The sequence below is a fragment of the Quercus lobata genome, chromosome 4 (assembly GCF_001633185.2).
Source record: "Quercus lobata isolate SW786 chromosome 4, ValleyOak3.0 Primary Assembly, whole genome shotgun sequence".
In the NCBI taxonomy this organism is placed as follows: Eukaryota; Viridiplantae; Streptophyta; class Magnoliopsida; order Fagales; family Fagaceae; genus Quercus; species Quercus lobata.
Window position 1 is genome coordinate 80744272 of NC_044907.1, and position 72089 is coordinate 80816360.

Consider the following 72089-nt stretch of genomic DNA (forward strand, 5'->3'; position numbering starts at 1 on the left):
TCTTGTACCCTAGTAGGATCTTGTTCCTAGATGTATATACTTCATGTATTTTGCATTGGTCAAGTGTTGGACATGCATTTATCCTTATGCTATCGTGCTTTATTGATTACATGTTCGGATGATCATTTGCTTTGCTATATGATCATTGTGGTCATTTCCATATGACTGTCATGTGTTTAATCAAGTTGTTCATATGTTTCATAACATGTTTACTTGATCACATTTTACTTGTTACATTATACTTGTCCTTTTATCACTTGATTTACATTGAGGATCTAATGTGTTTTGTGCAAGTGTTTTAGGTTACAAGTATATATGTTCCAAGTACTACACAGCTTCTAGATTTAGGTGTGAGCGAGTTTCGCCATTGTTTCCAAATTCACATTTAAGTCTAGAGTCTGTTATAGGGTGTTTTGTCACGAAATAGCCAAAGGGAGAGATTGTAAAGTTGTGATTTACAACTATATTTTATGTTGGCTTTATTCCATGACAAAAAGTGTTGTAATTGCCCTAATTTTGTTCCTTGTATTTTGTGGCATTTTATTGTATTGGGTTTAGTATTAAATTGGTGAAGACTCGAGCTTAAATGAAGAATCAGTGGATTTCGCGAGAAGCTCACAAGAAGCTAAGCTACGAAAGAGCATGTGAGGAGCACATGACTGGAAGCTGAAGAGTCGTGCCAGGTTGTCGTTTTCGCGAGTGTCTCGCGGGTAAGGCCTTCCCACAAGACAGTTGCGAAACATTCTGTCTGGAGGATTTTTATGTGTAAGGCTATTCAGAGAGAAAAACCCTAGATAGGTTTTCTACAATATACACACCCATCTTTTAGAGAGAGAGCTACTCATCCTTAGTGAGAATTCATTGTAGCCTCTTCTCCTTCCCTCTCCCATTATCATACATTGAGAGGAGATTTATACCAAAACACAATCCACACCTTTTCAGAGTGTAGTGAGTGTTTTTGGAGTTGCTAGGAAGCATTGGAAGAAACCAAGGATGGCAGATGCAACATGGAGCTTGTTGCGGAATCCGGAGAGCTAGACAAGACACGGTTCTGAGAAGCCTTATTGGAGTAGGAGCTTGGAGGGCTTAGGTACAGTGGGTAGATTAGGCTTGGAGGGTCTCTTGCTAACCCATGTATCCCAACTGATTGTCTAGTGGATCGATTACCGCTTGAAGGGCGGCAAAGAGGTTTTTCGCCGAGATTCTTCGGTTTCCTCTTCAGTAACACATCGGCGTGTTATCTTGTGTTTGCATTCTCTCTTCCCTTACTCTTGTGCTTTACTTTTAATGTTTGTTGTTCATGTTTATGCACTAAAGTAGTATCGGTTTATTGCACTTCATTTACTCTTGTTTCCGCACTTAGATAAGTTAGAGTAAAAGCAATCTAGCTGTAATTTTAATTGGGGGTTTAAACAGCTTTTGTGTTTTTAACACATTTTCGATCTTTCATATATATATATATAAAGAACCCATAATTGAATGGGTTGAACTGAAGGGTTGCAACGAAATTTGAAGGAGTGTTAGAACGGCAGTAGCAGTTGACAGGGGTGATGAAAATGCTAAACTGAAGGAAAGGGAAAGCGGAGATAATACTCATTGGACATTCATGCTTTCATTTTCGTTTATATGAACATTGAATGGGACATAGGTCTCCAAATATTTAAATATTAACCCAAAACACATGTCACAATCTTTGTATGTAAAAAGACAAATTTAAAGGAAAGTAGAAATAGACCTTTGATAAAGTTCTGGGGTGCCCCGTTCTTGTCCCCTGGAGACAAATAGAAAAAAAAAAAAAAGAAAGAAAGAAAGAAAAAAGAATACAATTATACATCCCAAACAACAATCAGAATAGAAAAGGCAATACAAATCAAATAGTTGGCGTGCAACACTCAACCCAATTTGGAATATTCGTCAACCTAGAAAATTAACATTGACACCCAAACTATTAGATACGAAAATTTGAAGGAAAAAAAAATGATACCAAAATCAAAAGGAATTAATAAAAAAATGATTAAAAAAAAAAAAACCAAATGCAATTTAGAGAATGAAATTGAAATAAGAAGAAGAAGAAGAAAAGAACAACGTCACATAGGATGACAACCAAACAACGTTTTAGCAAAAGAAAATTCCTTGTTTCTCGGCAATACCTTTACCCAAATACATTAATTGACTAATTCTAACCTAAAATATAAATCCAACAAAAGAAAATTTGGGCAATCCTTCTTGACCTTTCAGTTTCAGTCGAATCTCCACTGCGCCACAAACTTTTTTTTTTCTCCTTCCCTTTCTCTGTATCGCAGTATCGCTACAAACTCTGCTTGGTTCCTCTATCTTCGTATCCCTCAATCAAAACCAAATCTGACCCAAAATACCAATCTATATCATAATTAACACCCAATTGATTCTCCAAATAAAAACCCAAAACCCTAAATTTTTAAATTTAAAACAGAACTTACCAATAACGATTCTGATGGTCAGGTAGGGAGCGCAGGTTTACGGTGATGGCAAAAAATCAGACAGGAAGTGAGAGACATATTTTCATTCTTGATTGCAAACTGCAGTTTTTGATCTGTCGATCTATCTCTCCTTCTCTGTTCTCTACCTCTCTATTTCTCTGTCTCTCTTTTCTCTCGATCTCTCTTTCTCCTTTCTCCGTGTAGCAATCTTTCTTTTCTTTTTCTTTTGTTTTTTTGTCTTAAGCAGTTAGTTTTCTTTTATACCAAGGGGTTCCAAATAGTGTTTAACATTGTGAAAAATTATAATTTATCGCTTTTAAATGGTGTTATAGCGTTACCAAACAATATAATTTATCGCTTTTTAACTTAGACGTATTTGAATTTTAGATAGGTACTTATCCTATTTGTCAACACCTCCTTAATTGTAGAAATCCATTTTCTCTCAGCTTCTGCTATTATATATATATAGACTAGTTGCCAACCCGTGCGATGCACGGGAAAGCTATTGATTATAAGATCTAATGAAATTTAGAAATACAAAATTGAGTTAATAGTATGCATTTTATAGACATTTTGCAAGATAGCATTTAAAAAAAATGAATGGTCATTATAAAATAAAATACAATGGGAATAAATATTTAATTTCTATGCTTTCCATAGTTTAGAAATGTTATCTAACATAGATTATTATTGGGTTGCAAGGAGAGATTTTTATAAACTGTTAATATTAGACATATGTTGACATATATGCTTATATTGTCAATAACTCACTGCAAGTGCATAGTTAGTGAAACGTATAAAGTAATTCACAATTATTAAATTAATAAAGAAAAATTCTCAAAAGTTATATATACACACTTAGAACTAATACTCCATTTGAACACATACATATTGCACAACCAAGTCTTAATTTTCCCATCAACAGCCTTTAAAAATATAAATTGCAAAGATATAAACAAAGACCATGATATGAGGAGCACACCAAGCTTCGAATTTGAGTAGTAATATGACTTTCTCAATTTTGCTTGGTTGTGATAATAATAATATAGATAATTCAATACATGGAACAATATCAAAATTATAACACCTTATTCCATTATCTTTTATGTTAAATCTAAACAAACAATTAATTAAAATATGGATGGATCATACAAGGACTATATATGAGATTGAATGACAATTTTAATCAACCAAAAATCACACCTTTAATTAGGGAAAAAAAAAATCACATGAACCCAAAAAAAAAAAAAAAAAAAAATTCTCAATAAAGTAAAAGCATATAAAGTAAAGAATTAAGATTTAGTAATAAGTTTTTGATGTAGTTGTCTTGAGACGTTTGCGAAGCATTTGGATTGGTAGACTCTTTTCTAAAGTTTATGTTACTTCTATTTTCCATTACTATTAAGAAGTATTAATACTAAAATGGTGAAGGAATTTCAAGATTGGCACTCATGATACAAATGATAAAGTTTGGTTTAAAAGAAAACTTTGGAGGCAATATCCATGCTTTACACGTCTGAAATAATGCATGTTGTTATATTACTTGGTTCATCTCAAGTCATGCTCATGCCAACCACTTACTTCCTTGTTCCGTCCATGGCACCACATTCACATCTCAATAGTTTAGAACAAAATAACACATTGTTTCATCTTTCTTCTTCCTCATTGTTGGGAAACTTGTTTTGCTTCAGTTGCCATCTTCTCCTTTCTCGATTGATGCAGCCATTGACGTGATGGTTCACCTCTGCATAGCAAATTGGAGTCGATGCTTATTGCCTTGATCTAAACCGGTATAACTTGGCTTTTGAATGTCACCACCACATGATAGAATTATATCACCATGAAATTCTGATAACAGGCCATCATTGTACTATTTTCTCTCTCTGCCATAAGATAACTTAATCCTCAACAGTCACACGGATTTTCCACAACGAAACCATGATTGATACAATCTTATTAAAAAATTGCATCAAGAACCTGCTCGGATACTATTATTGGATCCTACAATGTGAATGGTAATTCCGTTAGGTGAGGATCACCAAAACTGATAGAGAGACAATGTAAATTTTGTAACAAATGAATGCGGAGTATCAATATTTATAAACTTCTTCATGTCTTTTGGGAAGAAATATATCTCTTTACCAAAAGATGTATCTTATCTAAGAAAATTTAAACATTTCGCAAAAACCACCAAACGAAAAGGCATGATGTTTCGGGTTTTTAAAAATGTAAACGTGTCAGTAATTTATACAGCCACGTGGCGCAATAAGGAGTAGTCAACAAAAAGTCAAACATTTCGGCTATTAGTTATTATATAGATATATATTGATAAGTGTCCAATTGGTTTGGCTTATTTAATAGGCATTGCTATAGGGGATAACATTTTCCACCAACTTTTTTCATAGTGGTTGACATAGCCTGTCAGAACAAGATGAGTGATATTGCTCCAATCACTATAGACCATATAAGCAGTTGAAAAATATGTTGTATTTGTAGCATTACTCTAATTTATTTACTTATTCGTAGAGGTGTGTAAAAGTGTTTTTGTAATTAGAAAATGTGAGATTTGATAAACTGTTCATAAACAATAAGCTAATTAAGCTCTAGAAATATGTAAACCAAAAACGAATTCTATGGGGACAAGTTAAAATGTCTACAATGAAGTTGCTTTGTGGAAGAGCAATAATTATGTACTCCTACCTTTTTTTTCTTTTTGGCAGCAATAATCTTGTACCTAATTTGCTACAGTTGTGGCTGACCCAATGATTATTATTATTGTAAGCACGAATTCTAAAATAATGTCACCACACTAGTTAGGCGCATGGTAAATAAGGAAGCAATGGACCATTTCTCTCATACTCATGAAACAGAGAGACCCAGCAAAGGTCTTGGGTCAACATGATATTATTTTACTTTATTCACACTCTCTTTTAGTTTTTTTTTTTTTTTTTGCTAGGGGGTTTTTACTTTTTAGGTTGATAAATCTAGTGGAGATCCACCTAGGATGAAATAGAATTTGAATACTTTATACTTATAATCCTTAATTGGTTTGTATAAAGGATAGAATTTGAATACTTTAAACTTATAATTCATACTATAGAATTTGAGCCTACAACACACACCTCATAACAATTGCTCTTCACTATCAGACCAACACACCAATAAATTTCCTTTTTGGTGTAGGTAGGATTTGATGATCCTAAGACTCTCATTCGACAATAAGAGACTTTTCTAGTTAAGCTAACTGAAACTCATACTTATCATGTCTTTTGATGCAATTGTCTTGTTATCTGCCAATTTATTCTATGTGGTTTTGCATATGGTATACTTTACCATATGCATACCGTATGGTATACTTTAGTCCATATGGGACACAACTAAACACCTCTAGTACTCTTTAATGTTCATATTTAAATTGTTGGTCAAGAGCTCAAACAATATTAGAATACCATTAGATTTTTTTCAACAGTGATAGTTGTTAAGGACATACTTTTATGTATATCCTTTGACAAAACGCACTTTACTTGTATTTGGGTAAATCTAAGTAGGTTCAAGATGATCATTACAAGTGGTTAAATTGAAGACATGAAGATTACTCAAGAACTGCTCAAGAAAAGTCTAATCTGCAGGTCTCGATACCTCCTCGACAGAAGCTCATTCTGTCGAGATTCATTAAAGCTTAACAAATATCTCGATCTATCGAGCTTACGGGATTCAAACTATATCTAGCAACATTTTTATTTAAAAGGCTATTTGTTTTTGGGTTTGTATAATCCTTATTGGAGTAGGAAAACTCAAGGTTTGTGTAAACCTATTTGGAATAGGAGAGCCCATTAAGCTCCTATTTAAAGGAGGTGGAAAAAGAAAAACCTAACCCTAGAGAGCTTTACAAGGTTTTTTATTTTAAACCCTAGCCTCCTCCTACAGAAGAAAGAGTTCTTGCTGCATTTCTTGTATGCCTTTGGGTTTTGTAACCAAGCAAAGTCTCTTGCACCAACATTGAAGATCTTATTCGTGTTTCTATGTGAAGCTGCTGCAAATCAACTACAACAATCAAGGGTTGCTATGGAGTTATTCACGTACTTGGATTCGTGCAAAGGAGTAAGCCGCATACTAGGATCCGCGCATCAAATTGGTTAGTCACGTTCTAGGGTGGTGTTCATATATTGAAGAGTTCAAAGGTTTTGAAGCGGTAGAAGGTTTCTGCTGGAAGTTTGTCTACGGGGATTGTAGAGTCTAGGGACAAAGGTTTTGTACTAGATCTGAAACTTCTCTTTACTATAATGAATTTCTTTTCGGGAAGGTTTCCCCCCAGGTTTTTTACTATGAAACTAGTTTGTTTCATTAGTTTTCCTGAGTCATCATATCTTGTCTTATTTATTTTTCCGCTGCATGATTTTGACATGATATTGATGTCTGTTTGTTTTAACAAGTTTTATTCATAATAAATCTAATTAACAACTTGGGTTTAATACTTGTTAATTCTATCAACCAGGGTCTAAATTTCCCAACAATAATTCAAGCATATTAAGCTTATCAATTAAGTATACAAAATAGAGCCTTCTTGTGTTTGCATCAACTATGAACTAAGAGTGGCCTTAAATTATACAGGTCTTGAGTGAATTCACACATGGCAAAAAAGAAATAGTGAGCAGGACTAAGTTCAAAGAAGTTCTTTCAGACATTCTATTAGGCATGGTTGCTGGTTTAAAGCAAGATCCTGTTGTTATCCTTCAGATTGATGGGGAAGATCTCCTTGAATTCATTAACGGTCCAAGTTTTGAAGCTGATATGGTGTCCATATTTTCACAAATAGAGTCACCTGATAGATCCCTCCGTGACCATTTAATTTAGGCTTTTGAAAAACTTAGCATTGATCAAGGAATGCCTCCTTCTTCAAACCCTTGGGTAATTTATTCTTAAACTATTGAACTGAAATTCATTATTCAGTATCAAAATAGTTATAATTAGAATAGAAAGATCATCAATGGAAAGTGTTACACTTCTTGTACTAGTCCATCTTCAACGTGGTGACAAGCATCATCCTACAACTCTTAAAGCATTCATGCTGCCTAAATGTGGGTTTTTAGTACACAGGGTATATTAATGGCTGCACTCTTATAGCATTTTTCCTTTTCCATTTACTGGGTTTTATTTTTTATTCTGTAGGTTTTGGATAACATTGTGGCACCAGCATTGCAAGCCTATGCTGGTCATGACTGGCACAAACTTGCCTCTCAAGAAGCATTCTTGGTGGAGTTTAAGAAAGTAGCAGAGCGTGTAGCTCAACATCTCAAGGAGCCGCTTGTGATTGGACCATAGTGAAAATACCTTTGATGGAAGTGGCGTAAAGAGATTATTATCCAACAAATTTGAATTAGACAAGGTTTATATTGTTGACACATCTTATTTCACTCATTCCAAATCAATAGCCGATTTTTCTTTAGATAAATTTTTGGTATTTGTTGATATAAATTCCATAAAAGGTTTATTAAAATTTTGCATGATGTTGAGTTTATGCAACTCTTATGGAAGAAGCATTGGGTTTGCTATATGCAATAATAATTATATAGGCTTAGTTTAGTTGTGCTCTCTTTTCATAGCAAGCTTTAAAACCTAATTGTCTCTTTTAGTTGTCCCATATCCCATGTGTTAGAACTTAAAAAGGAAGATAAATATCTTTGACAATAAATATTGGTACTACTCGATACATTATTGATATGGTGTAATCTCATATATTTAGTTTGTTGGTTTAATGTGGTATTGTATTTGCTGTTGGAAAATATGAATTGTGGTTAATTACAGATGCTATAAAATATGTATTGGAAAATATGTATTGTAGGTACATTTTAGGTGCTATAAAATTTTTTTAAACTTTTTTTAAAAAAAAAAAAAAAAAAAGGTCTTATTGCAGCTCTTTAAAAAACGCTGGAATAGGGTATGGGTGTAGGTACTGCCTATGCCAGCGCTTTCAAAAGCACTGCTATAGGCCTTTTTAATTATATTCATTGAAGACCTATACCAACATTTTTGAGAATGCTAGAATAGGTACTGCCTATGCTGGCACTTTTGAAAGCGCTAGTATAGGTCTTCAATGGATATATTCGGAGAGAGACCTATACTAGCGCTTTCGAAAAAGCTGGAATAGATACTTCCTATGCCAGCGCTTTTAAAGGCATTGCTATAGACCCTAAAATTCACTGATACAAGTCTTCAAAGCTATTGGTAAAGGTTGTCTTAGCATAAATAAAAATGCTAGAACAGGGTTCGAAAAGTGCTGGGACCTATCCTGGCGCTTCTGAAAAACGCTGGTATAGGTTCAGCGACCCTATATCGACTGTCACTGCCTGGCAATTTGAAGCACCGGGAAAAAAGACACTAGGATAGGCATTTTGACCCTATTCCAACACTTTTTGGGGCTATCCCAGCAGTTTTGCAAACGCTGGGATGGCCCCTTTTTTTTTGTAGTGGGTGCTAGAACCTATGGAAGAAGATATGGCATAAGATCCTATGGTTGGAGGCCTTGGTGTGGAACAACCTACACAAGGTCCTAACGAAGATGCATTTCAATTTCTCAAATTGCTCAAAGGTGTCAAGGAAGCTTGTTATAAAGGTTGTAAAAAGTTTAGCAAAATATTATTCATTGTGTATTTATACCACTTGGAGTGTCTTAATGGTTGGAGTAACAAATTACTGACCATGTTGCTCCAATTTTTGCAAAGGAAGAATTTCTGATAAAGTTGGATGACTTGCTCAATATCCAAATAATGAAGCTAAATAGTTCAAGCGTTTTGTCATAAATGGTTTAAAGTTTTGCATCAAAGATTCTGAAGCAAATAGGAAAACTCAAAATAGTGGAGTTAGTGTTATTACTAAGGCCACGCTAATTATTATGGTGTCTTAACTGACATTATTGAATTGAATTATTCTAACAAGTTATGCTATGTATTATTCAAATATAAATGGGTTGATGTTATTAGTGGGAGGAGATATAAAACAAACGAGTTTGGGTTCCTTCTTGTCAATTTTACAAGATTGATATATAAGGGTTATTGAATGATTGATGAGCCGTATGTCTTAGCTTCTCAAGCTTTAAATGTTTTTATGTGGAAGATCCAAGACAAAGATTGGATGGCTGTTGTTAAAACAAAAGCTAGGGCTGTGTTTGATGTTGGCATTGATGCTTCATCTAATAATGATGATGTAGATAATTTTTGTGAAAATGTTCCTTATAATATAACCATTGATGATGCACATGATGATGTAAATGAGAACCTTTCATGGACTCGTGAGATGTAAAAGGAACTACTTACAAAACATCATCAATTGTTGAGTGTTGTAGACAATGCATTTTGTACCCCTTACGACTTGGGCCCCCGTTCCTCAATGATGCTCAAACACTAAGGCCCAAGGCCTGTTTAGAGCCCAATCAGATATCAAATTGACTTGAGTAGTGTTAAAATGAAAATATAATCTTTTAAATGAGCAAAAAATCTATTTTTGGAAATAAAAGACCAAAGTGGCCCTTGGCCCACGTACTTGGGCCAAAGCATGTGTATGCAGGCACACTCCTGCAAACGCAACTAGGGTTTCAAAAACATAAAAAAAAAAAAAAAATAAAATAAAATAAAAAAGACAAGTTTTCTACAATTATGGCTGATGTTTGGAATGAATCTCACGTCGTGTGGGAGCCATTCCAAAACCCCATTTTTTCCACTATAAAAAGCCTTATATGGTACATTTTCAAAACTCAAAACACACTATAATCCCACAAGAAAAACCAAAGATTCACTAGAAAATAGTGAATCAAAAGGGAGTTTTTCACAAAACATACTCAAGTTGATTAGGACCTTATTTGGCCCCAATCCTTTAAATTTAAAGTTGCTAATCATTTTCTTATTGGTTTTTGAATAGACTTGATTAAGGGGAATGGTCAAAATCAAGCTTGGAATGCTTTTGTGTGAGGTATCTCGTCTAAACTTTTCTCTTTCCTTTCTTTTATTTTCTGCCTTTAAATCTTCTTGTTTGCTTTGTTTGTTTGTTAGAACTAGTCGCTAACCCATGCGATGCACGGGAAAGGTATTGAGTACAACATATAATTTAATCTTGGTTTATTTTACTACAACACCAAAATTGAATTTGTAAAATATAATCATGTAGCTAAAACATTTGCTAATAGCTATACGTTTCAGACATTTATTAAACTATATTATTATTATTATTATTATTATTTCAACTTAACAGTATTTAAATATATATGATACCAATATGCTTCAAGAAAATGTCCAACACTAAAAACAACTTCGAAAACAAACTCAACTAAACAGTTTGATGAATAAATATATTACAATCTATAATATAAGCCAAGAAATAAAATTTGAAACAATATGAACAAAATCCACATCAAAGAAAACCATTTCGATCATTTAAGAATACGACTCACTAAAGTCATGAAAAACATAGGATTCATTATAAAAAAGAAGCATCTTTAGTCTTTATAGATTTTGCATAAGTATCAGGACACAATGACACATACTCACACACAAACCATTAAAGAAAGAATCAAAGAACGTACATAACATGTACATACGATATGAAAGTAAAAATAAGAAAAACAAAAGGGACATAAACACGGACAATTAAAGAAAAAAAAAAAGAAGAAGCTAGGAATAGAAATATAATATAAAGATGGGTTACCCTCAAAAATAATAATCCATGGACATTCATTGAAATCTTCTAGACAATTTCAGATAATGGAAAAAATAAACCCAAAAGTTAAGATGTTAAAACTTTCAAAAGGCCAAAAAAAATTTAACAAAAAATTTTTTTTAAAAAAAATCAGAAGATTCAAAGCTTCAAAAGAATTAAAATAAAATTATATATATATATATATATATATATAATTACACAATAGAAAGAAGGCTTACTATCAAAAGATGATTATAACTTTTCTACTATTGAAATTGGCCAGACAATTAAACGTATTGCAAAAAATGAACTGAAAAATTCATATGTAAATCAAACAATTAGAAGATTTTGAGCCTATAATTTATTGAAACAAAACAAAAATTATGTGACTACACAATGGAAAAATATAATAAAATGATGAATTATCCTTTAAAAATAAATCTATGTCTATAGGTGTTGAATTTTGAAATCTACCAGACAGTTTTAGATATTGCAAAAACTGAACAAAAAATGTTAAAACTTCTGAAAGGAAAAAAGAAAATAAATTGAAGAATCAACAAAAAAAATATGTCTACACAACATAGAAACATCAGAGAAATACGAGTTAACTTTTAAATGTTAAAATTCAAAATATTAAAACTTTTAAAAGGTCAAACAAATTGAAGATTTAATTAAAAGATTCAGGCCTACCAATTAAATAAACAAAACAAACAATTGACAAACTTATAAGAAAAAGCAATAAAACAATAATTTTTATTGAACAAATCAAAAACCCTAACCTTGATGCATTGACTGAAGAAGTAGAGGAGTCAAATACATAAGTGGAATATGTGAATTGTGAAGCATGAGCCACCCTCGAAAAAAATCTTGAAGAAAAAGAAATTTTTAGGAGAAAATTGTGTTGCAACAAAAGAAGATAATAGCAGATCTGATCATAGAGTACTTTATGCACACAAGCATGTGAGAATTAACAAAGTGAGACTTTGTGTTAAGGAAAAAAAAAAACTAAAATTCATAGAAAGGATAAAGAGAAAAAGAAGCGTTATTATAAGTTTGACAGTTTCATTGGACCAAAGCAATTGGATTTTCTAGATCTTCATTGGAGATAGAGATTGGAGTGAGAGAGAAGGAAGGAGGCAATTGAAGCTTAATTCTCTGTGTGTTTCTTTAGTTTTTTTTTTAGAAACTTGGAGTCGAGTCTTAAAACTAAATAATAAGGAGAGAGATTTATCAAAATAATAATAATAAGTGGAGAGAGAGAGAGAGAAGTGTTTGTTTGTTAATTGGTTACTACCACCAAACCCAAGAGATAAAATATTACGAAAATATCACTGAAATGTTACTTTTATTCCACCAAATGAAAAGACACAATGTTTTGATGTTGGATATACAAACAGGTGCCTATTGACCGAAAAGGTGCATATTGGCGGAAAATGTGTCTATTGAATGAAAAAGTGCCTATTGATCGAAAAGCTGTCTATTGAGTGAAAATGTGTCTATTGACCGAAAAGGTGCCTATTGTAAAATGAAAAGTCACAACTATCCAGTGTTTTTAAATGTATACGTGGCATTAATTTATGTAGCCACATGGCGCAATGAAGCGCGGTCAACAAAAAGTCAAACATTTCGGCTATTAGTTATTATATAGATATGTTTTAATATACTTTTTTAGATTAGGTTTACGTTTTTGTGTGCTTAAAATGCATATTAGGTTGTTAGAATTTCCATTTTGAGGTTCTACCCTTGTTTTCTGGGCAAGGACTTGTGTATGCATAATCTTGCTTGCACATACAAGCTTGATTATGTGTACACAGGCCTGTTCTTGCGTGCGTGAGCCGCTACCCAAAAACCCTAATTTTTATTTGTTTGTTTTGCTTTTGCTTTTACTTTCACATGTTGTTCTGCTTAGTTTCTTTTCTGTGTTTTTACGCTTCCAAAGTCTCTATTTTACATGTTTGTCTGTTTATTTGCTATCATATGTTTAGATTAGGGTTTCTTAGTTTTAATGTCATGCCATTCATTCATATGTCCATGCATTAATGTCATAGGTGCTGAGTTGCTGCAAGGTAAGTGAAGGTAAATCGTGCATTGGTATGAACATGCATTTGATTATGGATGTTGTTTGAATGCTTGTTTTATGTCCAATTGTATGCTTTATATGATTTTGTAATTGTCATGATGCCTTACTACCATGTTTGGGTTGCTGCCTTGTTTTAAGATGTATGATAAGGTTTCACATGCTAGGGTTTCACATATGCATTTAGGTTTGACTCTCTTTTATTTAAATGTAGATATGTATGTGTTTAGGGATGAATGATGCCATGTTGTATACTTAGATGTATGCTAGTGTGTGTGTGTGTGTGTGTGTGTGTGTGTGTGTGTGTGTGAGAGAGAGTTAAAATACAAGTATTGAACATGTTTTTAATGAGGTTAAGACGTAAGACACAATGATGAGAGGCCAACCTTAGGTTGAGCGATCTTGGGTGCCTAACACTTTCCCTAGAACGTACGTAAACTCCAAATCCATATCTATGGTAGTAAGATCAAAAAGTCCTTCCTCGAGAGGACGCTATATATATGGTTCCTAAACCATTGCAAAAACTAGGTGGCGACTCCCCCCTTGTGCCCACAAGCATGAATTGCTTGAAGATGAGAATGTAGATAATGAAGAGTTCATTGATGATGAGAATGACTCCAATGTTGAGTTGACTAATGATAAGAATATAGATGGTGAAGAGTTCAATGATAAGTCGACTGATGATGAGAGTTAATATGTCGTTCATCTTTCAAGTGTAATCTTTTTTTTTTTTCTTTTTTTTTTTTTTGAGAAACAATCATGTGTAATCTTATTTGCAAGTTTTTTTGCTTATTTTTTTGGAGCTTCAAGACATGTTTTTGTGTGAATGAAGATATGGATAGACTAAATATGGTTTGTACATATGGATATAAATTGGACTTGAAGTTAAGTGTTTATGAAGTTGTTGTGTTTTAAACCTTTAAGTTTATGTGTAATCTTATTTGCTTTGTTTTTGCTTATTTCTTAAGAGGTTCAAGACCTTTCTCTATGTGAATGAAGATATGGATAAACTATATGTTAGGATATATGTAAATCATGTTAGGAACATATGTCAATATTTTATGTAATTGGCTAATCCTTTGACAAAACGCACTTTACTTGTAATTGAGTAGATCTAGGATGTGTTTAATTCTTCAAGGAACAAGGTTTCAAGATTAAGTGTTAAAGCCATGCAAGTCTGTCCAAGAAACAAGTGAAGATGTGCTGGATTTTAAAGTTCGACAGCTGGCATCTATCAAGGTTTAAAAAGTTGTTAAAGCCCGAATCTCAACAGCTAGCTCGATAGAGACCCTATCTGTCGAGATTTATAAAAAAACAGATTTTCAGTTCTGTTTTGCATACAATCCGTGAGTACATGTTTAGGTTTTCTTTTCTCACAACCCTAAACATATATAAGGATTATTTTAAGGGCCATAAAAGGTTGCACAAGTATGAAGCAAAGTTGTGTTCATGAAATTGTGACCGGAGACAGAATTTGCCCTAGTTCATCTTTCTCTTAAAGAAGCTGTTGTGTTTAGACACCATTAAGGTTTTGTGATCAAGGAGCTTTTTGATCTTCATCATGTAATAAAATGAAGAACTTTGCAGCCAATATCATTCTCAAGTTGGTGATTAAGTCGCGTACTAAGATCTGTGCATCTATTGGTTACTTACGTACTGGAGCAATGCATTGAAAAGGAGAGATTGTCACTATAGAACAAGTCCAATTGTGTATTGGGGTAAGGGTTCAACTGTAGGTTGGTATAAAGTACAGAGATTCCTTTACTTGTAACCGCTTGTTTTGATAATAGTAAATTTTCGGGAATGGTGACCTTAAAATCACCAAGTGAGGTTTTTGCCATGTAGGTTTTCCCCATTCGTAAATAAATCACTATGTCAATTTATTTTCCACTGCATATTTAGTTAATTGGTGATTTGTTTGTGCTACCATGCGTTTTGCATGTTAATTGAATTAATTAATTAACTTAGTTAAATCAATTAGTTAATTTATCACAAGGGGTCAATACATTCTTGGCCTATCACTATATATGGTTTGTACATATGGATATAAATTTGACTTGAAATTAAGTGGTGATGAAAATGAGAATGAGAGGTATTGTTATACGTGACATTACGGTAAGGTCTTCACAACAAGCTTATACAGAAAATATGGATCATAAGTCATAGAAAGAAGTAGGCCAATCATCAACAGTTAATCCACCAAATGCAGGTATTTTATACATTTCTAAGATCAAATATTGATAATGGTTAATATTGTTTGACATAGGTTTTTATTGCATCACATTGGTTTTGATTGTTTTATTCCCATTATAGTTGTGCCACATGTTGTACCACATGTTGTACGTGCTACTTGTGGTCTAAGCAAGTACTCATACATTTGAGATCACCATGTAATAAAAAGATTTAATTGCCACTAAATAGTAGCAATCAGCTAGTTAAGAAGACAGGGAGGCACTTCACAAGTTGATTGGGTACAATTGCACGAAAACCCGTATGTGCCAAATTAAATATGAGAATTGGTCGAGAATGCCAGCTGAATTTAAAGAAGAGATATGGGATATTGTTTAGGTATTAAGGAAGTTCTAATATATAGGTGTATTATTCTATCTTTTACTAAGTTTTACATAAGTGTTTAGCACGATATAAATTTTTTTAATTTGCTAGCTAAACTATTAATTATAGTTAAAATGGATTTCGCCTAAAGAACCTGCTCGTTTGGAGGCAAAGAAGCTAATGACATTGTTAACAGTTGTGACATGTTGGAGGAACCACAAGTCTAGGTTGAAGAAGAAGTATTTTCTAAGAATAGGAAATAGAGTACGAGCACCTAAAAATGTAATTCCTAAAGATTATGAAGCCCTTGTTGAGTATTGGAATTTACCAAAAATGAAAGTATTGTTTTACATTAATATGCTTAATTATTATACATTGATATGCTTAATTATTGACCACACATTCAAATATCTACTTTGAAAAGTATATTCAAATAATACTTTATTTAATTATGTAATTTTTTTCATTGTAGGATCTAGTTTTGAAGAACAAGAGCAGTCGTTCCAAGCAAAAGAATTTACATACTCCTAGTTCAAAAAGCTATGCTTCGTACGCTGAAGAAATGGTAATGACTCTTTTATTATCTTGTAAATGAATTATTAGATTATTCTTAAGTTTGTATGGAACCATTATTCCTAATTAAATAAATGTAATGACCATAATGTAGGTAACAATGCTTGGGCACCCCGTAGAGCGTGCAATAGTATACCAGAAACTCCATACTCGTAAAGATGATACTCCTATTAATCCTGAAGTAGCAAACAACATTGTAAGTAATATCATGATTTACCAAGAGTAATATTGAATCTATTAACATTGTTAATTTCTAATAAGTTATTATGTTCAATTTTGAATATTAGGAAAAAATCAACGAACTATTGGGTGAGCCCTCAAATCATCTACAGTCAACTGACCCCATTGGTAGTATTAAATGGGCATCATATGATATATTTGCTCAAGTGTTTGGTAATGAGCACAATGGTCATGTTTGGGGTGTGGGATTCGGCCTAACCCCAAGTAGACAGACTGCTAAGAATACTACTGCAAGTGCTCAAATAAGAAGCCAAGAAAGGGATGCTAAAGTGACTCAGTTGAAGAGTCAAGTGACTTCTTTGATAGAGAAAATGGCTCGCTATGAGAACTTGGAGAAGTGATTGACCCAAATGGCTAGCATGATGTAACAAATGCAAAATCATTCTTCAGAAGCTAGTCAGGTATTAAATTTTAATGTTTTATGAATTTATTTAGTGTCTAGAATTTTTAATTATGGCAAATATTATTATGTTATCCAATATGATTTCTTGATGAACTTATTAACTAATCTTAATTTGTATTCAAGGTGGTTTCAATTTGGATCTACAATCTCCAACTCCTCAAAAATTGCTAGCTTCATCCCATCAAGAAACTAGTTCCTTGCGGTAATTGTAGTGTTTTAAGGTCTCCATGGACTATTACATAATTGTTTTAAGCAATCACATTTATTTCGGAAGTACTGTACATATTAAACAAAATGACACTTTGTTTGTGATATTTTCTTAGTTTGGGTGGTTGTTTTTATAGTGTAGCTAGATATTTGTTTTGTTAAATTCAAGATGATAATACTTTAGAAATTTTTTATGAATTGGTACTAAATATATATCTATTTGAATCTATGATTAATATGTGTTAGTTTGGACATTTGTTATTGTAGAATATTGATGATCAATAGGTTTGTTTGATCTATTACAAGCTCGTGTTAGTTATTGTGGTATTTATGAGCAGGTATTTATAGTATTTTTAATATGGATAGAATGAATATATATATATATATATATATATGTCGATACCTTATTTTTTCTAACTCTGATTCACGCACCAAAACAAAGGCCAAAATCATAAAAATTAGAAAAGATGCAAAATGCAAGTTTCAAAAAGGTAACAAATAAATGAAACATGATCGGATAGCAGATCAAAGGGTTACAATATTTCGAAACCCCTCTGATAGTAATTAAGACCAAAAACCCTAATTGGTAAGGTAAAAAAGTTGACTTTTTGATCCAACCGTCCGGTCGATTAGAAATTTAGACCATCTCGTAGGTCATATTTTTCCCAAACGATATTTCACAGGCCAAAATCAGAGTTAAAACAGATGAGATATCAACAAAATATCAAAACTCTAATTTAAAGTTTCACTTTTTACAAGTTAAAATAGGTTGTTTTTGGACCAATTTCATGCAACAAATTGTACCAATTGGGCAAAAATTGGAGCGATCCAGCTTGAATTATGAGGCCTCAACCACCTCTCACAAAAAGAGCTCGATGATATCTGCCATGGACTGGAAGGAATAAATTTTTTAAGGAAAAACATCACAGAATCTCCTACACTGCGTCACCTCCCTTCCAGACGCGATATCTCGACGATCGCAGCTCAAAATATCACAAAATCAGAACCTATGGAAACTAGACATCTAGAGTTTTCCGGGGATATAATGTTTGAATAAAATAGAGCTCAGAATGGCCTCCAAATAGTCGGACAAAGATCAGACCATAAATCACGAAAAAGATGAAATATTCTGCTTAGTTGTCAAAACACCATCACATAACCTCCCATTTTTCTTGTATCCCTATAAATACAACCCTATTGTTTTGTAAAAAGTAAGTTTGGAAGAAGTATTTGTAAACCCATCACAAAAATTTATCCCCTCTCATCTTATTTGTAAACTTTGTGGGTAAGGTGTAGGGATGGGATAGTTGTTTTAGTAACTATACCCATCCCATTCCTCTGTACTTTTTCTTTTGTAAACATCATTCATTTTATAGAACACATTGAGATCAATTATCATTTTATTCATTATCATCTTGTCCATGGTGCTCTCAAGCTATTCTTAGTCTCCTCTAAAGATCAACTTGCAGATATCTTCACCAAATCACTTAAGGGATGCCTTCATACTTTGGTTGACAACCTCAAGTTGGTCTCACACCCATCTTGAGTTTAAGGGGGGACTATTAATGTGTAATAGGTTGTGGGCCTTAGGCTCAACTTATTTACTTGTATAAAACACATACTTGCACTACACACTCAATCTCCTATATAAAGGCACTCATGTACATTTTATTAATTACTTGAGAAATACAAACATTCATTAAGTATTTCTAACATTACTAAATGTATTTTTCAAAATAAAAAACGTAAACAACATACTAAATAATGACATTTTATAAACCGCTACTAAAGGATAGAAAATGCATAGACCATTTGTTTCTACAACAATGTTTTCTTTGGTTTTTGCGGTGTTTTACAAACACCGCCTAAACCAAGTTTTTTTTTTTTTTTTTTTTTTTTTTTTGTAGTGTTAAAACCTATCATTCCTATGCATTTAACGATACCAGTCAAATTACAGAGTATATCTTTATAACTTCTTCCCTTGACATTGCTTAATGGATAATTGTTTCTTTTTTCCCTAAGTAACGGATAATGTTATTTAAGTGTAAACAAAAGTTGTTCACCATATATTAGGATCTTCTTCTTCTTATTATTATTATTACAACAAGTGGGAAAAGTATTATTATATCTTTAATAACACTGCTTTTTGGAAAAAAAAAAAAAAAATTGTGTGTTTTTAGAAGTTCTTTATGGATATTTTCAGTTTTTTTAGTAATGGATGATGTTATTATTATTATTATTTTTTTTATTTATTTTTTTTATTTTTTGGAAAAGTTAATGGATGCTCTAAGAGCATTGGTTTAAAAAATATTTTTAGAAATATTTTATGGAAAGAGAGAAAAAAAAAAGACTTTTTTGACAACTTTTTATATTTCCCATGAAAGTGGTATTAAAACTTCCTTAAATGGTCTATTAAAAATGTCCTAAGAATACCCACTAACATAACCCTTTTATATATATTACATTTTGAAAATGGATAATGTTTGTTCAATGTACATAGAAGTTGTTTGCACTTCACAATTTCATCATGGTGTTTTTCTTTTCTTTTTTAATAAATTATTATAAGTGGGAGAGGATGAATTTGAGAATCCTTATTCACCTTACACTGAAAGAAAAAAAAGACCTATTACAACAAGTATTATTGCAACAACAAAAATAATTAGGATAATATATGTACTATCGCATCTGTGAGTTGTTGATTTTTTTTTTTTTTTTGGTAATAGTAAATTGTTGCAAGAATTACCTTGCTACATCTAACAAACAACAATACAAATGGAGGTTTGTGCTTCGCTACATATGAAAATTACATTATCCTTTCACATGATGTAAAATTTTATCGTATATTAAGAATAGGTTACATCAAATTTAAGGGATTTTTTTTCCCAAGTTAATTATAGTTTATATGACTCATTCTTCCTTGCGTTCAAGATCCACATTAAGTGTGTGTAATTTACTGATAAAAATAAGGATAAAATATATTCTTCATCCAATCGTCCCTAACCTACAAATATAGTTTTACTATTCCACAAATTTATTTCTAGTCTCGGTGTCTCACACACTTCAAAACCATTCCTGAAAAGATAATGACATATTTTTTTAGCACAATACAAATTCAGGTGTATCTTGGAAACAGATTTGCTTGCAACTCTTTAGCAAACTCATTCTAGTAGAAGACAAATAGTATCTTGAAATAACAATACACACACCTCGAAGCATACTATTCTTGCGTTCTTTCTATCATTTACCCTTATAATCCCCAAATATAATCTACTAATTTATTAATTAAAAATTTATTGTCTTTTCAAAATCTCTTTTTTTAGAGAGTTTCACAATCTAATGATCACTCTTTATCATTAGATCAAGACATCAATCAATTTTCAAATCTCTTATTCAACCATCAAAAACATTACCAAGCTATAATCTCTCTCTCTCTCTCTCTCTCTCTCTCTCTCTCTCTCTCTCTATATATATATATATATGTAAGTCTTTATAATTATTTTTCTTTCTATTTTTCTAAAGGGACAACTGACCACAATAACCTTCAACTTAGATGACAATCCTTTTTTGTTAGGGTAAATTATACATGCCACCCTTGTGATTTGTTTTATAATGCATCTACTTACCTTGTGAATCATATTTTGCTAATTTTAATGGAATTTGATGATGTGACAATTGCCAACATCACATACAAAGAATGAATTGAACGGAAAAAAAATAAATAAATAAATTCTACCCTCATAATTTCGACTTTCTTTCTCATTCAATCCTTATTTGTGTTTATATAGGTTTACAAGACATAAGTTTTAAAATTAACAAAATTTTCTTACAAGGAAAATTCCATTAAAATTAAGGAAAATGTCTTATAAAGCAAACTACAAGGAGGTAAATGTCTTACAAATCAAGTCAAAAGGAGCTAAATGTTACAAAATAAAACACAATGTAGCTCATCGTTTTAAGGGTATACCATATGGGTGGTACATGTAATTTCCCCTTAAAAAAAAGAAGTAAAACCATGACTTCAAAATCTATTGGGTATTGCATAGTGTATAACTTTTCAGTTAAAAATAAAAGCACAAGATTTTATTTGAGAAGAAAAAAAAAGGCACACTCAATTCAGTTATACATAGCTTTGCTGTTCGACAAATTTATTTTCCATGTTACACTTCAATCCACTTAAAAAAATAAAATAAAATAAAAAACAGAAATAATGAAAAACCATAGCAGCAGAGATATAAACTTTGGCTCTAAACAGGCAATCCAAATACGAAGAATAACAAATAGCACCTCTCAATTATTTTATGAATTATGTCTTATTTAGAGATTACCTCCACCAAAGTTTTGAAATCCTTGGAAGCAATCCCATCTGCCCCAGCAGCCTTCACTACTAGCTCTTTAAGCTCTTTAATATTCTCCCTCATCCTCCTTCCTTGTTCATGTCCCAGAACGAGTTCCAAGCTTTTAAGCATTCCATTCTTTGTAAACACTCCACCCTCAACTCTCACCCCTATCCCCCACACGGCCTCAACCATCCTTGCATTCATCATGTTATCACCCAAGATTGGCCTACAAATCATCGGCACCTCTCCAACAATACTCTCAAACACAGAGTTATATCCACAGTGAGTGACATACACACCTACTGCACTATGTGCCAAGACATGACTCTGCGGTGCCCATGGAACTATTTTTCCTTGCAAGCTTGTCCTTTGAACAAACCCATTCGGTAGAATTTGCTTGAAATTGTCCCTCAGAGACCAAAGAAAAGGAACATCACTCGCTTCCAGTGCCTCAGCTAAAGCTACAAACTCGTTAGGTGGCACGGCTGCCAGAGTTCCAAAGCTAATATATGCTACCGAAGTTGGTTTTTGCTTGTCCAACCAAGGAAGGCAACCTGTGGTATCTGAATGAGATGGTGGTAGAGGTGGAGGTGGAAGGGTTAAGGTGAGAAAACCCACGTAGAATACATCTTGAAACTTGGACTTGAGATCATTGGTGATGATGGTAGAGTTTATTTCTTGGAGCGAGTTCATCACAATAGCACTTGCTTGTGGAAGTACCTTACTCATTCTGTATAGTGTTTGTGAAAAAAGTGATGAATTTGAGTCACCTTGGAGTATTTCATCGTATAGGTCACAAATGCGCATTGTAGACAGCCCTGGAATAACATCCAAGGTTTTGTCAATTGGCTTTAGGCCTCCCACTACACCACCATTACCATTACCACAAGCATTAGCGTAGGTCTTATGGATGATATCAGTGTAAATGTGAGCTGAGAGAGAATAAGGTGTGGGAACCCAAAAAGGCACCCATTTTACGAGCATGTTCTGAGCCATCTCACAAGCAAACGCCAAGAAAGCATCAGTCAACAAGCAACTGATGTTCCTCCCAAACTCAGCCACAGCCATATCCATGGCTTTCCCAAAGCTCCCAGGTGCAGCCTTAATGAACAGCTCCAATTCCTCGATGGGGTTGTCTGGAGTGAAAACATGGCCATTAGGCACACCATCAGCTACATCATAGGCTTTGAGGTTGTCTGGCAGGTTAACTTGTGAGGTTGAAAAGAGCCTTTGGTTGGATTTGGAAGTGTTGAAGAATAAAAAACGTACGTGTGGGGTTGCCCGTGCTAATTTGCAAGTGAGGTTAAGGAGAGGCCAAGGATGGCAGCCAAATGGGAATGCTAAAACAGCAACATGTGCATGATCCGGTGAACTTTGGGTCATTGACATGTTTGGTTATAATTTGAATATACTTAGAGCAACTTATGATGGATAAAAAGGACGGTGTTGGCGTGTTGCATTGCTACCCAAAAAATACCACGTTAATTATATAGGCACTTAGTTGCGGGTACAGCACAACACATTCACACGTATATACCTATTAAAAAAAATAGAGACAGATTTTTTTTTTTTTTTTTGGTGAGACATATTTCAAGACTCACAGCATGTATGAAACATTTATTTTCTTTTCTTTTCGAGAGAGAATGTATGAAACATTTCAACTGGAAGAAGAAGGATCAAATTCGATTCATGTGTTTGTTCAACTACCTAGCCAAGATTGAATTTGAATGGTAGCTTTGAATTTGAATGGTAGCTTTGTCAGGGATGGAGCTATGTTATGACTAGGGGGGCCATGGTCCCCTCGCCCTAACTCAAGGACGCAGCTATGCTTTGGCATTGGGGGCAATTCCTCCTACTTTTTTTGAAATTTGATTTATGCATATATATATATATATATATATATTCACACAAGTTTAATATTTGACCCCAAAATATATACACTTAGCCTACCCCCTCCAAAATATTTACAAATTACCACATGAAACCCCAAAAAAAAAATTGACTAACCTCCCCTTTTGCCCAATTTCCCCAAGAATAATATGAAAAACCTTTAGACAAAACTTTAAAACCAGAAAAAAAAAATAAAAATAAAATAAAAAAAATCACAATCCTCTCTCTCTTGCTGTCTCTGTCTGTGATGTGTTGTGTGAGGAAGCTGGCTCTAGTTGCTTTGCCCATTTTTTTAATTTTTTGAAACCCAGTCTCCATCTCCTTGCTCTTGCTTCTCTCTCTACTTGTATGCAATGACAAGGTATAGAACTAGTAGTGGTACTGGTAGTGACTGATATTTCTCAATATTCAAGTATAAAGGTGTGGCCAAGGTGTAGCCTCTAATATTTAGATCAAAACATAAAAGAAAAAGTTTTTAATGAAAACAAACGTGTGGCTATTGTTAGAGGACTAGAGTATTGGGTAGTGTTGTAGTGGAGACTAATAAGAAGAGAAAAAAAAATGAAATTGGATGTTTATTTGACTTTTGTGGTCTTAGGATAATAGAAAATTTTTGTACTTCATGTTTTATAATGAATCGTTAAATATTGTTGTGACTTTATTGTTTCGATAAATTGTTAACATTAAATTTGTTATGTTTCGTGAGCATGTTTATTTGGGTTTTTGTTTGGGATTAATTTCGTGGGGGATTTTGTGGATTTGGATGTCCCTAGCATTATTTAATGAAAAGATATGAATAATTCATAAGTTAATAATGATGATTTAGTGTTACCTCTAGTGTTGATGTCCTAATTTTTAAACATCCTAAAATAAAATTGAAAACTCGGATTTGGGCTAAAATACAAGAGCTCTTGTATTTTAACACAAAACTGAGCTTGTTCAGACCCCTAATTAAAAATTACGGCTAGATTGCTTTTACTCTAACTTAGATTAAGTGTGGAATAAGAGTAAATAAGCACAATGAACCGATAACTCTACCCTAAGCCATATTCATCCATCATCAACAATAAAATAAAAGCTTAAAGAGTAGGAAGAGAGATGCAAACATAAAATAACATCGAGACATGTTATCAAAGAGAAAATTGAAGAACTTAGTGAAAAACCTCTCCACGATCCTCCAAGTCAAAATCAATCCACTAGAGAATAAAGTTGGAGTACACGAATAACAAAAAACCCTCCAAACCTAGTCTATCCCATGTACTTGAGCTCTTTAAGCTCCTGCTACCAACTAACTTCTCGGAGCCTTGTCTTCTCTACCTTTCTGGATCCCACAATTCAGCCCGATTTCATTTGCCAATGAATGGATTCTTCCAATGCTTCCCAGCAATAGCAAAATCTCACTTTACACTCAAAATGGGTGTGGTAAGTGTTTGGACTAGCAACCTCTCAATGATTTAGAGATTGAGAGGTAGGAGTTGAGGTAAACCACAATGAAATATGTAGATGATTGTGGGTATAAAAATCTCTAACACTCAAGTGTATTTTCTAGGGTTTTCTCTCTGAAAAGTACTCATTACAATTCATGGGTAAGCAAGGTATATATAGTGTGGGTAAAGAAAAGGTAAAGCAAAACACAAGTTTTTGTCAAACAGAAACTTTCGCAAGTCCTTCGCAAGTTGGCCTTCTCGTGAAAAAATTGCGAAAATGACAGCCTAGCACAACTCTTCGTCATCCAATCATGTGCTCCACACGTGGCCTTTTCACGGGTTGCTTCTTGTGAGCTAGTTGTGAAATCCATTGATTCAAATCTTGAAGCTTGATTCTTCACTGATCTCTCACACTCCTCCTTACAAATAAACCCATATACATACAGGAAAAATGATTGAAAAAAAATACTGAAAGTTCAAATATGTGTATAAACACCCTTGAACGTTTAGACCCCCAATTTACAAATTAACCAATTCAAGCTTTATGTCAAACAACTAGTGTGCAGAAAATGAACATAAGCTATAATATAGAATTGGATAAACTATCTAAGCCAAATTAAAATCACAACCATGAGCAGATAATAAAAGGCAAAGATAAAAGGGAAGGAAGATGCAAACACAAAGACAATACGCAATGTGTTATCGAAGAGGAAACTGAAGCCCTCGGCGTAAAACCTCTCCGCCGCCCTCCAAGCGGTAAACAATCCACTAGAAAATGTAGTTAGGATACATGGACAACAATAGACCCTCCAAGCCTAATCTACCCAGTGCACCTAAGCCCTCCAAGCTTCTTGCTCCAACGAAGTTGCGCCGAACCTTTTTCTTTTCTAACTTTCTGGATTCCGCTACTAGACCATAGCATCAACCAATGTAGATTGGTTCCTTCCTAACTGCTTCCCAGAAAACCAAACAGTCCTCTCACAGTGATGAATATGGTGAGAACAAGGTTTTGGTAAAATGCCTCTTATGGATTTGATAATGGAGAGGAAGAGAGTTGAAGAATTTGAAGAGACTCTAATGTATAGATTGTAGGTGAATCAATCTTGTTTTTTTAAGGGTTTCTCTCTCAAAATTCTCTCTGGAAACTCTCTTTCATTTGTGGGTATAAGGGGTATTTATACTGGAGTGAGAGAGGAATGTGATACGTCAAGTTTTACAAAACAGGGATGGCTCGCGACTTGACTGAGTTGCGAGATCTAGTCGCGAGATAACCGTATGGCCAGTTGTCCTGTTTTGTCCTGTAGTGCTCCAGCTAGCATGACTGTTCACCTTCTGGTACGCTTGGCACATGTGCTGCGTCTGGCAGCTTGAAACTGCGAGCCACCCGCGAGAACAAGCCGCGAGTCTCTGTTTTCTTGCACACTCTTGAGTAATCAACACTCTATCTCACTCACTACCCTTACAACAGACCCACCTAAATATAGGGTTACTAAATGCTAAAATACAAGCAAATTTGGCACGGAATAAAGCCAATAAAATGGTTGATTAAATTCAACCTTACAAATACAATCAAATTTAGCACGGAATTAAAGCCAACACAATATAGTTGGAAATTACAACTTTACAAAAATCTTGAAAAATCACCAACAATAAAATTGGTATTAGTTTATATATTGTAGTGTGATATTGGATTGCATTTGCAAATATGATACTATGATGTTAATGAATGTGATGAGATTCAATAAGCTTACATTAAGCATGCCCCCTAGATTCGAAGTCTGGCTCCATCCTTGGCCCTAATAACATTGTTGAGAAATTAGCTCAAACTCTAATTGTGACTTGGAATGTTAGTTAGGTTTCTTAGTTGAAAAAGGAAACATTAATTTGTGTTATTTCTTTGGTGTGAAAGGAAAGACTATTTCTTGGTGTGGAAGAAAAGTTTATTCTTTGTTAAAGAAGTAATATATTCCTTGTGCAAGAAGGAATAGGAAAATAAGTCTTATAAATAGACAATGCTACAAAAAAATTGATAACTTTGGTCCAAAGGTTCTCCCTATGGAGAGAGGGAAAATAGAGCGTGAAACAAAAAGAGAAAAAAAATGGATTTTTACTTGGGAGGTAATGCAAGGAGGGAGACAACATGCACACGTATCAAGGAGAATTTGTGAGGCTTTGTTTGATGTTGAATAGTGAAGAAAAAAGAAGAGAATAATGTAGAGAGGTGAGAGAAAATTGTTGTCACCTTCTAGAAGATAGCCAAGGAGAGCAACGTGAAAAGAGAAAGACGAAGAGAAGAAAGCTATAGAGGAGAGAACAAAGCGTTGCTGCCATCGAGAAGATAGCCAATGAGAGTTACTTGGAAAAGAGAAAGTAGAAGAAAAGAAAGCTAGAGAGGAGGGAGTAAAGTGTTGCCGCCTTCTAGACAAATAACTAGTGTGTGTGAGAGCAAATGTTTTTCTTTAGCCGTGAGACACAAAGAGAGTGTATGTGAACCAAAGAAAAACAAAAGATATTTTTCTTTAGCCGTGAGACATATACAAGAGATATTGTAATTGATTTAATAATAGTGAAATTGATTTAGAGTTTGTCCCGTAATTTTTCCCTTAAAGGAGAAAAGGTTTTCCATGTAAATATTTTTATTTTTCTATGTAATTGCTATTTGGATTGATAATATATTGGTGATAATTCTATTTAGGACCAACAAACACCCCACCATGTGTGTGTTGTTTGCCATCTCCTATCAGAAGCTAAACTCGGTGGTGAAGATGAGAGAAAGAAATTTCTCATTGAATGAATAAGAAAAGTACAGCTCTCCTTATGTATACAAGTAACAAAGCAATTGAATGATACAAAATAAAATAAAAATAATTAAAAACAAGCTTTTTAATTTTAACCCAAATCAAGTTCTCATGCTACACCTTTTGCATTCTTAATACCAAAATTAGCCTAAATTCTCTCTTAATGACCAAAATATTAAAGAAAATCCTCCCATCCCCACACATAGGCTACTTCTCTACTCTACACATAGGCTACTCCTATGCTTGAATTTTATTCTTTCACTATTTTGATATTCATTGAATCCATTGATGACCACGGTGGAGGAATTAATGTTAGTTGTTTGTAACATTATCAGTGATGTTTATTGTCTTTACAAAAGTTAAATAATGATATTAAGGAGATTGTAAAGTGGTTAGAATTTGTCAAACTAAGTTTCAATAGCATTCAAAAGGAAAAACCAAGTGTCAATTGGGCTTTAAAATGCCTCACAAATGTGGCAAGATACTATTACTAAACATGAGGACAAAGAATGTGGTCTTAAAAACATACCCAATCTCAACAATTAAATTTGAATTGTTGACCCAAATAGATTATCAAAATATTAAATTGGCCCCCAAAATAAATTATTCTTGAAGTTGCAATTTTTTTTAAAAAAAAATTGAAACTTTGCCCTCAAACCTTTGGCTCTGGCTCCATCCCTAAGATTTGTTTTTTTTTTTTTTTTTTTTTTTTTTTTTTGATAGGTGAATGTATGGGTAGCTTTGTGGCCCCATATAATCTCATATCTCATGGTTGCTGGAAGAGGAGAAAGTATGTCATGTATCCACTGCTACATGTTGCTTTCCTCTCACAGCAACGAGTCTTACTGACACCCAGCCACTTGCTGTGAGAGGAAGGCTACATGTAAACAATACATGGTAGAATTTCCCGGCAAGAGATGCCTTTTAACTAGGGAAAAAGAAGTATTTTTTATTTACTTATAACAAAAAAGATGAAATAAAAATAAATAAATAAAAATTAGGCCAAAGTATAAGGAAAACTGTAAGAGAGAGGCTACATGTAGTTGATACATAGTATATTTTCTCAAAATACAATATTGATGAGTTTTTTTATATTAAAAAAAATGAACATTAACCGGAACATTATGTGGCCTAGCTTTAATGACATGACAAACGAGGTTTGTTTGTTTTTTTTTTTTTTTTTTTTTTTTTTTTTTTTTTTTTTTAGGAAAAGATAAAACAAAAAATACAAGGCAAAAGAAACATTGATTGTTTTCTCAAAACTCTTCCACCACTATATGCATGGTATAAGTGTATAACTTTTTAATTAAAAAATAGGAGAAATTATACTTTGCCCACCTATTGTTTCTCTGAAAAACACTTTGCCTACCTATGATTTAAAACTTAGCACTTTACTCACCTGAGGTAAGCCCTGTTTGTCTCTCGTTTCCCACCTCGGTTAAAAGTAGAGGTAAACTTGTATGTTTGCTACCTGTCTCTCTCCCTTCAAAAAAAAAAAAAAAAATCAAAGGAAAAGAAAATCTAAAAGCTAGGTTTTATAAAAAATTAAAACCTAACTTTTAGATCTTCTTTTCAATGGGTCACAATGTGTAGAATTGAACACATCACAAAACCCTTTGAAACACATAATGATATGGTTAGGTAAAGTATTTGAGAGAAAAGAAACATAGACAATTTTACAATTTGTCATCCGAATCAAAGAAATTGTTATTAAAATTGCAACAGCTACATAAACGCAGTTCAAATTTAACATTTTTACACCAAACAAGTACTAACTCAAAAGTCTACGGCAAAAACAAAAACAAAACAAAACAAAACAAAACAAAACAAAAAAAAAAAAAAAAAAAAAAAAAAAAAAAAAAAAAAAAAAAAAAAAAAAAAAAAAAAAAAAAAAACAAAGCAAAACAAAAAATTGCTCCATCAAAGAGATTATATGATAAAAATTGGCACTTTACCAACCTGAGGCTGGTAATAAAAGACAAACAGAGTTTACCTCAGGTGAATAAAGTGTCAATTTTTAAACTACAGGTAGAGAAAGTGTTTTTAAGACAAACTACAAGTGAGCAAAATGTAATTTCCCGTAAAAAATAAAAGCACAAGAATATCTTGAGAAAGAAAAAAAAGGCACACTCCATTCAATTATACATAGCTTTGCTGCTCGACAAATTTATTTTCCATGTTACATACTTCAATTCACTTAAAAAAAAAAATTAAAAAAGCATTCCACAAAACAAATAATGGAAAACCACAGCAATAGAGATATAAACTTTGGCTCTAATTAAATAGACAATCCAAATAGCAAATACCAAGAATAACAAATAGCACCTCTCTTAATTATTTTATGATTTATGTCTTATTTAGAGATTACCTCCATCAAAGTTTTGAAATCCTTGGAATCAATCCCATTTGATCCAGCAGCCTTCACTACTACCTCTTTAAGCACTTTACTCTTCTCCCTCATCCTCCTTCCTTGTTCATGTTGCAGAACAAGTTCCAAGCTTTTGAGCATTCATTCTTTGTGAACATTCCACCCTCAACTCTCACCCCAATCCCCCACACGGCCTCAACCATCCTTCCATTCATCATGTTATCACCCAAGATTGGCCTACAAATCATCGGCACCTCTCCAACAATACTCTCAAACACAGAGTTATATCCACAGTGAGTGACATACACACCTACTGTACTATGTGCTAAGACATGACTTTGTGGTGCCCATGGAACTATTTTTCCTTGCAAGCTTGTCCTTTGAACAAACCCATTTGGTAGAATTTGCTTGAAATTGTCCTTAAGAGACCAAAGAAAAGCAACACCACTCGCTTCCATTGCCTCAACTAAAGCTACAAACTCGTTAGGTGGCATGGCCGCCACAGTTCCAAAGCTAATATATGCAACCGAAGTTGGTTTTTGCTTGTCCAACCAAGGAAGGCCGTAAAAACTAGAGAATCTAAATAGAATTGAGAGAATTTCATTGATGGAGAAGAAAATTACAAGAAATGGAATGAATGAAATAATACATAACTGTACTCTGTTTTATATACACAGAAAAATATAACCGCCCTACAATTGGCGCCAAATTCTGTTATTTGGACCTTCCAGAATCTGTACATGTGGCAATCCAAGAGCAAAACTGAATTTGCGGAACTAACTTCTTCAATGTTATTTGATGAAGAGCTTGTGATCTGGCATGGCTTCAAGCATTTCTAACACTTATGTGCTCATCAAGCCATTTGATGCAATCCTTGTGCTCTGAGCAGTGCACTCCTTATCAGCAGCTGTTGCCTTCATGGCTTGACTAGTGCATCTCACATCAGTAGCTGCTGCACTACTAGCCACCTTTGTGCACCTCTGCTGTGAGATATTACTTGCACTTTTAATACTCCCCCTCAAGAGCACAGCTCTTGCCTTTTGCTCTTCCAAACCTAAATGAGGATAAGCCACTGTAGAAGCAAAAATATTGATCACACCTAGCCTTCTGATCAGTCTTAAAAAAATTTCCACTCCTAATGCTTTGGTGAACACATCTGCCAACTAATCCTTGGTTGATACATAGAAGGTTTTAAGTGCACCATCAAGAATCTTGTTTCTCACAACATGGCAATCTGCTTCTATATGTTTTGACCTCTCACGGAATATTGGGTTTGCAGCTATATGAAGTGCTGCCTAGTTATCACAGTACATCAATGCAGGCTTATCATGTTTGACATGTAAATCCTGTAATAAATGTAGAATCTAAGTTAATTCATAGGTAGTAGTGGCCATAGCCCTATACTCTACCTCTGCACTAGACCTAGACACTATGCTTTGCTTTTTAGACCTCCAAGACACTAATGCATCACCAAGAAACACATAATAACCTGTTAAAGACTTCCTTGCATCTGGGCATCCTGCCCAATCTACATCACAGTATGCTTTTAAGTGCAGGTCAGAGTTGCTAGGGAAGAAAACACCTTGACCAGGTGTTCCTTTAATGTACTGTAGAATCCTAGTGGCTGCTTTGGTAAGCAAGTCTCCACTGTCTATAGACAACTTGAGTTGTTGTTCCATTGGAGTTTGGACTGGTTTACACCTTGACATACCAGTTCCCTCAAGAACTTCCAAAGCATACTTCCTTTCAGATAGGCTAATTCCACTCTTGTCTCTTGCAATTTCTAAACCCAAGAAATACTTGAGTGATCCCAAATCCTTAATACCAAACTTCTGATCTAAAACAGACTTGAGAGAGGCAACACAAGCATGATCATTGCCAGTGATTACCATATCATCAACATAAACCAGTAAAGCAGTGAACAAAGACCCTTTGCTATGCACAAATAAGAAGTGATCAGCTTGAGATTGAACAAAACCAAGCTTCTTTATAGTTGCTGACAGCTTAGTGTACTACTGCCTTAAAGCCTATCTCAAGTCATAAAGTGACTTAACCAATTTACACACCCTAGGAGCAGTAGAAGAGGCTAAAACACACTCCCCCTTACTGTAAAAACCAGGTGGCAATGACATATAGACCTCTTCATCTAAATCTCCATGCAAAAAAGCATTGTTGATGTCCAATTGGTGCAAAGGCCACTGCCTGGCAGTAGCAAAAGCAAGCAAGACCCTCACTGAAACTGTTTTAGCAATAGGAGAAAAGGTTTCAAGGAAATTAAGTCCTTCCCTTTGGGTATAACCCTTGGCAACCAGCCTGGCTTTAAACGTCTGAACACTACCATCAGGATTAAGCTTCACTTTGTAGACCCATTTGCAGCCAATGGGAGACTTACCAGGAGGTAAACTAGTCACATCTCATGTATGATTCATCTCAAGGGCTTGGATTTCTTTGTCCATGGCAACCCTCCAAAGTGGGTCCTGAACTGCTTAGGAAAAGCTATGAGGTTCTTTGGGACTAGAACTTACTGCCAGCAAATAAGAGTGATAGCAAGGTTCCAAATGGGAATAGGTAAGGCACTAAGCAAGATCATAAGGAGCACCAGCTGCAACAGCAGTACAAGCATAGTCCTAGAAGTAGGCAGGAGGTTTGATGTCTCTAGTTGACTTCCTAACTAGAGGAACTGAAACAATTGGTGTAGCATTAGAATTAGGCACCTAAATAGGACTAGAAGAAGTAGCATTAGAAGGTAAAGCACTAGGAATAGGTTGAACAATAGTAGAAGGAGAAGGAACAACATCAAAATCTAAGGCAACAGGATCAGGTATGCTAATGGGAGCAACAAACCCATCAACATCAGCAGGACAGGAAGCCTCAACAGCAGTAGGAACAAAAAGATTTGTAATATTAGTTGAAACAAAAGCAAAATGAAAGGAATATTCATGAAAAACCACATCTCTAGAAAGGAACACCCTATTAGCAGCTAAATCAAGGACTTTATATCCTTTAACCCCAAAAGGATATCCCAAGAAAACACATCTAACAACCCTAGGTGCAAACTTAGATCTGTGAGAAGAAAGTTTAAAAGCAAAGCATAAGCAACCAAACACCTTTAAATGTGCATAACTAGGTGGATGACCATATAACACTTCAAAAGGAATTTTATTTGATAAAGCAAATGAGGGGATTTTTTTGATCAAATAAACAGTAGCAAGAATAGCATGGCCCCACAAATGCAAAGGTAAATGAGATTGAAACATGAGAGCTCTTGCCACATTCAAGATGTGTTGATGTTTCCTCTCAACAATAGCATTTTGTTGTGGGGTTTCAACACAACTTAAATGATGCAAGGTGCCCTTCTTGGCAAAGAAATCTTTCATGAAGAATTCAATACCATAATCTGATCTTAAAGTTTTAATTTTCTTAGAGAATTGGGTTTCCACCATAGTGTAAAATTGTTCTAAAACAGATTGTGTTTGGGATTTATGCTTTAACAAATACACCCAAGTGCACCTAGAGTAATCATCAACAATGGTTTAAAAATACTTGCAATGATCAATAGTAGGAATTGAGAAAGGTCCCCACAAGTCACAATGGATCAATTCAAAGCAAGAATTAGAGAAATGAGAACTTTTATGGAAAGGTAAATGTTTTTGTTTAGCAAGTGGACAAATGTCACAATTGAAATTCTCAATAGAAGTGAAACAAGGTACATCATTTGGTTTTATTGAAGCCAATTTGGCATTGGACAGATGACCCAATCTGGAGTGCTAGATATGAAGCTGTGAACTATGTACAGAAGCTAAAATAGAAGCTACAATAGAAGGTGTAGAGATGCTGCCCTTGTCCAACAAATAAAGTCCATTGCATTCTCTAACCAGACCAAGTGTGCTCCAATAAGCAAGGTCCTGGATAAAGCATAATTTTCCAAAGAAAACAAGGCAACAAACAGTGGACTTGGCTAGCTAACTGACAAAAATAAGATTGAAGCTAAAGGATGGAACACATAGAACATTATGAAGGGTAAGATGTTCTGAGATTTTCACAATGCCAACATGAATGACTGAAGCTACTTCTCCATTGGGTAGATTAACAAATGTATTTAAAGTAGCAGTGATAGTAGTAAAACATGTAATGGAATGCACCATATGATTAGTAGCCCCTGTGTCTATGACCCAATCAGTGGCATGAAAGACCTCTCTATCAACTACTTTGACAGAAAAAATGGAATGCCTTAAAGAAGGAGTGAAAGGGAACAATGAATTTGTACCTGACATAGTGTCAACAAAAGAGCAATTGGCACTGTCTGAAGGTGAAATGGATGAGGAAGGCATACCAGTTACAGCAGGTACACCAGGAGCTCTAGGAAGCATGTTAGAGACAACACCACTTGTACTCACAGTTGCAACATGGTGATTAGTACCTTGATCAGTATTAGTATTGAAAAGAGCAAGCAATTGCTCACACTGTGCCTCAGAAATAGGACATTGAGCAAATGCATTGGAAGGAACTTCAACACCTTGGCCTTGAGGATATGAAACTTGATTAGCATTGGAATTTGGCTTGCCTTTGTGCTTGTAACCTGGTGGATATCCATGCAACTTGTAACACTTGTCCATAGTGTGTCCAAGCATGTTGCAATGGGTGTACAAATGCCTCTCCTTCTTAGGGCCACCTTTACCTCCATAATTCCCTCTGGTGTTGGCATACATTGCCACTGAATCAGGTTTAGGTGTGAAGGCAGAACCATGACCAATGCGTTTATGAGATTCTTCTTGGAGAACCAAAGCATACACCTTGCTCATTGATGGAAATGGCTCAAGCATGAGAATATGACTCCTCACAGGCTCAAAAATTCTCATTAAGCCCCATTAAAAACCTCATTACATAGGACTTTTCATGAGCAATGCTTAGAATCTTCATTGCCCCACAAGTACAAGCTAGCAATGGCTCATAATGAAGCAGTTGATCCCAAAGCTTCTTGAACTTAGAGTAATACCCAGTCACTAACAACTGACTCTGAGTTATCTGTGAGATTTCCTGTTGAAGATTGTAAATTTTTGGTCCATTTCCCTTTGAAAACATACACTACAACTCAAGCCACATCTCCCTTGCAGTCTCACAATACATGATGCTGCTTGACACATCAACATGCATAGAGTTGATCAACCAAGAAAGCACCATTGTGTTATAGCTTTCCCAATCTTCGTACAGAGGAGAATCATCTTCAGGCTTTGCAATCTTGCCATTCATGAATCCTATCTTTTTCTTAGCAGTTAATGCTAGAACCATAGCTCTAGACCAAGATTGATAGTTTCTCATTCCCAAAAGTGGTTGAGTGACTAAGATATTCCCTGGATTCTCACTGGCACTAAGGAAAAATTGATTGGGAGAATTGGTCTCTGAGTTGGACTGAGGGATTTGCTGTGTGGATTGATTGTGCACAGGAACAAAGTCACTTCCTTCTCCAGAAGCCATTGATGCTATCCACGAGCTTGTATGAAACTTCTAATCAAATTGGAAAAGAAAAACAAAAGATTCTTCAAGATACAGTATCAACACAGATGAATCAAGTCTCTGTGAATCAGAATTCAAGAATTTTCTCAAAGGAATTTCTGTTTGGTAAGCAAGAATCTTTTGGAATCAAAAACGAGACTAGGAAATCAGTATTAACTGTGCTAGTTGCTCTGATACCATGTAAAAACTAGAGAATCTAAATAGAATTGAGAGAATTTCATTGATGGAGAAGAAAATTACAAGAAATGGAATGAATGAAATAATACATAACTGTACTCTGTTTTATATACACAAAAAAATATAACCGTCCTACAATTGGCGCCAAATTCTGTTATTTGGACCTTCCAGAATCTGTACACATGGCAATCCAAGAGCAAAAGACTCCTGAATTTGCGGAACTAACTTCCTCAATGTTATTAGATGAAGAGCTCGAGATCTGGCACGGCTTCAAGCATTTCTTACACTTCTATGCTCATCGAGCCATTTGATGCAATCCTTGTGCTCTGAGCAGTGCACTCCTTATCAGCAGCTACAGCCTTCGTGGCTTGACTGATGCATCTCACATCAGTAACTTGCTGCACTACTAGCCACCTTTGTGCACCTCTGCTGTGAGATATTACTTGCACTTTTAATAAAGGCAACCTGTGGTATCTGAATGTGATGGTGGTAGAGGTGGAGGTGGAAGTGTTAAGGTGAGAAAACCCACGTAGAACACATCTTGAAACTTGGACTTGAGATCATTGGCGATGATGGTAGAGTTTATTTCTTGAAACGAGTTCATAACAATAGCACTTGCTTGTGGAAGTACCTTACTCATTCTGTATGGTGTTTGTGAAAAAAGTGATGAATTTGAGTCACCTTGGAGTACTTCATCGGATAGGTCACAAAAGCGCATTGTAGACAGCCCTGGAATAACATCCAAGGTTTTGTCAATGGGCTTTAGGCCTCCCACTACACCACCATTACCATTACCACAAGCATTAGCGTAGGTCTTATGGATGATATCAGTGTAAATGTGAGCTGAGAGACAATTAGGTGCGGGAACTCAAAAAGACACCCATTTTACGTTCATGTTCTGAGCCATCTCACAAGCAAACACCGAGAAGCATCAGTCAACAAGCAACTGATGTTCCTCCCAAACTCAACCACAGTCATGTCCATGGCTTTCCCAAAGCTCTCAGGTGCAGCCTTAATGAACAGCACCAATTCCTCGATGGGGTTGCCTGGAGTGAAAACATGGCCATTAGGCACACCATCAGCAACATCATAGGCTTTGAGGTTGTCTGGCAGGTTAACTTGTGAGGTTGAAAAGAGCCTTTGGTTGGATTTAAGTGTTGAAGAGTGAAAAAGGTACGTGTGGGGTTGCCCGTGCTAATTTGCAAGTGAGGTTAAGGAGAGGCCAAGGATGGCAGCCAAATGGGAATGCTAAAACAGCAACATGTGCATGATCCGGTGAACTTTGGGTCATTGACATGTTTGGGTCATTTCAACTGGAAGAAGAAGGATCAAATTCGATTCATGTGTTTGTTCAACTACCTAAGCCAAGATTGAATTTGAATGGTAGCTTTGTCAGGAATGGAGCTATGTTGCCACACCTAATACGTGTACTTCAACTACCTAAGCTAAGATTGAATTTAAATGGTAGCTTTGTCAGGGATGGAGCTATGTTATGACTAGGGGGGCCATGGTCCCCTCGCCCTAAATCAAGGACGCAGCTATGCTTTGGCATTGGGGGCAATTCCCCCAACTTTTTTTGAAATTTGACTTATGCATATATATATATAGACACAAGTTTAATATTTGACCCCAAAATATATACACTTAGCCTACCCGTCCAAAATATTTACAAATTACCCCATGAAACACCAAAAAAATTGACTGAACTCCCCTTTTGCCCAATTTCCCCAAGAATAATATGAAAAACCTTTAGAAAAAACTTTAAAACCAGAAAAACAAACTACAATCCTCTCTCTCTCTTGCTGTCTCTCTCTATGTTGTGTTGTGTGAGGAAGCTGATTCTAGTTGCTTTGCCCATTTTTTTAAATTTTTTGTAACCCAGTCTCCATCTCCCAGCTCTTGCTTCTCTCTCTACTTGTATGCAGTGACGAGGTATAGAACTAGTAGTGGTACTGGTAGTGACTGATATTTCTCAATATTCAAGTATAAAGGTGTGGCCTCTAATATTTAGATCAAAACATGAAAGAAAAAGTTTTTAATGAAAACAAACGTGTGGCTATTGTTATAGGACTAGAGTACTGGGTAGTGTTGTAGTGGAGACTAATAAGAAGAGAAAAAAAAATTGAAATTGGATGTTTATTTGACTTTTGTGGTCTTAGGACAATAGAAAAGTTGTGTATTTCATGTTTTATAATGAATTGTTAAATATTTTTGTGGCTTTATCGTTTCAATAAATTGTTAACATTAAATTTTTATGTTTCGTGGGCATCTTTATTTGGGTTTTTGTTTGGGATTAATTTCATGGGGATGTTGTGGATTTGGGTGTCCCTAGCATTATTCAACGAAAAGATATGAGTAATTCATAAGTTAATAATGATGATTTAGTGTTGCTAACCTCTAGTGTTGATGTCCTAATTTTTAAAAATCCTAAAATAAAATTGAAAGCTCGGATTTTTGCTAAAATACAAGAGCTTGTTCAGACCCCCAATTAAAAATTATGGCTAAATTGCAAACACAAAATAACACCGAGATGTGTTATTGAAGATGAAACTGAAAAACTCGACGAAAAACCTCTCCTCGACCCTCCAAGTCAAAATCAATATACTAGAGAATAAAATTGGAGTACACGAATAACAAAAAACCCTCCAAGCCTAGTCTACCCCATGTACTTGAGCTCTTCAAGCTATTGCTACTAGCTAACTTCTCGAAGCCTTGTCTTCTCTAACTTTCCATATCCCGCAATTCAGTCCTATTGCATCCACCAATGAATGGCTCCTTCCAATGCTTCCTAGTAGCAGCAAAATCTCACTTCATACTCAGAATAGATGTGGTAAGTGTTTAGGCTAGCAGCCTCTCAAGGATTTAGAGATGAAGAGGTAGGAATTGAGGAAAACTACAAGGAAATGTGTAGATGATTGTGGGTATAACAATCTCCAACTCTCAAGTGTATTTTCTAGGGTTTTCTCTCTGAAAAGCACTCATTACAATTCATGGGTAATGAGAGTATATATAATGTGGGTAAAGAAAAGGTAAAGCAAAACACAACTTTTTGCCAAATAGAGACTTTCGCAAGTCCTTCGCGGGTTGGCCCTTCTTGCAAAACAGTCGCAAAAATGACAGCTTGGCACAACTCTTCATCTTCCACTCATGTGCTCCACACATGGCATTTTCACTGATTGCTTCTCGCGAGTTACTCGCGAACCAATCGTGAAATCCACTGATTCAACTCTTGAAACTTGATTCTTCACCAATCTCTCACACTCATCTCTTACAAATAAACCCATATACATAAAGGGAAAATGATTGAAGAAAAATACAATTAAATTTGGCATGGAATTAAAACCAACACAATATAGTTGGAAATCACAACTTTACAAAGATCTTGAAAAATCACCAACAATAAAATTGGTATTAGTTTACATATTGTAGTGTGATCTTGGATTGCATTTGCAAATATGATACTATGATGTTAATGAGCATGATGAAATTCGATAAGCTTACATTAAGCTTGGCCCCTAGGTTCGAAGTCTGGCTCCATCCTTGGCCCTAATAACATTGTTGAGAAATTGGCTCAAATTATAATTGTGACTTGGAATGTTAGTTAGGTTTCTTAGTTGAAGAAGGAAACATTAATTTGGGTTATTTCTTTAGTGTATAAGGAAAGACTATTTCTTGGTGTGGAAGAAAAGTGTATACTTTGTTTAAGAAGTAAGGTATTCCTTGTGCAAGAAGGAATAGGAAAATAAGTCTTATAAATAGACAATGATACAAAAAATTTGATAACTTTGGTCCAAAGGTTCTCCCTATGGAGAGAGGGAAAATAGAGCGTGAAACAAAAAGAGAAAAACATGAATTTTTGCTTGGGAGGTAATGCAAGGAGGGAGATAACAAGCACATTATCAAGGAGAATTTGTGAGGCTTTGTTTGATGTTGAATAGCGAAGAAAAAAGATGAGAATAATGCTAGAGAGGAGAGAGAAAATGGTTGTCGCCTTCTAGAAGATAGCCAAGGAGAGCAACGTGAAAAGATAAAGACGAAGAGAAGAAAGCTATAGAGGAGATAACAAAGTGCTGCCACCTTTGAGAAGATAGCCAACGAGAGTTACTTGGAAAAGAGAAAAAAGAATAAAAGAAAGCCAGAGAGGAAGGAGTAAAGTGTTGCCACCTTCTAGACAAATAACTAGTGCATGTGAGAGCAAATGTTTTTCTTTAACCGTGAGACATAAAGAGAGTGTATTTGAACCATAGAAGAACAAGAGATATTTTTCTTTAGTCATGAGACATATACAAGAGATATTATAATTAATTTGATAATTGTGAAATTGATTTGGAGTTTGTCCCATAATTTTTCCCTTCAAGGAGAAAGGGTTTTCCATATAAATATTTGTATTTTTGTGTGTAATTTCTATTTGGGTTGATAATATATTGGTGATAATTCTATTTAGGACCAACAAACACCCCACCATGTATGTGTTGTTTGCCATCTCCTGTCAAAAGCTAAATTCAGAGATGAAGATGAGAGAAAGAAATTTCGCATTGAATGAATAGGAAAAGTACAGCTCTCCTTATATATACAAGTAACAAAGCAATTGAATGATACAAAATGAAATAAAAAGAATTTAAAACAAGCTTTTTAATTTTAACCCAAATCAGGTTCTCATGCTGGACCTTTTGGATTCTTAATACCAAAATTAGCCTAAATTCCCTCTCTTATTGATCAAAATATTAGACAAAAATCCTCCCATCCCCACACATAGGCTACTCCTCTGCTCTGCACAAAGGCTACTCCTATGCTTGATTTTTATTCTTTCACTATTTTGATATTCATTGAATCCATTGATGACCACAATGGAGGAATTAATGTTAGTTGTTTGTAACATTATCAGTGATGTTTATTATATTTACAAAAGTCAAATAATGGTATTAAAGAGATTGTAAAGTGGTTAGAATTTGTCAAACTAAGTGTCAATAGCATTCAAAAGAAAAAACCAAGTGTCAATTGGGCTTTAAAATGCCTGGCCAATGTGGCGAGAGACTATTACAAAATATGAGGCCAAAGAACGTGGTCTTAAAAACATACCCAATCTCAACAATTAAATTTGAATTGTTGACCCAAATAGATGATAAAATATTAAATTGACCCCAAAATAAATTATTCTTGAAGTTGCAATTTGTTTTTTTTTTTTTTTTTTAAATTCGAAACTTTGCCCCCAAACCTTTGGCTCTGGCTCTATCCCTAAGCTTTGTGTTTTTTTTTTTTTTTTTTTTTGATAGGTGAATATATGGTAGCTTTGTGGCCCCATATAATCTCATATCTCGTGGTTGCTGTAAGATGAGAAAGTATGTCATGTATCCACTGCAAAATGTAGCCTTCCTCTCACAGTAGCAAGTGAGTCTTACTAACATCCAGCCACCTGCTATGAGAGGAAGGCTACATGTAAACAATACATGGTAGAATTTCCCGGCAAGAGATGCCTTTTAACTAGGGAAAAAGAAGTATTGTCTATTTACTTTTAAGAAAAACGATTTTAAAAAAAAAAAATTAGGCCAAAGTATAAGGAAAACCGTAAGAGAGAGGCTACATGTAGTTGATACATAATATATTTTCTCAAAATACAAAGTTGATGAATTTTTTTATATAAAAAAAAAAAAAAAAAAAAAAAATTGAACATTAACTGGAACATTATGTGGCCTAGCTTTAATGACATGACATATGAGTTTTTAGTTTTTTTTTTTTTTTTAAGAAAAAATAAAACAAAAAATATAGGGCAAAAGAAAAATTGATTGTTTTCTCAACAATCTTCCACCTCTAGATGCATGGTATAAGTGTATAAATTTTTAATTAAAAAATAGAAGCAATTATACTTTGCCCACCTGTAGTTTCTCTGAAAAACACTTTGCCTACCTATGATTTAAAACTTGGTACTTTACTCATCTGATGTAAGCTTTGTTTGTCTGTCGTTACTCACCTCAGTTAAAAGTAAGAGTAAACTTGTATGTTTGCTACCTGTCTCTCTCCCCTCAAAACATAAAAAAATAAAATAAAATAAAAAATAAATAAATCAAAGGAAAAGAAGATCTAAAAATTAGGTTTTGTAAAAAATTAAAACCTAACTTTTAGATCTTCTTTTCAAAGGGTCACAAAGTGTAGAATTGAACACATCGCAAAACCCTTCGAAATGCATAATGATATGGTTAGGTAAAGTAATTGAGAGAAAAGAAACATAGACAATTTTACAATTTGCCATCCGAAACAAAGAAATTGTTATTAAAATTGCAACAGCTACATAAACACAGTTCAAATTTAACATTTTTACACCAAACAAGCACTAACTCAAAATTCTACGGCAAAAAAAAAAAAAAAAACAAAACAAAACAAAACAAAAAAACAAAAAAACAAAACAAAAAATTGCTCCATCAAAGAGTTGATATGATAAAAATTGGCACTTTATCCACCTGATCTGAGGTGGTAACAGAAGACAAACGGAGTTTAATCAAGTGAGTAAAGTGTCAATTTTTAAACTGCAAGTAGGCAAACTGTTTTTAAAGTAAACCACATGTGGGCAAAATGTAATTTCCTGTAAATAATAAAAGCACAAGAATTTTTTGAGAAAAAAAAAAGGCACACTCCATTCAGTTATACATAGCTTTGCTATTTATTTTCCATGTTACACTTCAATTCACTTTTTAAAAAAAATTAAAAAAGCATTCCACAAAACAGATAATGAAAAACCACAGCAATAGAGATATAAACTTTGGCTCTAATTAAACAGACAATCCAAATAACAAGAATAACAAATAGCACCTCTCTTAATTATTTTATGATTTATGTCTTATTTAGAGATTAGCTCCACAAAAGTTTTGAAATCCTTGGAAGCAATCCCATTTGATCCAGCAGCCTTCACTACTACCTCTTTAAGCTCTTTAATCTTCTCCCCCATTCTCCTTCCTTGTTCATGTCGCAGAACGAGTTCCAAGCTTTTGAGCATTCCATTCTTTGTAAACACTACACCCTCAACTCTCACCCCTATCCCCCACACGGCCTCAACCATCCTTCCATTCATCATGTTATCACCCAAGATTGGCCTACAAATCATCGGTACCTCTCCAACAATACTCTCAAACACAGAGTTATATCCACAGTGAGTGACATACACACCTACTGCACTATGTGCCAAGACATGACTCTGTGGTGCCCACGGAACTATTTTTCCTTGCAAGCTTGTCCTTTGAACAAACCCATTCGGTAGAATTTGCTTGAAATTGTCCCTAAGAGACCAAAGAAAAGGAACACCACTCGCTTCCAGTGCCTCAGCTAAAGCTACAAACTCGTTAGGTGGCACGGCCGCCACAGTTCCAAAGCTAATATATGCTACCGTAGTTGGTTTTTGCTTGTCCAACCAAGGAAGGCAACCTGTGGTATCTGAATGTGATGGTGGTAGAGGTGGAGGTGGAAGTGTTAAGGTGAGAAAACCCACGGAGAACACATCTTGAAACTTGGACTTGAGATCGTTGGTGATGAAGGTAGAGTTCATTTCTTGAAACGAGTTCATAACAATAGCACTTGCTTGTGGAAGTACCTTACTCATTCTGTATAGTGTTTGAGAAAAAAGTGATGAATTTGAGTCACCTTGGAGTACTTCATCGGATAGGTCACAAAAGCGCATTGTAGACAGCCCTGGAGTAACATCCAAGGTTTTGTCAATGGGCTTTAGGCCTCCCACTACACCACCATTACCATTACCACAAGCATTAGCGTAGGTCTTATGGATGATATCAGTGTAAATGTGAGCTGAGAGACAATAAGGTGCGGGAACCCAAAAAGGCACCCATTTTACGTGCATGTTCTGAGCCATCTCACAAGCAAACACCGAGAAAGCATCAGTCAACAAGCAACTGATGTTCCTCCCAAACTCAGCCACAGCCATATCCATGGCTTTCCTAAAGCTCTCAGGTGCAGCCTAAATGAACAGCTCCAATTCCTCGATGGGGTTGCCTGGAGTGAAAACATGGCCATTAGGCACACCATCAGCAACATCATAGGCTTTGAGGTTGTCTGGCAGGTTAACTTGTGATGTTGAAAAGAGCCTTTGGTTGGATTTGGAAGTGTTGAAGAATGAAAAACGTACGTGTGGGGTTGCCCATGCTAATTTGCAAGTGAGGTTAAGGAGAGGCCAAGGATGGCAGCCAAATGGGAATGCTAAAACAGCAACATGTGCATGATCCGGTGAACTTTGGGTCATTGACATGTTTGGTTATAATTTGAATATACTTAGAGCAACTTATGATGGATAAAAAGGATGGCGTTGGCGTGTTGCATTGCTACCCAAAAAATACCACGTTAATTATATAGGCACATAGATGCGGGTACAGCACAACACATTCACACGTATATACCTATAAAAAAATAAAAAAATAAAAATAGAGAGACAGATATTTCAAGACTCACAGCATGTATGAAACATTCTTTTCTTTTCTTTTTTTATCTGAGAGAGAATGTATGAAACATTTCAACCGGAAGAAGGAGGATCAAATTCGATTGATGTGTTTGTTCAACTACCGAATTAAGCTAAGATTGAATTTGAATGGTAGCTTTGTCAGGGATGGAGCTATGTTGCCACACCTAACACGTGTACTTCAACTACCTGCTAAGATTGAATTTGAATGGTAGCTTTGTAATTTGATTTATTCATATATATATATATATATATATATATTTATATATACACACAAGTTTAATATTTGACCCCAAAATGTATACAATTAGCCTACCCCCTCCAAAATATTTACAAATTACCCCATGAAACACCAAAAAAAAAAAAAATTTGACTGACCTTCCCTTTTGCCCAATTGCCCCAAGAATAATATGAAAAACCTTTAGACAAAACTTTAAAACCAGAAAAACAAACCGCAACCCTCTCTCTCTTGCTGTCTCTCTCTATGTTGTGTTGTGTGAGGAAGCTGACTCTAGTTGCTTTGCCCCTTTTTTTAATTTTTTGAAACCCAGTCTCCATCTCCCAGCTCTTGCTTCTCTCTCTACTTGTAGTGGTGACAAGGTATAGAACTAGTAGTGGTACTGGTAGTAACTGATATTTCTTAATATTCAAGTATAAAGGTGTGGCCTCTAATATTTAGATCAAAACATGAAAGAAAAAGTTTTTAAAGAAAACAATCGTGTGGCTATTGTTAGAAGACTAGAGTACTGGGTAGTGTTGTAGTGGAGACTACGTCCACGTCCAGCGTCCAACGTTTTTTTTTGGGTCCCATGCACTGTTTATGAGACTCGCAAGTACTTTTTTTTACAAGAACAATTTTAAAACTAGGTCTCATGGTACTATTCATACATTTAAAAATTATTTTACTACAGTGTTTTCAGTTTTCAATTTTCAATTTTCAGCAATAAGTGGTATCCAAACAGACCTTAAGTATGCGTTTGGATAGCTTTGCGTCCAAACCTAAGTCCCGTGCACTGTTCGTGGGACTCACAAACCTCTTTTTTCAGAAAAAATTTCATTCAAAATGGGCCCCACAATACTATTCACATATTTAAAAATTATTTTGCTACGGTGTTTTCAGTTTTCAGTAATAAGCAGTATCCAAACAAACCCTAATAAGAAGTAAAAAAAATTGAAATTGGATGTTTATTTGACTTTTGTGGTCCTAGGACAATAGAAAAGTTGTGTATTTCATGTTTTATAATGAATTGTTAAATATTGTTGTGACTTTATTGTTGCAATAAATTGTTAACATTAAATTTTTATGTTTCGTGGGCATGTCTATTTGGGTTTTTTTTTTTTTTTTTTTGTTTGGGATTAATTTCATGGGGGGTGTGGATTTGGGGTCCCTAGCATTATTCAATGAAAAGATATGAATAATTCATAAGATAATAATGATGATTTAGTGTTGCTAACCTCTAGTGCTGATGTCCTAATTTTTAAAAATCCTAAATTAAAATTGAAAACTCGGATTTGTGCTAAAATTCAAGAGCTTGTTCAGACCCCAATTAAAAATTACAGCTAGATTGCTTTTACTCTAACTAAGATTAAGTGTTGAACAAGAGTAAATAAGTGCAATGAACCGATAACTCTACCCTAAGCCATATTCATCCATCATCAACAATAAAATGAAAGCTTAAAGAATAGGGAAAAGAGATGCAAATACAAGATAACACCGAGACGTGTTATCGAAGAGGAAACTGAAGAACTCAGTGAAAAACCTCTCCGCAACCCTCCAAGTTTAAATCAATCCACTAGAGAATAAAGTTGGAGTACATAAATAACAAAAGACTCTCCAAGCCTCATCTACCCCATGTACTTGAACCTTTCAAGCTCCTACTACCAACTGACTTCTCGGAGCCTTGTCCTCTGTAACTTTCCGGATCCTGCAATTTAGCTTGATTGCATCCGCCAATAAATGGCTTCTTCCAATGCTTCCTAGCTGCAGCAAAATCTCACTTTACACTCAGAATGGGTGTGGTAAGTGTTTGGACTAGCAATCTCTCAAGGATTTAGAGATGGATAGGTAGGAGTTAAGGAAAACTACAAGGAAATGTGTCTATGATTATGGGTATAACAATCTCTAACTCTCAAGTGTATTTTCTAGGGTTTTCTCTCTGAAAAGCACTCATTACAATTTGTAGGTAATTCGGGTATATATAGTGTGGGTAAAGAAAAGGTAAAGCTAAACACAACTTTTTGCCAAACAGAGACTTCCGCGAGTCCTTCACGGGTTGGCCCTTTTCACAAAATAGTCGCAAAAACGACAGCCTAGCACAACTCTTCATCTTCCAATCATGTGCTCCACACGTGGCATTTTCGCGGATTACTTCTAGCGAGTTGCTCGCGAGCCAGTCATGAAATCCACTGATTCAACTCTTGAACCTTGATTCTTCACCGATTTCTCACACTCATCCCTTACAAATAAACCCATATACATAAAAGGAAAATGATTGAAGAAAAATACAATCAAATTTGGCACAGAATTAAATCCAACACAATATAATTGGAAATCACAACTTTACAAAAATCTTGAAAAATCACCAGCAATAAAATTGGTATTAGTTTATATATTGTAGTGTGATCTTGGATTGCATTTGCAAATATGAGACTGTGATGTTAATGGATGTGATGAAGTTCAATAAGCTTACATTAAGCTTGCCCCCTAGGTTCGAAGTCTGGCTCCATCCTTGGCCTTAATAACATTGTTGAGAAATTGGCTCAAATTCTAATTGTGACTTGGAATGTTAGTTAGGTTTCTTAGTTGAAGAAGAAAACATTAATTTGGGTTATTTCTTCGGTGTGAAAGGAAATACAATTTCTTGGTGTGGAAGAAAAGTTTATTCTTTGTTAAAGAAGTAATGTATTCCTTGTGCAAGTAGGAATAGGAAAAATAGGTCTTATAAATAGACAATGCTACAAAAAATTTGATGACTTTGGTCCAAGGGTTCTCCCTATGGGGAGAGGGAAAATAGAGTGTGAAACAAAAAGAGAAAAAAAAAATGGAATTTTGCTTGAGAAGTAATGCAAGGAGGGAGACAACAAGCACACTTATCAAGGAGAATTTGTGAGGCTTTTTTTGATGTTGAATAGTGAAGAAAAAAGAAGAGAATAATGCTAGAGAGGAGAGAGAAAATTGTTGTCGCCTTCTAGAAGATAGCCAAGGAGAGCAACATGAAAATAGAAAGACGAAGAGAAGAAAGCTATAGAGGAGATAACAAAATGTTGCCACCTTCGAGAAGATAGCTAATGAGAGTTACTTGGAAAAGAGAAAGAAGAATAAAAGAAAGCTGGAGAGGAGGGAGTAAAGTGTTGCCACCTTCTAGACAAATAACTAGTGTGTGTGAGAGCAAATGTTTTTCTTTAGCCATGAGACACAAAGAGAGTGTATGTGAACCAAAGAAAAACAAAAGATATTTTTCTTTAGCCATGAGATATATACAAAGGATATTGTAATTGATTTGATAATAGTGAAATTGATTTGGAGTTTTCCCGTAATTTTTCCCTTCAAGGAGAAAGGGTTTTCCATGTAAATATTTGTATTTTTGTGTGTAATTGCTATTTGGATTGGCAAAATATTGGTGATAATTCTATTTGGGACCAACAAACACCCCACCATGTATGTGTTGTTTGCCATCTCCCGTCAAAAGCTAAACTCAGAGATGAAGATGAGAGAAAGAAATTTCTCATTGAATGAATAGGAAAAGTATAGCTCTCCTTGTATATACAAGTAACAAAGCAATTGAATGATACAAAATGAAATAAAAAGAATTAAAAACAAGCCTTTTAATTTTAATCCAAATCAGATTCCCATGCTGCACCTTTTGGATTCTTAATACCAAAATTAGCCTAAATTCTCTCTCTTAATGACCAAAATATTAGACGAAAATCCACTCATCCCCACACATAGGCTACCCCTTTGCTTTAAGGCCAAAAAACGTGGTCTTAAAAACATACCCAATCTCAACAATTAAATTTGAATTGTTGACCCAAATAGATGATAAAATATTAAATTGACCCCCAAAATAAATTATTCTTGAAGTTGCAATTTGTTTTTTTTTTTTTTTTTTAATTCGAAACTTTGCCCCTAAACATTTGGCTCTGGCTCCATCCCTAAGCGGTGTGTGTGTGTGTGTGTGTGTTTTTTTTTTTTTTTTTTTTGATAGGTGAATATATGGTAGCTTTATGGCCCCATATAATCTCATTTTTCATGGTTGCTGCAAGAGGAGAAAATATGTCATGTATCCACTACTACATGTTGCCTTCCTCTCACAGCAACGAATCTTACTGACACCCAGTCACCTGCTATGAGAAGAAGGCTACATGTAAACAATACATGGTAGAATTTCCTGGCAAGAGATGCCTTTTAACTAGGGAAAAAGAAATATTGTCTATTTACTTCTAAGAAAAAAGATAACCAAAAAAAAAAAAATTAGGCCAAAGTATAAGGAAAACTGTGAAAGAGAGGCTTCATGTAGTTGATACTTAGTATATTTTCTCAAAATACTGAGTTGATGAATTTTTTTTTTTTAAATGAACGTTAACGGGAACATTATGTGGCCTAGCTTTAATGACATGACATATGAGTTTTTATTTTATTTTTTTTAAGAAAAAATAAAACAAAAAAATACAAGGCAAAAGAAACATTAACTGTTTTCTCAAAACTCTTCCACCTCTAGATGAATGGTATAAGAAACGTTGCCCACACTTCTACACAATCAAATTTGGGAAGTCGCTTACCACCGAAATCTCAATGTGACTACATTGATTAAGAAGTCTGATAATGACTCACTGTAAAATTTGAGTTATTGTAGCATCATATCAAAGAGTTGTTGAGCATCAATTGTGGGTTATAAGCCAAGAATGTATTGGCCCCTTGTGATAAACTAACCAATTAATTAGCCAAGTGAATTAATTAAGTTAATTAACATACAATACGCATGGTAGCACAAACAAATCACCAACTAAGTTAATATGCAGTGGAAAATAAAGTTGACATGGTGATTTGTATACGAATGGAGAAAACTTCCAAGGCAAAAACCCCACTGGGTGATTTTAAGGTCATCACTCCTAAGAATCCACTATTATCACAACAAGTGGTTACAAGTAAAAGAATCTCAATACCTTATATCAACCTACAGTTAAACCCTTACCCCAGTACTCAATTGGACTTGTTCAATAATGACAATCTCTCCTTTTAATGCTCGGCTCCCAGTACGTAACTAACCAAATAATGCACAGATCCAAGTACGTGACTAACCACCAACTTGAGAAGGATGTTGGCTACAAAGTTCTTCAGTTCATCAACATGATGAAGATCACGAAACTCCTTGGGTACAAAACCCTACAGCGTACAAATGCAGCAGCTTCTTAAAGAGAAAGATGAACTAGGACATATGTCTTCAGTCACAACATGCTTATGAAAAAATTTTGCATTTTTGTTGCATCAGCTATGATGGCCCTTAAAATAATCCTTATATATGTTTAGATTTGTGAAAAAAGAAATCCTAAACATGTATACACAGATTGGAGTGAAATCAAATCTGAAAAACTGATTTTTATAAATCTTTATAGATAGGTTATCTATCGAGCAGCTATTGAGCATCAGGCAAAAGCTACCTTTTAAACTTCGATAGATGCTATTTGCTGAGCTAGCTGTCGAGCTTTACAATCCAGCACTTTTTCACTTATTTCTTGGACAAATTTGCATGGCTTTAACACTTAGACTTGAACTCTTGTTCCTTGAAGTATTAAACACATCCTAGATCTACCCAATTATATGTAAAGTGTGTTTTGTCAAAGGATTAGCCAATCCTACATTGACATATGTTCCTAACATAATTCACATATATCCTAACAATCTCCTCCTTTGGCAATCTGTGACAAAACCACAACAAACAAATGACCAAATGAGAGAAATCATAAATCACTCAACTCATACTCACTTGTTGAATACAATAAAATCTATCCTAACACAAACTCTTGAAAAATTTTGCAAGAAGAGAGTTCATGGCAAGAAAGATTTTGACAACCTATATTTCTGAAACACTTTAAACAAAACTCATCACAACATCTTAGTGTAAAACAAAAATAAAAGATTGCATACAATTAATAAGAAGCATGTGCATAAAGAGATAAAAGAAACAACACATGAAGAGATAGGTGAAACTATAATAACAACCTCAATATATATATATATATATATATATATCAACAAAAGTATAAGGTTTACTATCACAATGTAAGAACAATGTATCTAAAAAGTAAAGAAAAGAAAAGATACAAAAAGTCCTCACTTCATCCCTCAAAAGGAAAACACACTCCCCCTAACAAAAATATCTATCTCCTATACTAACTTTTCCCCTAAGAACATGACTACTCTCATACCCAAAACTACTCCCCCTTTTTGTCACGAATGACAAAAGGTAAGTAACTCAAGCAATCATCTCGTCATCACCAAAAGAGCTAGCATTCGCATTCTCATCATCATCATCGTCATCGGAGTCACCATCATCATCCTCGTCCTCGGATGCCTCTAGAGAAGGAGAGGGAGACGTCACTAAGCCACCAAGGCGAGCCTGCCATCAGGCAATACGACCGACATGGGTGTTCACTTGACATAACTCATCACTGAATGTGTCAAGGCCAGCATCCATGTGTTAAAGCTGCACCATGACCACCTCGAGGGTCACACCACCCGCCGATGAAGAAGGAGTGGATGTAAATGGAGCGGAAGAAGTCGGAGGAGTCATCGTCTCGGTCCGTGGCCACTTCGGTCGAAGCTGGGCCTCACTCCATCAAACAATCGCTGCATCTATGGCACACATAGCAAAAAAGTGTGTAGACTCAGGATAGGAGATAGAAAAGTGGCAGAGAATCCACGTGATAGCCAAAGGGAAAATGAGTTTATCATAGGTCGTCATATCCCTATAGACATCTATAAGGGAGAGTATGAAGTGAGAGGGAAAGTTAATGATAAGCCCCTCAAGAAGGGATGACAAAAATCGAGCACTAGGCTCAGTAATGGAGTTATAGTGAGACAAATGATGAAGAACGAATGTCATCACCATGTTAAGGAACCTCAGACCTTTTACAAAGCCCGAGCAAGGGGTGTTTTGTCGGTCACCTCAAGATGAAGGTGTCTCACAGAAGCGAGACAAGAGTTCGTCTTTGGACACAGTCTTAAGATGCTCACAGCCAGGGTAGTCAGGAAACTCTACCCTCGGTATGTGTAACACCTTGGATATAAGATCCGGAGTGACTACAATGCGCGTACCTCGAACACAAGTGATAAAATGAGGTACAGAATAATCAAATCCGTGCATATTGGAGTAAAACTCTTGTATGATCATGGAGGGACAAGTGACCGGGATGCCACATAGTGATTCTCAACCCCTACTGTAGATGACAATGGGAAGGTTAGTATCGAAAAAATTCGATAGAATGACTTGGCGTTCTGAATGAATGTCGTGTCATGAAAAGTTCTCTGAAAAGGCCTTACGGGCATTATCATCACAAAACCTAACATGGGAGGGTGTAGAATCAGCAGGGGGAGAAGAAAAAGATGCCCCAAAATGAAGAGGGTTCCAGGACGGAATGGACTTCCGTTTAGGTGCCAGAGAGCAACTAACCGAAAGAAAAAGAGAAAGAGAAAGAAAAACACGCAGAAAAGTACCAACACAGTTAATATCAACAAGAAGAAAAAAATTGGTACGAATGCATGAAAAATGCATGAACATGTGACATGCAAAAGTAAAAACATCATGGGCTCAGCCCAATCCAATCCTACCAACACACATCATTTCACCATATTAAGCACACATCTAAAATGCATGAATCATTGTAAAAATGAAAATGTGATGCAATGCATGATGATTTAAAATCATTTAAACAAAAACCAACCCAAAAATTTTGTGAAAAAACTCATCAATTTTGAAAAACCCCAAATTTTTCAAAAAATCCCAAAAAGCTAGGTCAAAAAGCATGAAATGCATAATAAGATGAGAGAAATGAGATCATACCAGAGGAAGAAATGATCTTGAGGACAAATATTGAGTGGGGAAGGGATTTAGAGTGATAGAAGGGTATTTGGGAAGGTGAGGAGTCTGAGAGAGTTAAGAGAGATCAAGAAAAATGAGTGAGAAATCGCGCTAAACCTTTATATAGAAATCCACGATTCTCGATGGATCGAAAGGTGTCGAGATTTAAATTTTGACAGATAGAGCTATTGAGAAGCTATTGAGAGGTGTCCACAGCAAAGTGACCTCGATGGATCAAGAAGCTGTCAAGCAGCTATCGAGACTAATTCTCAAAAACCTCAATGGATCAAAAATGCAATAACAGCTAACGAGAAAGGAAGCTCAAGAGGCTCGATAGATAGCCTAGCTGTCAAGAGGTGTTCAGCAGTTGTCGAGATTACTCAAAAACAGTTTTTTAAGAAGAGAAAACCACAGATATGAAACAATCAATCATGCTACTTAACCAAAGATCCAAACAACATTTTAAACTCTCAAAATCATCTTTCAACAAGAAAATTGTCAAGCATATAGATCCAAAACACACACATACACTAAACAAGTCTAACCAATTTTATATTTCAAAAATAAGTCAAGACGGTTTAGTCAGCATACATTAACACATGTATTCCTTGTGATGACCAAATCACATTGTACCTGCACATGTATCAAAAGTAGAAAAGAATACTGCGTGTTGTGTGTGAAAAACATCGCAAGATTGCATAATTGTCTACATGTTATAATGATTTGAGATATGAGAAACTCACTTTAACTCACACAAAATCATAACTACTTGATGGGGACTATCACCTTTGAAGTACATTCTATAACTCTCACGTCTCCTAAAAGACACGCTTGCAATCATATATAAAGCTTTTATTTTTCTTTGCATATTTTCTTTTGTTAAGCATATCATGCATGGGCATATAAGAGAGAGAAAAGAAATACCCAATGATGTTAAGCTTTTGACATTACACTTTTGCTATACTGAAGCATATAGATGTCATTTCATGATTAGCGGGCAACAGTGGTGAGATGGTTATTTATGCTTTTCTCTTAGGATTTTCAAGTCCTTCCCGTCAAAAAGAGTGATACGAGTGTTAAATACAAAAGATTACTTAATCTTACTCATTACAAACATGAGCCACAAAGCTCATTTGCTTAGTTGTGCATAGAGATGCTCATCTAAGCTACAAAAAATACAAAATTTAGAAGATTTTGTTTCAATGGCCATCCAAAGTACACAAGTACCAATGTACACAAAACATACACTGTTTTTGTATTTTTCTGATTTTTCAATTTTTTTATTTTTATGAAAAATAAAATAAAGTAAAACTGAAAATAAACAAACAAAAATATGTTAAATAAAGCAAAGCATAAAATTAGATGCAAATGCATGTTGAATGAGGATAAGAAGAGGAGATCAATCCATGGAGATAACACCAATGTTTTAGCGAAGGAATTCAAACCGTTTGCTATCAAGAAGTTTGGTGAACAAATCAGCCTTCTGAACATCAGTGTGAATGAACTCAAGAGTGAGAGTATCATCTTCAACAAGCTCCTGAATAAAGTGATGTCGAATCTCTATATGTTTAGTTCAAGAATGTTGAACAAGATTCTTAGAGATGTTTATGGCATTGGTATTGTCACAATAGATAGTAAGATGTTCTTGATGAATTCCATAATCAAGGAGGAGTTTTTACATCCATAGAAGTTGGGTGCAGCAGCTATCGGCAGCTATGTATTCAGCCTCTACAGTGGATAAAGGGGTGGAATTTTGCTTTTTGCTCATCTAGAAGACAAGATTATTACCCATATAGAAACAACCTCCCAATGTACTCTTTCTATCATCAGCATTCCCAGCCCAATCTGTGTTAGAATACCCAACTAAGACATCATTTGTGTCCTTACTATACCACACTCCAAAGTCGGCACTAGTTTTGACATATTTTATGATCCTTTTCAAAGTAATCATATGAGACTCTTTGGGATTAACCTGATATCTAGCACACACTCCCACACTATAACTAATGTCAAGTCTAATAGCAATAAGGTAAAGAAGACTACCTATCATGCTTCTATATAAAGATGAATCAACAACTTTACCCAACAAATCAACAGTGAGTTTAACATTTGGGCTCATGGGGGTTCTAATAGAACTAGCAGATTCCAAGCCAAACTTCTTCACAAGATCTCTAGCATATTTAGATTGAGATAGGAATATACCTGACTCTTACTGACGAATCTACAACCCAAGAAAGTGATTCAACTCTCCAATCATGCTCATCCTGAACTCGGCCTGCATAAGTTTGGAGAAACTATGAGCAAGTTCATCCTTAGTTGACCCAAAGATGGTATCATCAACATAGACTTGAACAACTATCAACTCGCTGTCTTCCCTTTTAATGAAAAGAGTTTGATCAGCTTTTCCTCTTGTAAACCCATGTGACACCAAGTATTGTGTGAGCCGATCATACCAGACTCTAGGGGCTTACTTTAAACCATAGAGTGCCTTCTTAAGGTATAACACATGATCCGAAAAGTGTGGATCAATGAACCCTTTTGGTTGAGCCATATGGACATCTTCTTTAATTCAGGAACCCATTCAAGAAAGCAGTCTTTACATTCATTTGGTAAAGCTTGAACTTCAAGTGACATGCCAAGGCTAGGAGAATCCTGATGAGCAAATGTCTCATCATAGTCTACTCCTTCCATCTGAGAGTATCCTTGAGCCACAAGACGAGCCTTGTTGCGGATTACATTACCCTTCTCATCAGTCTTGTTGCGGAAGATCCACTTTATGCCAATGATGTGCTCACCTTCCAGTCTAGGTATTAGAGTCCAGACATTATTCCTTTGAAACTAAAGCAGTTCATCATGCATAGCCTCATCCCAATTTTTGTCCTGAAAAGCTTCTTCAACCTTGGTAGGTTCAACCTGCGACAAATAACAAAAATATGACACAAAGTTAGCAACACATTTATCAACTATATGCTTCCTTAGTGTAAGTTCATTCATGTTTCCCACAATAACTTAGGAGGATGATTCAATTTAATCCTAGAGGAAGGTCCTTTCTCTTTATGGGATTCAAAATCAGGTGAAGTAGGTATGTCTGCTGAACCTTCTATAAAACTTGGAGTGCCAGGAATACTTGGAGATGCCAGCTCTTGATCAACAATTTCTTGAACATCCTTAGGCTCGGGAGGAAAAATTTGTTTCGAAATTTCCTCACTAATTTTCTTAGAATCGGACTCTGAGGCTTCATCAATCACAACATTGACAGTTTCCATCACCTTCTTAGTTCCTTTGTTGTAAACCCGATAAGCCTTGCTTGTAGAGGAGTATCCCAGAAATATTCCTTAATCGCTTCGGGAGTCAAATTTTTCCACATTCTCTTTATCCTTAAGAATGAAACAAGTACTACCAAAGATTTTGAAATACTTAACATTTGGCTTTCTTCCCTTCCATAATTCATAGGGAGTCTTCTTGGTACCGAGTTTGAAATACACCTTGTTAACCATATGACATGCAGTGTTGACGGCTTCTCCCCACAAGTTTCTAGCCATATCCTTGTTGTGCAACATGGATCTAGCCATCTCTTAAATAACCATGTTCTTTCTTTCAACTACACCATTCTATTGTAGAGTAATAGGAGCAGAGAATTCTTGAGATATACCTGATCTAGTGCAAAAAGACTCCATGTAAGAGTTCTCGAATTCTTTACCGTGGTCACTTCAAATTTGATCAATCTTTAAGCTCTTCTCATTTTATAATCTTATGCACAAGGCTTCAATGTACTCAGGAGTATCTGACTTGGATCTTAGGAGAATGACCCAACTGTACCTAATGAAGTCATCTACCACAACCATGATGTATCTCTTCCTACCAAGAGACTTAGTTCTGATTGGACCCATGAGATCCAGATGTAGTAACTCTAATGGTCTAGATGTAGCAGATGTCTGAGTGCCTGGATGTTTGGCTTTTGTTTGTTTCCTAAGTTGACACAGTCCACACACCACATTATTCACTTTACTGAGCTTTGGCATCTCTAAAACTGATTTATGCTTAGATACAATTGAAAGATGTTTATAACTAGCATGTCCCATCCTTTGATGCCATAGATCTTCATTTGGCAAACGAATGCTATGTGTGACGAATGCTATTGCACACAATATCAACATCGGGGACTAAACCATAACAATTGTTTAGAGTGCGAACACCACTTATGAATTTCTTTCCAGACTCATCCAACACAAGGCATTTTCCCATTGAGGCACCATAAAGTCTTGATCACATATCTGACTTATGCTCAACAGGTTTACTCTCAGACCTTCTACATATAGCACATTTTCAATGTCTAGCAGTCCAAGTAGTGAGGTAGTTCCCTTTCCTTTAATTTGTGATTTGCTCCCATCACCAAAAGTGACATTACCACCTTTCTTAGACTCAAAAATCTTAAAGAGAGATCGGTCTCCAGTCATGTGTCTTGAGCAGTTGCTATCAAGGTACCACAAACACGTGTCCGTAACCTTAAATGCGGACTTCATCATGAAGCACACCTCGTGCTTAGATGACAGATCAGTAGGAATGGTGTTTTTTCTCATCTGCCATTTATGAACAAAGCTTTTAACTTCCACTGTTCTCAGAACTCCTCTGCACAATTTCATTCTGAGACAGTCTAGTTTCTTCTTTGTCAAGCTAAGATCTTTTTCAGTAATCATCATGATAGAATTCAAATAACTTTTAGACTTGCATTTTCTGATACACTCAAACAAGTAGAGATTAGAAAAACAAGATGTATTTGAAAAAAAAAAGATCTTTTTCATGCCGATTGCAGCTATGAAAACAGGGGTCAATGGATCACACAATAATGATTAACCCTAATCAGAGTGTGCCCGCTCTGATACCACTTAATAGACTAAGAATGTATTGACCCCTTGTGATAAATTAACCAATTACTTAGCCAAGTGAATTAATTAAGTTAATTAACATGCAATACGCGTGATAGCACAAACAAATCACCAACTAAGTAAATATGCAGCGGAAAATAAAGTTGATATGGTGATTTGTTTACAAATAAGGAAAACTTTCAAGGCAAAAACCCCACTGAGTGATTTTAAGGTCACCACTCCTTAGAATCCACTATTATCACAACAAGCGGTAACAAGTAAAGGAAGCCCAGTACCTTATACCAGCCTACAATTGAACCCTTACTCCAATACCCAATTGGACTTATTTTGTAGTGACAATCTCTCCTTTTAATGCATGGCCCCCCAGTATGTGACTAACCACCAACTTGAGCAAAATATTGGCTGCAAAGTTCTTCAATTTATCAACACAATGAAGATCACGAAACTCCTTGGTTACAAAATCTTATGGCATACAAACACAACAGCTTCTTGAAGAGAAAGATGAACTAGGGCATATGTCTCTAGTCATAATATGCTTTTGAAAAACTTTTGCATTTTTGTTGCATCAGATGTGACGGCCCTTAAAGTAATCCTTATATATGTTTAGGGTTGTGAGAAAAGAAAGTCTAAACATATATATATGGATTGGAGTGAAATCAGATCTAAAAAACTAATTTCTGTAAATCTCGATAGATAGGTTATCTATTGAGCAACTGTTGAGCATCGGACAAAAGCTGCCTTTTAAACCTTGATAGATGCTATCTGTCGAGCTAGCTATCGAGTTTTAAAATACAGCACTTCTTCACTTATTTCTTGGACAAATTTGCATGGCTTTAACACTTAAACTTGAACTCTTACTCCTTGAAGTATTAAACACATTCTAGATCTACCCAATTACAAGTAAAGTATGTTTTGTCAAAAGATTAGTCAATCCTACATTGACATATGTTCCTAACATGATTCACATATGTCTAAACAGTGGGGTTGTAAATAAACCAAGTTGTTTATGACCAGCTCAAGCTTAGCCTGAGAAAAAGTTTATTTATGTTCATTTGTTTAGATAAAAGCTAAGCTTAAGCGCAACTTTAGACTCAATTATTAAACGAGCAAAGTTCAAACATAATAATATATTCGTGAATAAACTAGTGGGCATGAGGGTTCGAATTAATTAATTATATATATATATATATAATACTATATATTTATATGTATACTTGTTTAAAAATATATTTATATAGACTTGAAATTAGATTGTATAAGTTCGTAAATTGATTCATATGATATTAAATTAGTAATATTTGTAGTTTATTCATAATATAAAAAAAATCCATTTGTTCTAAAAACACAGATTTATAAAGGAATAAGACATTTTATTCATAATTATATATGAAAAAAAAATTAATTAAGTAGTTTGTGAACAAGCTCGAACTTGCTCGACAAGTAAATAAACCAAGTTTGAACATACAATCTTATTTGATGATAGAGCTCTTATGTGAATGGGAGCCTTGAGCCACCAATACTAGCAGTGAAATAGTGGAGAGGTTATTCCAGAACTTGTTTTCCCTTGTTTAGAATGTGAATTTCTTTGCCTTCAAGAATGGCATTCCTCACTCAGAAAGGTAGCCTAGAATCTTCCCTTGTCTTTTCACATCACTAAAAAGAACTTCACATGGTTACATATACAAGGATTCATTTGGGTGGTAAAAAATAGTGATAGGTCCATGTAAAAATAATTGTCTCCCATTCACAATCAACCACATCAAAGTTGTGGCACAAAAATTGTAATATGATTAAAACTATGTAGTTTAACTTTTAGTTTTAAGTGTTAGCTTATTTGTATGGAAAGGAATACAAAGACAATATTATCAAGTTTCTTATCTATTTACTTATTATTTTTATTTTGGCATGTGAAAAAAATAGGGTCATATCAGATTTACCTAACCCTCTTAAAAGACTAACATATTGGGTTGACTTGACCCACAAATGATCCAAACCCTGCTAGGTCTAAACCCTAACATGATTTATACATAGTCTAGGAAAACCCAATGAATAGAAGCAATCACAGCCCTCTACCAAAGAATCATCCATCAAAAATGTGAGGGCCTTGTCAACCTTAGTTGGGAGTGTAGGTTCAACCCACTAATTAATGAATAAAATCCAACCTAATGCTTCGGGTTAGATTTTCATGGGTTCAAATGGATGAAGTAAATGATTATGTGAAAATGTTGTTGACAGGTTGAGTTGGGTTTTAAATTTTATTAAGTTTAGGCTAGGTTGAGTTCGGGTTGATAGAATTTTCAACCCGAGTAATCCAACCCAATCAACTTTATTAATAGCTTTTGTAAGTGAGCAAAAATCAATTTTAACTCAAATTAGATGAAGAGTTAACATATGACGGCCCAATACAATTAATTTGTAAAGAATTGGTTTCCAAGGTCAACCTTAGTGTGCTTATATGGTTTAGCTTTTAAGTTAATGGAAAATTATCAAGTAACTCATAAGAGAGAAGTAGGTTTTGATATTAACTCTTCCTCGGGTTAGTCCGAGGCGCACTAGTTCATATAATGTTCAAGTCTCGGTTACAAGGTAGTGTTACACAGAGTATTTTTCTTTTCCAAGTTTTTCGTCCACCATTCTAGAGGTGTTTCCTTTCTTTATATAGCTATCTGAATTGTATCCTAACCCTCCACTTGTACAGCCACTGATCTTCCTTTGGATGCTTGTCCCATCAAGTTTTTGTTGGAGGTGGTAGAATATGCTGCAAACTGTGTGGGTACTATTCAAGAGTCATTCTACCATTAATACAGCCAGCTGAGTTGGTACAGTGTATTGAATGCGAAGGCGATGGGTACTTTACCTAGATATTTCCCTTCTTCTTTGCTTGCACGTCTCTACTGCCTTCCTCGGTATTTTGTCTTTTGGTCTAAGTGGCTTGCTCAATGCCTCCCGAGGAATGCTCACTCTTCAAACTCCTCGGGTAGTTGGCCACTTTGGCCTCTATTCTTAGGCTCTCATTTGTGTATTGGGTCAGAACTAATGAGGGAATAGGCCCTTCCACCTCCTCAAGTTGGGCCCACAAAGCTCTATTCTGTACTTGGATCTTACCCCTCCCATAGTTTTATATATATAATTTTTAAGTTAGGATCAAGTTATGATGTTACACCATTGCATAATATTTTATTAGATTAATATTTTGAGAATTTACATATTCTCCTTTTTTTTAAATGCCCATAAAATATCTAGTTAATTGGATGTTATGTACTATATGATCCATAAACTCATGTGTTGCATATAATGTAAATTTAAACATTTTATGATGAAATTGTTATTGATCTCCAATCATCTTGATATATGCAAGTATGGAAAGTATAACAAGACAATGTAATCCAATAGTTGATTTATCAAAATACTTATTTATTAAAAATTTATGGAACCCTACCTCCCCTTTCCCTGGATGTTTTTACCATTTAGCCTGATTTTACTAACAATTTCATTATGTAGCATCAGAACCAAACATATTAGTTAAGTAACATCTCAAGTCTCTAAGACTCGAGTTCAATGAAAGAACTTAAGTCTCATAGACTCAAGTTCTAAGTGCTGGTAATAGCTGACGTGGAATTTTAAATCCACATGGAACTCGAGGCTAAGAGACCTAAGTTGCTTAGCATGGAACTCAAGTCTTAAAGACTCAAGATCCTCAAAGAAAACTAAGTCACTAAGACTTAAGTTTTATTGGAAATATCATAGCATAAATGTCTAAGTCTCCGTCTCCCTCTCTCGTATAACACATAACACATCTCCTTCTCACTCTCACTCTTACTCTTTATAACACAACTCACTCTCACTCCCAGAAATATCATTTCTCGGTCTCTTACTCTTCCTCTCTTTTCTCCATCTCCCTTTCACTGCCTCTCTCTTCTCCAACTCTATCTCACCGCTTCTCTCGTCTCCATCTCTCTCTCTCTCTCACCGTCTATCGCTCCATGTTTGTCTTCTTCTATCTCCATATGCATGTAATTATTACATTGAAGGAGGACTTCATGTGGAGGATGAAAAGTAATTTTTATGTCATGTGTAATAGGGTTTGCACGTAGTTCTTTCATAATTATCCTCTTCAACTTATTTAGGGTCTTCAATATATTTGAATATAGTAGCACTTTATACACAGTTCTTTAAATGGAAATCCCTGATTCTCATATTCATTGCAAGGCTCTCCTCCATAGTGTAGATTTATATCAATTAAAGTCATTGCAAACCTTTTAAAATGAGGTGTAATTTACAAAATGTTAGTGACAAATATAACACTTTCATCAATGTCAATTAAAAATATTTTATCTAGTCAAAGTACAAACATTACGTATGAAGTGCCAACGAGACCTCATTACAACATTTGGTATGGTTATGACATTATGTCAGAACATATCCAAAAACTCTACATCTCAAGCAACTTTGTATATGCTCAATACACATCACATATAAAAACACACATTACCTATTACATATAACAACTCATTATCCATTTCATATGCAATACAAAATTCCAAATCCTGGCTTTCAAAACCCATTCAAATCTTCAACAAAAATATCTTAAATAAGTTATAATAAAAAAAATCTAGCAATACTAAATAAACCATTATCCATTTCATACCCAATGCAAAATTCCAAATCCTTCTAAGATCATAGCTTTCAAAACCCATTCAAGTTTCAACCAAAAAAAAAAAAAAAAAACCCTTAAATAAGTCATGATAAAAACCTAGCAAATAAATATTCACAATATTTACACTAACAAACTAAATAATTTTGACCCACACTCTAAAAAACATACTAAAAAAAACCATGTGCAAAATTCTAAAAACTCTTACCTGAAATGCAAATAGATTGAGAGGAGAATGAGAGACTGGTCTACATAGTAAGGAGAGAGAGAGAGAGAGAGAGAGTGAGAGATCCATGAAGATTTAAACCTGAAGAAACTCGAGTCTTAAAGGCTTGAGTTCCACGTGGATAAAAAATTTCACATCAGGCTTTGCCAAAGAACCAAATCAAGTCTCCCTTAGTGACTCGAGATGTTACCTAATAAATATGTTTAGTTTTCTTGTCAACTAATGAAATTGTTAGTAAAATAAAGCTAATTGAAAAAAAAAAAAAAAAAAAAAAAAACTAAACTAAACTAAAAAGTAAAGTAGTATAGCATCACAAAGAGTTACACAACGTATTTTAGGACTTAATTTAAATTTGTTTTTTTTTTTTTTTTTTGGTATTCTAAGACGTTGTTTTAATGAAATTGAAAGACTAGGCTCATTTATGTAAATTATAATTGCCTATTGAATAATAGGCTTAAATAGTTGAAGGAAAAATCAAATTTTTATTAAACCCAACAAAATGCCCCAATATGACAACCCAATACGATCCCCACAGATTGGTTTGGTTAAGTCGGAGATTTCTCAAGTTGATGAGGCCAAATTGGGTTTAAAAATATCCCAAACCTAACCTAACTCGACTTACATATAGACCCCTAATCCCAATATTTTCCTCATCCTTGCCAAAAATGCTATGTAATCTCACACCAAAACCAAGAGAAACCAATTGACATATGTGAGTTTCTTGATCTGTGACTTTGTTTTGGACATTGTAGCGTTAGAACGGTCATGTTTTTTGTACAATAGAATTTAGAAGCCCATCCTGTGTATTTGTTTGACAAAATGGTTGGATAATGCGGAGATAATTAACAGAAACCTTTTTTCATAACTAAAACAGCATAGATACATAGATAGTTAGATATTCAAGTATCACAGCACCATATGATTTACATAGAAGTTCATTGAGATCAGACCTTAGTGGCCATAGAATGTGTTGGACCCTAAGTGTTGAGGTTTTCAAAGCCTAGTGCTCAAACAAACATATATATCCCATCTATCAAAGACAAACAAGAAAGAAAAGTAAAGATCCACTTGGCCAAGCCAATTAAATCACAATCAGCAGTGCACGATTGCAGAATTTTATTGGAAAGCTAGAATTTCATTATCTATATATATATATATATATATAACTGAAGCCTTTGCTAGTTCCACAATTTTCCATGTCAGCATTTTTTTTAATTTTAAAATCTGATTTTTTTCTTTTCTTTTTATTAAATATATATACTCTCCGTCTATTTTTTTTGCTGAACATATACTCTCCAAAACATCAACGACACCAAAACGCTCATCACTGCGGTACCATCAATCTCTCACATCACCAAGATTTGAATTTCTTTATTTGCCTAATCCTAATTAGGGTTTCGATCAACTCAATACCTTTGCTGCTACTTTTGGTTAAAATATAATAAAGTACTGATTTTGATTATAGTTTGAGATCCTAATTAGGGTTTTGAATCTTTATCATTGATATTACTTTTTGTTTTGATGCTTATACAATGTGGTAATAGATATAGTGTTCTATAGTTTTAATTCCTATTATTATGTTACTTGGAACATGAATGCAGAAACACACATGTATAGTTGAGTCTAATAGATATGTTTTGTTCAGTTTCCAATTTTGGGTTTTGATATATTAGGGGGTTAATTTGATGTAGGTTACTGTGAATGATACCCTGTATACATCGGCGAGTACTTTCGAGAACTTGAATCTGTCAAAAGAACTGCTGAAGGGTTTATATATTGAGATGAAATTCCAGAAGCCAAGTAAAATTCAAGCTATTAGTTTGCCCGTGATTTTGACTCCTCCCCATAAAGATTTGATTGCCCAAATGCATAATGGTTTTTCTGTCAATTTAGGGATTTCATTTTTAATTAGGTTTTTCTGTCAATTTAGGGATTTCAATTCCTAACCCCTTTTTCTCTCTATTCATTTTTGTTGAAGTTAGGAAAACAATCATAGAAAATCAAATTCTACAAGTTTTGTAAGAAAGTGGAGATGGTATTGAAGAGCCTCTCAACCGTCAAAATCTAACAACAATCCTACAGGTTTTGCTTTACCTTCAAGTTTTGCTTTATTTTGCTATCTAGGTTTTTTAGCACATCTAATTTAGTTTAGCTTAATCGTTTGTTTGATTAAATAATTATTTGGGCACCTAAAACGTCAGCCTTCTTTGTCTCCACTCAGTCCCCTTTTTTTTTTTTTTTCAAACCTTCTACCTCTTCTGTACAAGTTCATGTATTTTTTGTTTTGGTCTGTCTCTGATTGTAAAATTTAGGAAGAAATTTTATCTTCTCAATTAGGTTGTAGCTTTTGTTTTGTTTTATAGTAGAATTGTAGTGAAACTCCAGCAATTATTCTTTTTAAGATATTCTAGCAGATGAAACACATAAAATCTTAATTAAAGAGATATGTGATAAGTGATTGCAAAGGGAACAAATTAGCACAACTTATTTGTCAACATTAGATTTGTTGTTTTGTATATTTTTTTGCTCTATTGTTGGTGAGACAAATTGGAGACATATGGCCATTAATGATTGATTCATAATGTGATTGTTTTGTGCAGATTCAATTTTTGAGAAGAACATTAATCTAGGATCTGGCTACTTTTGTCAAGCAAAAGGTGTCTATTGGGTATTTGGAGTGTAGTTTAATTGTGGAATAACAAGATGTCCATATTTTGGAGGGTTTATTGAGAGATTATATAAGATTATTGTATAAGATTATTTTTACCGCATTATGCATGTTTATTGTGCATGATTTAATATTAGTAGGTTGTGTACTTTTGGTTTCTAAGGTTTTGCTCTCAAAATATATCTCTGAATTCAGAGTTATAATGTTATGATCTATTTTAAAGTAGTGAAACTATTGATTTTCATATAAATGTTTTGTGGTCTTTGGTGAGCTTCATTGGATTAGTGATGTGAAATTTAGTTAATTAATACCCATTTGGTGTCAAAGCATATAAGAAAGTGATTATTGGTATATGGATGCATTTACAGTTTCTTATGGCATTATTCATGATAAATCAAAAGGCATATATTACACCTTTATACAAAGTTTTTTTTGTGCAGTTGACCTTATACTTAAAGCTTCAGGTTCTGTCTTGAAACCCTGTATTTTTAGAATTGTGATCTTGGATTTAGAACAATTAGATTTTCCCTAGGAGGAACTTCACTTCGAATTAGATTGAATTGCATATTTGAGATTTGAACTTGAAGTTACAAAATTAGTCAAGATTAATAGATAAATTTTGAAGACAATAAAAATCAGATTATATTCGAAATTTTTATTTGCTAAGCTTGCATTAGATTGGCTGTTTTCGGACAGTGCTTTGAGATTCTTTTATGTGGTGGTTTGTGCAAAATGAGTCTCCACAACTTATAGGGTAGTGGAAGTGTTAATTAAGCTACAAGACATTTGGCTGCCTTTATATTTTAAAATGCTCTGTGTTTTCTATCCCTTTTTATTTTCCTTTCCTATCCATCAAGTGCCCATGAATATTGAGAGTTCACAATAAACCTTAAGCTAGAGAGAAAAAGAAAAAGAAAAATAGGAGGCTATAGGTTATTAGCAACAAATAACACAGAAGTTATGCTTGAATTTGTATGCAGGGAGTTTCACTCTATTTAATTTGATCATGTTCAATTGAGTTATCAATCATAATGGCCATGCTCTTTTGTTTTGTTTGTTTTTTGTTTTTTTTTTTTTTAATGTACCTATATGAATTAATTAGATTGCTCTACCCGTTTGTAAGTAATTAGCCATTTGTAGTAAATTTGGAATGATGTCAAAGTGGCTATCAAGGCTATTGGAGCATTTAAAGCCAACTGCAGTTGCTGATGCAGGTTTGATTTTCAGTGTGAAAAGTAAAATGCTGGTGAGTTTCATTTAGTTTCCACTTATTTTATAACGTTTAAATCTTTAAATTGTGTTTAACATTCATGAGCTTATAACGTGGTAAATAGTGCTTATGAACCATTAGTTAAGGTGCCTTACTAGGATCTTATAAAATATGTGTGAAAACGTGAAAGAAAATATATGTGCAATGTGTGTATGTGTATATATACACACACAAATGTAATATTTAGTGCTGTTTGTATGCTTGTTAATCAAATAGTTTGATGAAAGCGATACATATAAGTGCAATTTATGAAAGTTAGAATAATAGTTTCTTATCATTTTTTTTTATTAAATGAAGATAGAAGAAAATTTGTTATATATTTTTGAGTTTTTCATAGATACATGTTTGGAAATGAGTTTATTTAATTTTATATTTCTGTCTAATTTATTGGTCTTTGTGATGTTTCCAGCAAGATTGTTTTCCCTTTTTGGTGATTTTTATTGGCTTTACTTACACTAAGTGATATTTGTATTTTTGTTAATCAAATAGTTCGATGAAAGCAATAGACAATTTAAGTAGAATTTCATAGTGGGTTTGTGTGATTGTGTTTGAAATTGTAATTTTAAGATAGATTTGCTTGATTTTGATTGCTCAAATATATTTGTCCCAAAGTAAATGTATCACAACAATACTTTTTGGGTTATTGATATTGTTGGGTTCCTTAGAATAATGGTTAGAACTCTAAGCCATATGGTCATGGTTGTAAGAAAATGTTTGCTTTTCTCTCTGCCCTCTACAACACTCTAATATGTAACATTCGTTACACATTTTTGGATTGAATATTAGCTTTAGGATGTTGATTATAATGATAGAATTTTGCATAACCTTATACACATTCTTATGCAGTGACCACATGACACTTCTTAAAGCTTTTGAAAGATAGAAGGATGCAAACTGTAATGAAAAGAATCCTGTCCAAGGGTGTCAATACCGTATCGGAGGCCGTTTCGGTTTGGTTATTGGAATGAAATATTTCGGTACCGGTCCGTACCGGTGTACCGTTTCGGGTTTACCGCTATTTATAATAATAATAGTAATAATAATAATTTTCTTAGGGCCTATACCTTTTATGTTGTTTAAGACTTACAGAATTTGTTAATACATTTTAAGAATAGCTAAATTTCCATCTATGACCCATGTCATTTATTAGATAGAGTAAATTAAAACTAAATGCTACTAGGAGTTGACACTTGCCCATCTAAGCAATTGACCAAAAAAAAAAAGTTAACGAAAATTTGAAAGAGCAAAATAAGCATTCAGTCACAAAGACAAAAAAAAAAAAAAAAAAAAAAAAAAAAAAAAAAAAAAAAGCATAATAAGCATTAAAGAGAGGAGATAAGGACCAAGGAGTCACGTGGGCTTTGGGAAAAGCAAATAAAATAAAAGCCTATCAAGCTTTTGGCGGAGAAACCAAGAGAAAATGAGGTGAATGTGGGTATAGGCGTATGGCACCACAGCTTGACTGGTACAAGTACATCGTCAATGTAAAATTTAAAACATTCAAAACCTGTGTATTGTGTAGAGAAAGAAAACAAGCGAAGCAGACGAAGGGAGATCAGTGGCTCAAAAGAAGATCTAAGTAGCTAAAATGAAGAAGAAGATGATTTTGTTGATGATCTGGCACGCTGATGCTTCAATGATGGCCACCAGTTGCTGTAAGTATAAAGTTTTTTAAAAAAAACCCATTTAAATTTGTACCGGCCGGAAATGCAAATACTGTCGAAAAGCTCCGAAATCCGCCGGAACAGCCGAAATGAGCCGGTACACCCCGGTATTTGGGGCGGTACAATTCAACCTTGTTTCGGTACCCGTTAAGGTACCGGAACGGAATATTCCAGCGGTACCGGCCGGTACGGTACGAAATCGTCATCCTTGATCCTGTCACCTTGCAAATGACAGAGGATATGAGAATGCAATTTGTAGATCTATTTAGCATTGGCTTTGTAAACAAATTGATGAATGCTAATGTAAGTTCTTTAAGATTTTCAAATTTTAAAGCATTTGATTTGTTGAAATCTTATAGTTACTAAAAACTTTCCCGTGCAAGGCACATTCATTCATTCATTCATATATATATATATATATATATATATATATATATATACTAGTTAAGGCAGCACGTGCAAGGCACATGCTTGCCATGGGAAAAAGGTACTGTAGTAATTAAGGTCAATTCTAAATTTTATTTGTATTATAAGACAAAGATATGAATCATTTCATTTTTAAAGTATATAGAGATTTACATTAATCAAAAAAGACATTAATTTTAAGAATTTTGATAATTATGTCGAAAAAAGTTAATCTCATTCGTTTAAGAATTTTGATTAACCACAAAGTTAGGGTAGTTATTTAACATATAAATATATATTTAACTATAATAGTTTTTTAGTACCTACTTGCTAAAGACAATATATCTATTCTCTAAAAACTTCTAAGAATGATAATGAATATCATCATCTTCCAACAATAAACAACTGAGTTTTGCTAAGAAGAAAAGAAAAAAAAAAAAAAAAAAAGGCTTGTGTCATTGAATATCATCATTCTCTCTTTTAAAGAATTTTTATCATTTAAAACTCAAAATACGTAAAGAAAATTTTTAGGATGTTAAAATTTAGCAGGAGTAATTTAGACATTACACATTAAAATATTTTAAGAATCATAAGCTTTCATTAGGGTTTAACTGAGAGAATAACAATATGATATATTTGCTCTTTTCCAAAATATTAAAGGAAAAATTGCATGATTTTAAAGTTTAAGGAAGAATTGTAAACTACCCCAAACATAAAGGATGAAAAATGTTTTTTTCCTAAATTTTTGTTTTCGTGTGCAAAACTATGTGTTTTTACTTAAAATAGTGTGTAAAGAAAAAAAATATACAAAAAAGCAACCCAAAAAAATTGTACGTGGAATAGTGAATTTTGGCTCAACAAAGTTGAGTAAACTAACTTGGTATTGTAGCTATTGTTCAAAACTTAAAATAAAATAAAATAAAATAAAAGAGACAAAGTGGCTCAACAAAATGGCACTATAGATGTACAGCGCAAAAACACTGGATGTACAGTGATATATATAAAAGGGAAAAAAAATACAAACAGAAGACTAAAAAAAAAAAAAATGTAGCTATTGTAGCTACAGTGCCGCTTGGTGTTGTAGCTACTATTCAAAACTTAAAAAAAAAAAAAAAAAAAAAAAAAAAAAAAAAAAAAAAAGACAAAATGGCTAACTAAAATGGAACTGTAGATGAACAGTGAAAAACGATGTATGAACAATGCAAAAATACTGTAGAAAAAAAAAAGCACATATCGATGACTAGGAAAAAATTAAAAAATTTAAAAAAAAAAAAAGATGAATAGTACATATTGAACAAACCAAAAGTACCATAACTTTTACACATTCACCCAACAAGTGTCACAACATTTTCACAAAACATTTATTTTCAGTTGTAGTTGGTCACAGTTTCATATTTTATTATTTTATTTTGACTTATAATAAATTAACACCTCAATAATTGTGAAATTTATTGTGTCAATATAATAATATATATGCGGGTTCTTATAAATATTTAAAAGAAAAAAAAAGTACAAACGGAAGACTGAAGAAAAAAAAAACGCTTTCAACAAACCAAAAGTAATGTAGCTTTTACACATTCACCTAATAAGTGTCACAACATTTTCACAAAACATTTATTTTCGGTTGTAGTTGGTCATAGTTTCATATTTTATTATTTTATTTTGACTTATAAGAAATTGGTACTTCAATAATTATGAAAATATTATGAAATTTGTTGTCAGTTAAACAATATATATAAAAGAAAAAAAAAAGTACAAACGGAAGACTAGTAAAAAAACTGTAACTACTGTAGCTGCAGTGCCACCTGGTACTGTAGCTACTATTCAAAACTAAAAAAAGAAAAAAAGGAGGCAAAGTGCCTCACCAAATTTCCACTATAAATGAACAGTGGCTGAATTAACAGTGCTAAAGCATTGTAGCGGCATAGCCGCTTTTATATATAAGATATATATATATATATATATATACACACACACATTAATAAGCAAAGCTTAGATAAAGATTAATTAGAATTTCAAATTAGAGTTCAATTTTGAACCATGTGTCTTAAATTATTTATATTTAGAGAGAGTTTTATTTCTTAATTTTAGAATCAAATATGGTCACACCATAAATATTCATCCAAGTGAATGAGCATTCAAGAGGAATAACCGTTAACATTAATGCTCCTCTTTATTCAGACAATGGCTACAGGGGAGTTAAATTCCAAGATCCTATTAATTCTCCACAAAACCCGGACCATTTAAAAGCTGATATTATAGGGATTAATGATCCCGAAAAATCTGAGAATAAGAGCTCATTACTCCCAACGGCATCAATTGGAATTAATTCGATTATTCCTAGTAATAGCAATCAAAGATGGGAGGTAGCTCAAACAAACCCTAACGCCAAAGCATTCACACAAAACCCTAAGTTACGTGAGGAGCATGAAGTGGCTAGGGTAACAAAAAAAAAAAAGGCCCATGGACAAGGTTGGACAAAGGCAACTTCACACAACAAACAATTCAAACAGTGTTCTCAGGTTCAGGCAAACGACACTTCTCAACAATTGATGATCACTCTGATTTACCTTGCAGCAAGAAACAGGTTTTGAAGAATGATTCTGAATTTTCTATTCAAATGGTGGAGGTTGATGCTCAGCCCTGCCAGGAGTAATGAGTTGCTTAGTGTGGAACTGTCGTGGGCTGGGGAACCTACGTACAGAGAAGGAGCTTGGTGTTTTTGTTTGGGCAAAAGATCCCTCTGTCATGTTTTTAGCCGAGACATGATCAGATGAAGCAAGGCTAAAAGATATTAAACGGAAATTGGAATTTGATCAGGTGTTTTTGTTCCCCGAGAAAATAGGGGTGGAGGTTTAGCGTTGTTTTGGAAAAATTCAATTGATGTCATAGTGGAAACTTTCTCCAAAAATCATATTGACTCAATTATCAACAAAGGAAAGGAGGATGCATGGAGATTTACAGGGTTTTATGGGGAACCGGTAACACATTTGAGGCATGAAGCTTGGGCGAAATTAAGACAATTAAACTCCCGTTTTAACCTCCCTAGGCTTTGTGCAGGAGATTTTAACGAGATTCTGAGGAGCAATGAAAAGCACAGAGGAAGTATGAGATCACAATCCTAAATGCAGCTTTTTTGAGATGTTGTTGATAAATGTGGGTTCCTTGATCTTGGCTTTGTAGGACCTCAATTTACATGGAGCAAGCATTATACAGCAAGACATTCGGTGTGGGAAAGACTTGATCGGGGGCTAGCCAACTATGAGTGGTTCATAAGATTTGCAGGAGCGCGAGTTCACCACCTTCACTCGGATTTCTCAGATCACCGCCCACTCTTGATCACTCTCACAGATTTGGAGGTGGCTTGTAAGAAGAAAATTTTCAAATTTGAGGAGATGTGGCTGTCTGACAAAGGTTGTTCTGATACAGTTGAAGCTATGCGGCTGTCTAGTGAATCTAATTTCTTCAACAATAGAATCCTTGGAAAAATTGAGAAGTGTGGTGTCGAACTCACTAAGTGGTGTCGTGAGAAGTTTGGTAATGTCAGGAATGAGTTGGAAAAAAAGAGAAGACAACTAACTAAGGTTGAAAGGAGTGCAATGGAGTTGGGGCTGAACACTCGGGTAAGGGAGTTGAAGAGTGAAATTGAAATCCTCTTAGATAGAGAGAACCGAATGTGGCTATAATGTTCCAAAACTCAATGGGCAGTACAAGGAGACCGTAACACATGGTTTTTTCACAGCAAAGCAACCAATAGGTACCGGAAAAATTTCATACATAAATTTAGAAGACTGAATGGGCAGTGGAGTACAAATAATGAGGAAGTGGCAAACATCATTATCCAATATTATAGAGAACTTCTCACCTCAGCTAATCCCATGTTTCCTGAAGAAGTTTTGCTGACCATTGAAACTCGGGTTAGTGCATAAATGAATGAGAAGCTATCAGCTGATTTTAAAGCTTGGGAAGTACATGAAACAATGAAGCAGATGGCCCCTCTTAAGGCATCAGGCCCGGATGGAATGCCTCTAATTTTTTTCCAACACTTTTGGCCACTAGTCGGTGATGAGGT

The 72089-nt window shown here is 34.5% G+C and overlaps 2 protein-coding genes and 1 pseudogene across 2 annotated transcripts; all 3 read right to left on the reverse strand.

Annotated features, from left to right (window-relative positions):
* Positions 1–21258: 21258 nt before the first annotated feature.
* On the reverse strand, positions 21259–23116 carry LOC115987426 (anthocyanidin 3-O-glucosyltransferase 7-like). Its single transcript, XM_031110967.1, has one exon. It carries the CDS (start codon positions 22924–22926, stop codon positions 21511–21513), a length of 1416 nt encoding a protein of 471 aa, XP_030966827.1. The 5' UTR covers positions 22927–23116; the 3' UTR covers positions 21259–21510.
* A 6889-nt stretch (positions 23117–30005) lies between these two features.
* Positions 30006–44160, reverse strand: LOC115983621 (annotated as a pseudogene).
* Positions 42458–43959, reverse strand: LOC115983622 (anthocyanidin 3-O-glucosyltransferase 7-like). Its single transcript, XM_031106351.1, has one exon. The coding sequence runs from the start codon at positions 43642–43644 to the stop codon at positions 42544–42546; it is 1101 nt and encodes a 366-aa protein (XP_030962211.1). The 5' UTR covers positions 43645–43959; the 3' UTR covers positions 42458–42543.
* Positions 44161–72089: the final 27929 nt, after the last annotated feature.

Coding starts and splice junctions, on each gene's coding strand:
- LOC115983622 (XM_031106351.1), bottom strand. CDS start 43,644: ATGGATATGGCTGTGGCTGAGTTTGGGAGGAACATCAGTTGCTTGTTG.
- LOC115987426 (XM_031110967.1), bottom strand. CDS start 22,926: ATGTCAATGACCCAAAGTTCACCGGATCATGCACATGTTGCTGTTTTA.